Below are 72089 nucleotides of genomic sequence, written 5' to 3' on the forward strand. Positions count from 1 at the left end.
AACCCAACATAAAACACAAAGGAAAGAGAAACCCAAATCCGCAACTCCAATTGAGGAGACGCCCAACGACCCAAGGAAACCAAAAGAGAGAGAGGGAGGCGAGGGCCGAAAAGCAAAGGACTTTCCAAGTTTTCCGACGGTTCGACGGTTTTCGAGTGGGTTCAGGGCATCCAGCAGGTTCGACAGTTTTCGAGTGGGTTCAGGGGGTTTAGGGGGTCCGGCGGGTCCGACGGTTTTCAAGTGGGTTCAGTGCGTTCAAGGACCTTTCTGGAGAGTCTAGAGCATTTTCGATGAGTGCATATACATATCTTCTCATATACACTGAGTCGGTCTGATAAAACAAGTGTAGTTTGTGGTCCACAGTTAAACGTGGAATGCCCCATGATTGTTGATTCAATTCGTAAACCATATGGATCATTTTCCCATCAAATTAATTTAATTGTGTTTGTTTTATGCAATAATTATTTTAGAACTATTATTTGAATTTTTATGAACCACTAGATATTTTATTTATAATTTTTGGATTTATAAAATTAAATATATTGATTTTACAATGGTTTAAATATTCAAATAATATTCTAAATTTTTTTTATTAATTTTAAAAATATAAAAATACCATGAGGGTCCATTGTGCACATAGGCCCACTCTATTTCTAGAAGGTGGGGCTCAATAGTTCCTCCCTTGAGCGGCATGCCTCACCCTTATTCTCTTTCCTATTTTTGTGGTGATATGGCACGTGGCCATATGGTTGGAAGATATTGACTAAATATTGACTTTATATATCTTTGAAATATTTTGTGGAAAGATTGAGTAGATTTATGCTATTTTATAGTATGCACAATATATTGATTAAATTTATTTTGTCTAATTTTTATTGATGGGAAAATGATTTAAGAAAGGGAGATAAGGGTTCATGCACCTTCCATAATATTGATGATCCATCTATGGAATGGATGACTCAGATCTCTCACCCCACAAGTCACCTTTGATCGACAGTCCGTATTGAATCTCACAAAAAAAGGCAAGCCAAAGAAAACCCTAAGAAACCTTAATTTTATTCAAGCCTATAAAAAAAAGATTGGCTCTACCAAAAATCTCTACACCTTATCTTTCTATCTCTCTCTCTAAAAAAGCCTCTCTCTTAAAAAAGTTTATCTCTCTCTTGTTTGATCTCTCTCTCACATGTAAAAAAAGATAAGGGTTTAGGTTATGGAGTTCTTCTCTCTCCTTTCTCTCAACTATGGATTTATGGCTAAGGGTTTTAAAGTTAGCTAAAAGAGAATCTATCTATTTCAAATCTAGGGTTGCCAAGGGAATTTACCTAGGGTTTGAGTTTGTGATCAAAAGGGTTCATGTTCTATTGGTGTGGCTTGGCCTAAACTTGCATTTTCGGTTTGAGATTGAAGCAAGATCGTCGATCCCACGCCATCGGATGGTGGTGACTCAATGTGGGGTGTAGTAAGCCCGATTGAGGTAATCTTCACCACTATTCCCTTCTACTTCTTACAATCTTATCTTTTATTCTCAATCATAATGCATAGTTGTTTCAATGGCATCAAGTTTTAAGATCTTGGTTTTATTGTCATGTTAATTTATTTTAAAGTATATGTTGTTGTGATAAGACCACCTATAAGTGATCATTAAAAAGGGGTGATATTAAAAATAAATAAAAAATCATTCCCCAATAAAAGATCACATAGGTCTTTCTTTCAAATATATACTTATATTTCACATTAATATCATAACGCAAAAAATAGCCTCGAAGCCTCATTGTCCCCCAGCTAGGTGCCACAACATAATTTCCAAAGCTCTCGTGTCTCATTGAGGTCTCAAGTTAATATACATAAAAAGAGTTACAGTAATTATATGCATTAGCAATATCAAAGCTATGGGGAATGGACTCAAAAAGTATGTAGTCAGGGTGGATGCGACATTATGATATTTTAGTTTCATTCTTACCATGAGGAGGGAATCCTTTTCCTTGCTGATTTACCCAACATTCAAAGCTTTGCTCCTATTGAGGTCTTATGTTAATATTCAGAAATAAATAAATAAAATTACATTAATACTATATATTAACAATACATCACAATGGTTACAATCATCTCTCTCTCTAAATCATTGGTTCACAATGAATAAGGGGGCTATATTGTTGTTAGAATTATAAAGATTGTAGTGTACTTTTCCGGAACTTGGCTGACATGTATCCACACGTCACAAATGTGTAATAAGTAACCATAGTTACTTGAATCAGTTTTAAGCACACACTATCGGTTCATCAATTTGACGGTTTTCCGAAGCAACATTTTTTTATGGATGTTTTTAAGTTCACCTTATTTCTACAGTTTAAGATTAACACCTTATATAAGCCTTTTTCTATATATACACCATTTCCTACTTTCATACTTTTTTGCCACAAATGGCCTTGTATATTAAAAAATCGTTCTTACCTATAATTAGTTGATGTATTTTAAGAAGCTTAAAACTCATCAAAAGTCAATTTCAAATTAAAAAGATTTTTTTGACTTTTTGAATTATTTTAAATTTAATAGATTAGAAAAAATTATAAATATTCCAGTTCTTTAACTTTTCAAACAAGCTGTGGTCAAAGTAACTTTTAAATCTGTAAAGGTGTTTTGTGATGAAAAGATTTAGAGTAAAAAATTGGAAGATCATTGAACAAGAGTAAATCGCAAAAATTCCCCAACCTCCCTGAGTTCTCAAAAGTTTAAACGAGGAGAAGCTTCAGAGAGCAGGTGTTTCAACGTACTGATCATGTTTCTATTCTGTTCAAGATTATCAAAATGTGCATAGGAATTCAAAAATGAAAAATAGAAATTCATCAAAAGGTACTCAAGAGATGAACTACTTAACATCTCAATCATTTTTTGAATTTCTTTTCAAAAAGCCTGTCAAAAAACACATAATTATGAGTCATGTTAGTTGATATTTTACGTGTACTTTGAGAAAAGAGTGAAATATTCGAGTAGTTCATAACTTCATATCATAGGTCCGGTTTTTATAGAGTTTTCTATTGAAAAATGAGGAAAATGGAAATTTACAGGTACATATTAAAAATATCATTTAAAAAGGGAAAATGAACAAATTACACCAAAAGAGTTAAGTATTTGATCTAATTTCAAATAGCATGTCGTTCGTTTGATCAGATCAAATCGCAGATAGCCCATTTAAGACACATACAAGATAAGAACAATTAAATCACGTTTATAGAAAAATAGTTAAACTTTTAGGCATGACACAGGAATAAGGTCAAGGCTGGGTAACCAAAGTTGCGGGGCACCACAATTTGACATCTTAAATTCCACTCGTCACATGGGTAAAGGACCTATTGCCCGCTGAACAAAAAAAAAATCAAAAAAACAAAACAAACTTTCAATCATGAAACACTAGTAAAAATAACAAAACTCAAAAACATACTAAAGACTCAAGGTCACTTATTTATTCGAATAATGATGTTCCAGGAGTAGAAGGAACATCAAAAGTTCACTCTTCTTTATTGAGGGGCCCTTTGATTGGTTTTTTTTAGTGATATCAAGATATGAACAGCTACAAACTGGTGGTGGATCTAGTCTTGTCAAAATTGGTTAGAGTTTTGTTTGAACTAATTAAATCAACTTTCAAAAAAACGAAAAAGAAAATTTAATAATAATATTTTAAAATATAAAATATATTACAAAAAAATGACCAATTTTTAACCAGCTCATGTAAAGAAAAGCCGTCGTAAAGTTTCATTGTTCATTCCCTCATCAACCCATCTATATTTCTACGATGGCCCAAGAACACGCTCATTCTTAAGCCGTAAAGAGACTTTTGAATTGCGAGGTACGATTACGGGCTCAATATATACGGGTGTCATTTCGTGAAATAACTCAAATTTCAAGTCATTCACTTGCTTCAACTACTCATGCCATGGATGTGGGAGCATCAATTCAAGAAAGGGAGAAATCGTTGGGGAAATTTCTTGGATGAGATAAGGCTTGGATAATGATGAAACTTCTTAGTCAATTATTTGGGAATGCATATATAAATCTTGTTCATTCATTCTTCTCTATCAAGGACTTATTTCTCACTGCGCTCAAGTGTTGTAGCTTAAGGGGCATGACCTAGCATGGACATAAAATATGGATTCAGGATTATTTCTTTAAAGAAACATAGGTTCTAGATTCGTGATAAGTTGTGGCAAAGTATTACGTTGGCTGCCTACTTAATGCAATTCACCCCTTTTACATGAGCTTGGGATGGGTTAAGGGAAATTTAAGGTCCTCACCTTAATTAAGACGCTTATAGTGTAAATAAAAGAAGTAGTAGGGGCTCTGTGTGGGAAGTTTAAGATAGGGGGCTTTATATAAAGGAAATTTGTTTCATGCGGGCTGGACCGTAATTTTACAATTTGCGGTCCAGAGGTATAAAGCATCCATCTTAAAGATAGATGCAAGTAGATGGTCCATCTAAATCGATTGTAACTAACGGTTCAAATGTTTTCTTAATATAATTATTATTTCTAGTTTTCAAAAGATTTTTTTTTTTTCATATTCATAATCTCCATGTTAAAGATTATATTTTCTAAAAATTAGGATCAAATTATATATAAAAAATATATTTTTTGCCAATACCACATTTTTACAATATGCTGGCTGGCCACATAGAAACTGTGTCCTTATATAAATGGATACGGTTTCTATGAGTCTATGTAGAAATGAGTCACCACTTAAAAATCTATTTTTGAGATGGATTTTTGGGCCTAACTTTTAAGTACATGTAACTTTGACCATGGAGATCATGAATAATAAAAATAAAAATAAATAAATATTAAAAATAATAATTCTATTAAAAAAATATTTGGATCGTTGGTTTCAATTATTTTTAAATGGATCACCTATTTGCATCCATCTTTAAGATAGATGTTTTATACCTCAAGGACTCCAAATGCAGAAATGCAGTCCCTGCCGCATGAAACAATTTTCCTATATAAATTCATTTTCCACTCCCCGCATAGAGATGTATCCATCCTATTGACTGCGTATGTTACCGCTCTTTAACTATACAGTGTGTATAGTATGCTCTTGTAAGAGCACACTGTAGAACTACTCTTCACACAAAAGAGTTGCTTAGCCGAGTTTTTCAGTCTGAAAGTTTAGATCCACTTTCGAGCTACCACATAGTATAGTTATGTGTTCCTGAACACTTAGATATGACTAGCTGAAAATTGGACAATCCATCTTTAGCTTAGGGAATTATTTTCTTTAGACCTTGTGCGCCTGGCTTCTTTCCTTTAACAACGTTGAGGAGAAGTCCTAAATATAGATGCTATACAAAAAGACTACTTATTTTTGGTACAAAGAGGTGATAGTTACTTATATTCATCCAATGTAAAATCTGATAGCTTGATTGTGTCACAAAATCGAGTAAGTTTCTTTTGAACTTTGAGCTTAGTCAGTGGAATAAAATCAACCACCCAATTTCACATCCAATAATCAAAATTAGTTATGACCACCTTGTACCAAAACGTAAAGGGGAAAATTTATCTAGAGCCGAGGCTCTAAACCATCAATTTTGAGCCTACCTTAAAAATTTCACTAGAAGAGGTTGTTTTGATGCCCAAATATCCTCAAATTGATCATCTCGACGTCAGGATGCATAGACATGAGAAAAAAATGGATTTCAAGTTTTGGAAATAATGTATTTTGTAACGCATTTTTGGACCGTCAATTTTCAAGATTTTCAAGTTTTCATAGATATGTCATTCTACACTATTTTTTAAACCTTAAACTTTATAAATAAAAATGAAAATATAATTTGAGGATATCATAATATTTCCAGCATTGAAACCACATTTCTCGACACTATTTGAAGGCAAGCTCTAATTTGATTGTTTAGAGTTTAGACTCTATACAATAACCACACCCAAAGGTAAATGGTTTCATTTACATACTTTTTCATATATTGCTAGTTACAATTGTACCTGAGAGAGTAAATGAATGATATGCTCCTGCAAGAGCACCGATTGACTTGATTATATGTCACATCGCGAAGACGAATCATGCGGCTTGGGGCATTAGTAATACAGCCGGCAAGTATTAGGATCAGGCTAGGACCCCAACACCTGAACTTTCTTACGAATAATCCAATTTATCCAAGAACAATAAAGCATAATATGTAATCTTCCATTCTAATTCACGTTACAAAACTAGTTTCTCTCACTATTTCTTTCAATCTTTCCACGGTACAAGCTAGACGAATTTAGGATTTAGTAAATATCTGTCGTGGCTAGTCCCATACAGAAAAAGAGGTTGCGTTAAGTAGACAGTCAACATAATTTTTTAAATTTTTTTGTCACCTTTATCATGAATAATGATCCAATCAGAATAGCGGAACATGAGTTAATGTAGTCGGCCCCAAGATAAAATGGAATGATGATCATGGTTTCGAACAAATTAAGAGAGAGAAGGGGTGGGACCAATTTTTTATGTATAGACATAATCACATCATAGGAGAGAAACTTTCCATTGTTTTATCCTCCTTGAGTTGAAACTTTTTGAGAGGGCCATTCAATGCTAAGATTTCCACTCAGAGGACATTAATGGGGTAGGAAAATTTCAAGAGCTAGGCCAAATTTGGAATTTTGAAACTGGACAACCACAAATAAGATGCCAGTATAAGAATGAAAAACAAAATTCATTTTCTTTAGGATAGAGTTTCTATAAAGTGTAGGCTGAAAAAAAAAAGAGAGTAATTATTTACCTCCAATCCTCGTCTGGAAAACATTTTGGATATAAAAAATCTTTTCGTCTGGAAAACATTTTGGATATAAAAAATCTTTACGATGGTTTCAAAATCAATAAAAAAATCAACACCGACTATAAAATTTGAAAATTAAAATATAGTACAGATCTTGAAAATGAACTGCATAGATAATGTCTTACAACACATACTATTTCTAGGGATTAAAATCGTAATTTTTTTCCACAACCAGCCAAAGTCGAGATGATCTATTTGAAGGCTTTTAAAGGCAGGAATTGCAATTTTGGGTATGTTTCAAGGTGAGGCTTTACTTTTTCTTTTTTAACGTTCTTTTTTTTTCTTTTTTTTTAAAAGCTGTGGTTCGTATAAGTTTCAAGGCTCTAAGCAATCAAACTAAGACGCACCGTCACTTCAAATAGTATCGAAAGATGTTTTAGTACTGAAAATTTTTATGATGACCTGCAATTTATTTTCATGTCGAAGTATAAAATTTAAAGCTTCAAAAATAGTATAGATTGGACAAATCTTTGAAAACTTGAAAATTATGAAAATTGATGATCCAGACAATACATTACAAGATACACTATTTTCAAGACTTGAAATCCATTTTTCACGTCCATGTCCATACATCTTGAGGTTGAGATGGTCGATTTGAAGATTTTTGGGCATCAAAACAACCTCTTCTAATGCATTTTTGAGGTACTCATTAATTTGATTGTTTAGGGCATCACCCTTATATAAACTTTCTTTTGTAATGTTTTTTTTTATTATTATTTATGTTAGATTGAGGATCCCAGAGTTACTAAGAGATTTTAAGTTCACTGCTGCAAAGAGAGAACACCACATTAAGTAAACAAGAATTGGGTGGCTAGGAGTACTGAGGCTAGGGTCTTGACCCCCTGACCTGAAAAGAAGAGTTAGCACCAGTGTTTCAAAAGTGGATCAGCCGGGTGAATAAGCGATCGGGGATACTAAGATCAACAAATCGATGATCCAGATAGGCGATCCAATCCATTCTCCTATGTGAAAATCAGTCAGATAAAAATAATAAAGGATTAAAATAGAAGACGAAAAAGAAGAACATAAATTTTGACAAAATAAGGAACCGGACTGATTGACAGATCCGCCCAAGAACGGATCTGTTCCCTCTCTCAATTTAATTTCCCGTTTTTTGCATGAATTTCTTTCCCCCAAGCCTACCTCTCTGCCCACAAAGCCATGTGCAGCTGGCGGTAGATGCTAAATGCATTTCATTCAAGAGAAATCACCACGGACACCACCTGACCCATGCAAATATACTCAGCTTTCACCAAGCAAACAATAAAACAAGAACGCATGAAGAAAATGATTGAACACCTCCACAAAATACAACTTAATCACAGAGATCCTAACCACCACGTGTCCATATTAACACAGTGGCCCTTTTGTTGTATACCGAGGGACACACGACCGTTAACCACCATGCTTGGCAATGGACGCGATTAGACCCGAGACTCAACGGGGCAGATACGAACTCAGGTCCGGATATGGGTTCAATTTTTTAACTTGACAGGTTGGGTATGGATCCAAAACCTGAATATTATTTTGGTTCGATTCGGGTTCAGCTGGGCGCAACCCGTACCCATAAACCGTTAGAGATAAAATACTTTACCTCAAACTCTATACGTTTAGGTATATTAAATAGCAAACTCTATACTCGTAGTCATATTTAGCTATTAAATAGCAAATCATACGGCTTGAAATCTAATGACAGGTGAGTGTGACCTTATTGTCAATAGTACGAGTATGTGATGGTACAAAAGAAAAAGAAACCTTCTCATAGTAGTAGCATGGCAATGGACTTGACTAGACTTGGGACCCGATATGTACAAGTATGGGCCTAATTTTTGGACCAAAACCTAGACCCGAATACTATTAGGATCCGGTCCCAAGTCCAGGACCTGACCCATACTAGACCCATTGCTACCCCTCCACACCATCCATTTAAAATATGTATAATTATGGAATATATATTGGAAAAAGTTTATACAAGGTTGCAACTTCCAAATGTAGAAGTAAAAATGCACCTCAAAATTTCACTGGAAAAAGTGTTTTAATGTTGAAAAACCCTCTAATTAATCATCTCAATATCAAGATGTATAAATATGAAGAAAAAAAAAGATTTTGAATCTCAAAAATAGTGTATCTTACTATACATTATCTAGACCATCAATTTTCAAGATTTTCATATGTTTATAAATCTACTTGATTTTAACCATTTTTGGAGTTTAAAATTTTATACTTAGATATGAAAATAGGTTTTCAGATAATCCTAAAAATTTCTTACACCAAAATTGCATGATATGATAAAATTTAGAGATGCACCTTAATTGGAACTTTATAGAAACCACACCCATATATATTACTTATATGTTTCTTAATTATATCCAAGTAAAATGAATGTTATAAATAGCTAATGGTGCATTTATTATAGGGAAAATATCTCCATACCTCTTATTTTTAGGCTTCATTTCACAATAGATCCGAGGTTTTAAAAGATATCTTGAGGCACAAAAATTGTAGATTTTATTTCTTCTAACCCCCTTAGCTAATTTAAAAATGTGTTTTTTAAGCTAAACAAATATAAAAAAGCATACATTTTCTAAAAGTCATCCTCCCAAACTTCTCTTTCTCTCTTCCCGTTGCACCCATTTTCTCTGTCCATCTTTCCCATCGCTCTCCCCTCACTGTCTCTCCTCTTGATTTCTCTCTTCATGTTTTCCATCTCTCTCCCCTCATATTTACGAACTTCACAAAACCCACAAATATAAGACGAGAGAAGTTATCGGGCGTGGAGAGATGAGAGAGGTTACCGAGAGGAGAGAGAGATGTTTGGAGAAACATGGGAGGAGATAGAGAGTGAGAAACCTAAGATGAGAGAAAAAGAGAAGTTTGGAGTATATGTAAAGAGAGAGAAAGGATTGGATTTAAAAAGAGCATGTCTTTCTCACATTTGTTTAGATTAAAAAATAAGTTGAAAGTATCTTTTGAATCTTTATTTAGATTTGATCAAGAAACGAAAGCTAAAAATAGAGGATATAAAAATATTTTCTTTTTATTATATAGAAAACAATAATTAGAAAGTAACAATAAAAGACATAATGCACAAAAGTCTTATTATAAATATTTTTTTAATGTAATACTATAATTATCATATACATATCTTTATGAATATACATATCTTTATGAATATATTTATTGCCATATTTTATATTTTATATGAGTGCATATGGAATAAAAATAAATAAAATCTTTTATAAAAGGATACAGTTAGCAAGCGGCGAGCCCGCATGTTGTAGAAATGCGAGCTTGGCAATAAATGTATTTTTTAAATATAAATTGATCCTAATTGTTAGAGAATATACAATCTTTAACATGGAAATCATGAATAAATAAAAATTGAAAACTAGAAAGAATAATTATATTAAGAAAACAATTGGACCGTTAGTTAAAATTGTTTTTAAATAGACCACCTATTTGCATCCATCTTTAAAATGGATGCTTTATACCTCTGGGACACATATTATTGAAACGTGGTCCAGCCCACATGAAACAATAGTTCTTTATAAAAATGATTTAATTTATTAATTAAAATGTGATTTATAATGATAAATTACTCTATATGCAATTTGAATTTGCATATAGCCTCGGCTCTATATAACCGTTCCGATTCGATTTTGCGAACACAGATACAAATGTTTTTCGTAAAACAAACACTCAAACCATAAAGAAACAAAAAGATGAGCAAAAACCTAGAAAATAACATGTTAATCAAGCTGAACTCCTCTAGATCACATGCATAATCTCATTAACTCTACTAAATGATGTAACTGATCAATGCTAATCATTGCTTAACGCCTCTAAATGGTTTGTGGAGCTTTGAATGGTTTCTTAAATCCCCATTGACAAGAAAGGAATTTTATTCTTTTAGGAAAAGGGGCTGGGCCGTGGTGGTAGCACCCCCATACCTAGTTACTGTGGTTTTCAATCTAGACACCACCCATTAACACCTTAAGGAAAAAAAGCTAGCCCCTAAAAAATAGGTAGGGCCTGTCTTCCCCACTGAAATATCCAAAAAAAAAATATTCTTTTATAGATTCAGAACCATTGTCCCATCTTAGTGGAGAAAGAAAAGGGGACCAGGGGCCCACTTGCCATTAGGAGTGAGCCCAAATTGTCCCATCTTAGTGGAGAAAGAAGAGGGGACCAGGGGCCCACTTGCCATTAGGAGTGAGCCCAAAGGTTCACTGCACAAACTAACAAGAACATGAAGTTGTGCAAAGACTGCCATGCATGTAAGAATTTTAAGCAAAGATTAAACCCAGACCTGGCGCAATAGGGCCAAGAATCGAGCCTGGACCACCACTCAACTGACCAAAGGTCCATTCACTTATGCCAAAAACAGACCACTCTCTCTAGTGGTTGTCACCTGTCTCTGTCTCTATGCTCAAGATAAATGGAAAAGGAAGGAAAGCTATCTTACATGCACATGGAGCACAGTGGAGTATGGGTCATGAATAAATTTTCTATTCATCGATTCAAGAGAAATACTAGTTGAAACACACCAAGCCCATATAGAAAGCACCATTCAATCCTATAGAGCCATGGTTTCCGGCACACCCTAGGGGCCTATAAAAGGGACTATTCACATGTAGAAAGGACCACTCAGGGTCAGAATAGACCACCCCTCTCAATTGACTGACCCCTTGTTCATGGTTTTTATTTCAATAAAGGGTACAGGAAGGAAAGCTTTCTTAACCATATACTTCATGGAGTATGGAGCATATATATGTTGTCCATTCATCCATTGAAGAGTCATACCAGTCACAACTGACTGACCCCATTTAGGAAGCCCTGTTCCGACATAATAGAAATGGCGAAGACAAAAGAGGGGGCTTTGAAAAGGTAGCCTCACAAGTCGATGGGGGGAGGGCCACTGATCATAGATCACGCCTCTAAGAAACACCTCATAGATGGAAGGGATGTGCAAATCTGAAATGCCTCCAAATAGTGATGGAGCCTATAAAAGCCATCTCACATGGAAGACATTACCTATAAATTGACAACAATTATGGACCTGGAGCTACCTAATATCTATTATTGAATCAAGGGAATTCTTGGGACCCCTAAAATTGAGTTTTCCGATCTGAACTCACATAACAAGTTCTTGACAAGCACCAAGTTTACTTCTTTTGTTTGTCTTTTTTAAATTGAGGAGAGAACCACACCAATATCGGGTAAAAACAACAAGGATTGGGGCAAATGTGTGGGGAATATAAGGTAACTACTTAGACTTAATGAGAATTCCGAGATCTTACTTGAATTTTAAATAAAAATAATAATTTATTGGTGATGTTCATGAAAATTGAGGTAATAAGAAAGTTATATGAAAAGGTTTTAGGGGAAAATCCCTCCATGTTCTATAACTATGATCTAAACTCATGAACTGATTAGTGTTTTTGTATCTTCAAGGCTGGAAACTAGAAAAGGAATGTGCACGATAAAAAGTAAAGAATAAGCCTTCCAATTCTGAAAGACCTGAAAAATAAAAAAGCAGCATGATCTCCCAAAAGCAATATAGAACGTTGACAACATACCATAACACCAAGAATGACTTATTCAAAGCAAGCAAGAACGGGAGACTGCAAAGTAGTCATAAAGAAAATGGGTAAAAGACATACTAGGAAACCCAATTATTCAACAATTTCATGAATGAAAATATAGAGTAAGATTGAGCCGTTCAGCCAATATCACCATACAACTTCCTTAGGAAAAGCATGTGATCAGTATCCGCGATTTCGCTGAGTTAAGATTGTCAAAGCCTCACTGGCCTTCTAAAGGGACCTCTTCAAACTGTAACAAACACAAATGTAGATGGTGGTTGGCACTGGTTCATCCATCAGAAGAATAGAAAATGATGATACTGATTTAAATTTGGGACAATATGATTCAAAATGGACCTAGGAAATGGTACTCCAAGCTACACCCACCATCAGTTCCCATTGATAACTTGTCAGAGATTAACTTTATCTAGGTGAATATCCCAGTGGGCCCCAACTCCAGTTAATCTTAAACATCCATTACAAGTGGATGGTTGATGTAGAAATGGTGTACCATCTCCAGTGATCTCTTGGATTATGGTATTGTTTCTAGCTTTCTGCTCAATCGAATGCTAATAAGGATTATCATTGTTGAAAGACTTATAATTCAATTCAAAACACTGCCTGAATAGAACATTACAGACCCAAATCTAGTCCGAAAAAATGCCCAACTTGACAAATTCAATTCTAGAACCAGCTGAAAGAAAATTCCTAAGTTTGGCATGCAACAAGGTGGATTTTTAAGAGTAAAAATCTAACAAAAATTAACAATATTAAGCAGAAATTAAACGAAATACTGGTCAGACAGATTTAGCAAAAATATTTTCACCAACGCAACTCGAATTCATTGACATTTAAGCAAAACTTATCCAAATTCAACCGAAAAGTGGCCCAAATCTCATGTTTTGTCCTCAACTCAAATGCCCCACTCTAGCCAGAAATTGTGGCCTCTGAATTTTCAGCCACCCACTCCAGCCTGAAATTGTGGTTTCTGAATTTTCAGTCAGGACTTCCTATAAGATAATAAAGAAAAGGTGGTTTGACAAATATGTCTCAATTATAGTAGGGAAGGGGGCTTGATAAATGAAGTTATCATAGTGAGAGAAAATCCAAGAACAAAAAGGTAAAGACAAGGGCCAGAAGACAATATGGGGTTGCCAAAATACTTGGATTGTGGGTCCCCATTTGTACCCCATGAATTGGTCTCGTTTTATTCGAAAAGTGTACACAGAAAACTCTGCTTTTTATTGCAGAAAATGACAAACGTACCCATGATTTCCTATAAACTGGACTGCGGAAGCACTGGCTTCCATTTCTTTGTCCCAAAAAGTAAGCCATGATTATGGGTTCTCAAAGCTATTTACTGTTTGTGCAGAAGGTGCCATGTCACAGAGATTCAACCAAAGGAATGGCTAAATCACCATGATATCTCTCTGGAATAACCCATTACAAATTTCAAAAAGACCCCACGTCTCCAATCAATTCAAAATAGCAATTTACAATGTTATATATTGGAGAAGTGGGGCATGCAAATAGGGGGCAAAATGGTCCAACAGAAAAAACTGTAAATAAATTGACCAGTCCTGCGCAGATAAGGTAAATTCATCAGAGAGGGGCGTTTCAGGAAACCTGTAGAATTGAGTGGTCAGATCATTTCAAGAACCATTGCAGGAGTTGGGTCATTGTCCCTAGAAAAAAGGGATTCAAACCTTGGTTTTATTCATGGGTTTATGCAGAGTTTCTTTTGTTGGTTTTTTTCTCATAGTTGGTGAGCCAAGAGATGGTCACGTAAAGGACACGGAATGTCTGAGAAAATGTCAGCGAGAAAGAAAATCAGATTATGAAAGAGAGAGAAAGTGAGAGGCGGGCTTTGTACAAACAATATCTCTTAACTTTTGCAGGCGAGCAGAGATTGCACAGACAATAATGATCAACAAACATTTTATAGAAATATTTAAGAGAGAGAAAGCAACATTTTATAGAGATAATTAAGAGAGAGAAAGCACACGACCAATACCTATTACGTTTGACGAAGGGTCGGATGGATTTTCCAAGGGTCAAAACTCAAAAGTGGGTCTTCATGAAAACGCTTCTAATTAACAGTTCTCAGCAATTCCTTTGTGGGTCCAACCGTGATTTATCTCCTGTTTTCAAAGTGAGGTTAAATAAGACCATTGATTAACCAAGAGTAGAAACAGAAGCACAGAACAATAAAAAGACAAGAAAAATAATGATACAAAGAGGAAGCCAAACTTTTCCAATAACTGAACAATGTGGCTAATGGCCCATAAACCCAGAACCCTTGTCCAAAATATAAGTTCGGTGCGGCAATAGCTTCGACCAAAAAATCAACTTCTCGTCAGCCCCAATTTTGAAATGAATAAGCTGAATTAGGCGCTGATTTCACCAGATTTAGTTTTGAATGTTTGTCTTTTTCTAATATCTGCGATTACAGATGGTTTTTAACTCGCTCTGTCTTGCACTCGGCTGGAGTGAGGCAAGTAACTCGGCAGAGTCCGAGTAGTCTACATACCAAAATGGCCAGAAAAAACTTAAAAATTTCAAAATATTGTTCAAAACAAAATAGAAATTGTTCAACTGAAACAAAACCGCAAGAAGTTCACAAAAACTAAAAAAGTATATAAATTACGAGTTAAAAAAAAAAATGATCTATGGTTGGAGATGTTTTAGAAAAATCCAAAAAGAGCAAAAATATAACAAGAGAAACTCATAAATCATTGAAAAAAAAAAGCAAATTATAGAAATAATTTTTACACTGATTTGAATATATTTTTTATAATTTTTTTACTTTTTACGTGACCGTGTGGTACCTGAGTAGTCAGCTCGGCAAGGAGCCAAAGTCCAAGTAACTCAGGCCTGAGTTTGAATAATTAAAGCTAACTTAGGGAAATTTACTATTTGCAGCCATATTTTGGAGTTTGAACATATTTTGCGCACAATATAAGCCAAATTCGCTTCAAAATTAGGAAAAATGCCAGGATATATATGTTTCAAAAATTTCCCCAGGACCGTTGGGGGTTAGATTGCAGGAATTCAAGTTTAAGGGACCAAAATACTCATTTTATACCTAAATTTTATAATATAAAACCATATCCAAAGCACAAAAACATTCAACAACTGTATACTACACATCATTGATTAAAAAAGCGGACCGGATTGGCGGTTTTCCCGGTTGGATCCAGAACTAGAGGACTGTTACGAGTCCCCAATGGACATGGAATTGTGCGTAGGACAATGTCCCCCTAGAATTTATTCTTTTAGTATTAATGTCCTAGAAATATTGTTTCTAAAGTGATTTCAGAATTCTCAACTTTATTTAAAATTTTAAAAAACTGAGATTTAAATTTTACATTTTCTAGAATCTTTTGGCAAAGCCGGCTCTCAGAGTCGGCTGGTTCGAAGGGAAACTGGTGGGAGACTGGTTCGACCCACTGCTCCGATTTCGTATAAGTCCTGAGGTAAACTTGCTTGAATTAGAGGGAAAACACTGATTTTAAATTGAGAGAGTTGGATTAAACATGAGTAACAATCCGAGCCGTCCATCTCAAATATGAGGTGTTCTTTAACAACCCTCAAAAGGTTATTAGATTTGCCATAATCTCTGTTGGCAGGTTGATTTTGTTCGTTCAAGACAAAGTATGGGGCATTTTCCTGTGAATCAAGAGAGGGAAAGATATTTCCCGCTACTCAAGGGGAAAAGAACGAAACAAAATCCAGACAATGGAACAGTGAAATCAATTTTTACCGACTGTAAATTCAGGGAAACGGACAAACTGTAAATTCAGTGAAATGGAAAAAAGATCAAAGGAGGAATTAGAGCTTACGAATTTCTCAGTCACCATTTCCCACTTCGTTGCTGAAACTTCAAACCTCAGTCTTCCGTGAAGACTCCACTGCAAATTAAGAATTTCTGAAACTCCATAGCCGTCTCTTAAGTTTGAACCTGAAACCCTAATTCTTGAGAGCTAAGCGATCCAAATGTTGTGTTTAAATCCACAAAAATGTCGCAGAGATTCAGAGAAACCACTGCTTTTTGAAGCTTTTGGAGCCTGTTAACGGAACTTCAACAATGTTGGTTCAGAGAGACAGCGCAAGCTTCATGATGTCCTCCTTAGACATTCCAATTGAAGCTTTAAAGATTTTATTGTCTGATCCTTCCTGTGAAAAAGCTTTAAAGATTATAGAGTCATTGAACAGGTCTCTCTAGATCTACAATAATCAGGAATTAAAAAGACATTTTAGAGCAATGAACAAGCAATGATACCTTTGAAATGGCGTTTGATTGAAAAGAGATTGAAGCTTTGATACAGCTTTTGATTCAAATGTAGAAACAAAAAAAGGCTCTGGCGCCTTACACTAAAAATGTCCCAAAATACGGAGCTTTCCCTGCTAATGCCTGTTTAATACCTGACACCAAGCCTTCACAAATTCATTTTGATGGATAAAAGCGTTTATTGATCAAAGAAGCAAGCTTCAGTGCTCCTGAAACTGTATTCCTATCACGTTACTTGATCAGCAAAAGAAAGTCTCAAGGATTCGAAGAGTTTCTCTTCAATAGAGAGAGAATACAGAGCATTACTAATGTATTCTTGATGAAGCATCAAAGATAGAATGATAAAGAGGCTAATTGATTTTGCAGAGAATGAAGCCTCTTCAAACACTGGTGTTCCTGACTTTCTCTCTCTAAACCGAAATTTAAAAATGCGACCTCCGTTTCTCATATAATATAAATTTTTGAAGAGATATCAATAGTTCAAAGAAGTATCAGAGAAGAAAGAGACTGTCTTCTCAGTTTCAGGCTTTGAAAATCTACCGTACTGAAAAGCTTAAAGCCTCTGAGTCTGAAACTTTGAAGAAGACTACCCTTCAAATTTCCACCACCTTCTCTTGCCTAAATCTCTGGTAACCAAAAGCTTCAATTTCTCTGTAAAAGTGAAGCTTAGCATCAAAACTTTACATCAAATCTCTTCAACCAAAAAACACTCCTCTGAGACGATAGGCTCCAGTTCTCTGACAAAACACACTCAAAAGCTTAGCATTCAACCTTCTGATAAACTAATTTTCAAGCCTTCATCGACATTCAAGCACTTCACTGAGCAAGCATTGACTAAAGGGAGAAACTCAACCCTTCTCTGTAAAAGGACAACCTAGCACTCAAACTCAATGATAACCTACTTTTTAAGGCCTTCCTCGACAATAAAACCCTAGAATTTCAGCTAAGCGTAACCTACACAGTCTCCGAACAACAATGTTGAGCCGCCATTAAAGGCATAAGAGCCAAGGCGAGAAACCGCCGCCTCTTCTCAGAGCGAGCCCTTGAAGGGAAGGAGAAGAAGAAAAAATCTAGGGTTTTAAAAGCCCTCTGGAGCACGCCGTTAACACCTCGAATTAGGGTTATGGCTAAATAAGGCAATGGCCTCCATTTTTAGGGTTTCTGCGTTTTTCAATGGTCTCTGCAACAGCCCCTCCATATTTAACTCTGAGAGGCCGAAGGCTCGGAACCATGGCTCGATAGAGTAGGCTAGGTTCTATTCCGAGAATGCCCTTATTCAACAAGAACTTTCGATCGTGTCCTTATAAGAAAATGAACAAAAAGCCCTTAATTCCTCTCATGGGTTCTTGCCCTCAGGTTTCCAAGAAATTACAAGAACGCAACCCTTTTTATTTTGATGTACAAAAATGTCCTTTCAATGACAACGATGTAGCTTAGAGGGTAGTCTTGTAATCAGGTCGACGCAGGTCATGATCCGGAACCAATTATTGGACCCGACGTATGAGGTGTGCATCCAAAAATATGGATCCAATGAGCAAGTCGAGTTGGATCCCAGTCTAGCACACACCTGGCTATGTAGCTAAGCGGGTAGATGGATGATCAGGTCGACGCAGGTCATGGTCCAGAACCAACTTTTGGACCCACCGTATCAAGTGTGGGTCCAAAAATATAGATCCAATAATCGAGTTGCGTTGGATCTCAGTCTAGCCTGGCTACGTTGGGTCGGTCCCAACCTTAAAGTACGTTTGGTTCGCGGGTAAATATTCCAAAATATTTACATATGTAAATTACGTTTCCTCCACGTTTTTTTCTTCTTCTCTCGTATTCTTTTTTGCTATGCTACTTGTAACACTTTGTAACTCAGCTATCCTCCTATCAATGAAACTCAGACAACGCTCAAAAAAAAAAAATTTGCATATGGAAATAAAATACTACAGTAAAAACTTTTCTCATGAGATGGTCTAAATTCATCGTAAAATAAAACCACACCTATTCTTCGTGCATTTGTTGGACCCACTATTTATTATTTAATAAGTGAAATTTGTATATTGTTCACTATTTACTATTTAATGAGTGAAGTTTGTATAGGGTATCAAGTAAGGGACACACCCACTTAAAGATGCAATATAGGTGCCATAAAACCTAGTGGTCATCAAAAAATCTATTTTTATCTCTAATTATGAAATTTAGAGCTTAACAAAATTATTGTAAATTGAGCATACAAATATCTGGAAATCTTATAAATGGATGGTGCAGGACCTCAGGTTATGGATGAACTATTTTTATAACTTAATTTTTTTTTTTTCACACCCATATATCTCAAGGTGATAATATTAATTGGAAGTTTTTTTAGCATCCGAGTAATTTTGATGGGTAGATTTTTATAGATACCAATATATATACTTGTTGTGGTAAAACTTTTACACAAATTAATAGAATTATCTTTAACGGAATTGCCCCAAAAATTTCCGCTTAAATAACTATGAATTATCACTAATAAATTCAAGATAAAGATAAATAAATATAACTAAAACACTAAAATTTTAAAAGCAAATTAATTGTGAACTCTTACACTCGACCCTCAATTATATTGGATCGAGTCGTTTGACTAGTGCCTCGTAACGATTGATACTAGTGCCCTTGTCTTTTGAGACAGCAATATAATTATAAATAAATATAACTAAAAAACGATTGACACTAATGCCCTTGTCTGCTGGTAAATAAATATAACCAAAAAACTAAAATTTTAAAATCAAATTAATTGTGAACTCTGACACTCGACCCTCGATTATATTGGATCGAGTCGTTTGACGAGTGCCTCGTAACGATTGACACTACTGCCCTTGTCTTCTGAGACAGCAACAAAAGTGCTCCTAACATTCGGCAGGGGATAATATTGGCATCACATTCACCGTGAGTGTCCCTGGAGCTTAACGACGGGGTTGAGGCATAGTAAATAATATATCGTGGAGCCAAAATATAGGTAATGAATCCATATTTTTTCACAAATTTGGTGAAAAAAATCAGGTAAAAAATATGGATAGTCAAAAAATGAGGTAAGTTATAAAGTGGTGAATAATTTGGGATTTTTCTAGAAGAAAAAAAGAGTGAAAAAATCGGATCCGTAAAGATTGCATAATATAGAATTATGATTTGCAATTATTGTATAGATACATTAAAGCTATTGAACAATAATTTGATGACCTTACCTAGTGTCGTTAGAGTGATACTTTACAATTTGTAATCTAAACTTTCAATAAGTCCAAAAACAACACTTACTCTGTAGTCACAATACGAAACATATCATAGATTTATTTGGAGCATAAAATGAAATATAAATAATACTTAACACAATAACTACATAGTAGAAAACAAGAACTATAAACTAAGATATAGGATTATTGTTTGAAGAACAAAAACACAAAAAAGACCCCCAGAATAGGATTGCAATTAACTAAAACAAAATTCATACCCAAATACGTAAAATTGCCCATCTAAAATGCTATGTTGTATACACCAATAAATAATAATAATAATAATAATAATAATAATAATAATAATAATAATAATAATAATAATAATAGTAATAATCAAACTTCTCTATATATAAAGAAAGCAACAAAATGTTTAAGTAAATTCGAATCTCATACTGAATCCCTAGCTACTTAAATCTTTAGTATACAAATCTTTAATAAGCAATTTCGAATCTTATACAAAATGCTCTTTCTAAGGATGCATTTGGTTTAAAGGGGGAAAAAAAAGATTTTTATTGGGTTCGTCTTCTAACTCTACCTATTATTTTGAGATATACGATTGTTCTGATATCTTATTTTTTGGGGAATATATTGCTTGTAATTTTTTGTAAACTTATTTTAAGGGAAATTATTGGTGGAACATTTTATGAAATTTTACTTTAAATCAAGATTCTTAATTTACTCCTACTATTAATTTGCTTATTTTTAAATAAAAATTAAATAATATAAGTTAATGAAAAATAAAGTTATATGGAAGAAGTTTTTTTTAAAAAAGATAAAATATGGGTTTACATTATTTTTATCGACCAATCAGTATTGATGCTTTGTCACCTTTCTTTATGTGAGATGATTCATAGACCATACATATTGGAATAATATATCGTTCTTCTTCTCTTTCTCTCATTCTTCCATTTATTTATACCCCTCTATTTTCGTTTCAATGAAAAAAAACGCAATTCTTTGAATATCTTTTGAAAAACTCAGAGTTCGATTTTTTTAAAAAATCCTATTTTAATGGGTGACTTGTTAACTATGGGTTGGGGTTTTTTAAGCTTCTATTCTCATTAAGGTATTCAAAAACATTCTCTATTTCTAAAGAAAAAAAAAGCAAGGGTGAGACTCTCAACAATCAAATTAAGGCTCACCTCAAATTTTCACTAGAAGAGTTTGTTTCAATGCCCAAAATTCCTCAAACCAATCATCTCATTCTCAAGATATATAAACATCAGAAAAAATAATTTTCAAGTATTGAAAATAATGTATCTTGTAATTCATTTTCTAGACTATCAATTTTCAATATTTGATTTTCAAGTGTTCATTGGTCTACTCGATTTACACTATTTTTAAAGATTTAAATTTTATAATTAGAGGTAAAAGGAAATTTTTAGATCATCACAAAGATTTTCAATATTGAAACAACTTTTTTCAATACTATTTGAAAGTGTACATTACTTTAATTGTTTAGGGCCTCCACCTTATACAAATCATGCCTATTTATAAAAAGGGTGTGGTTTCTATAATGTTGCAACTTTACACAATCCAATTAAGGCGTGCCTCTAAATTTTATTATAACATGTAATTTTGGTGTAAATTTTTTTTAAGATTATCTGAAAATTTATTTCCTTATCTAATTATAAATTTTAAAAATCAAATGGTTAAAATCAAGTTGATTTATAAACATATGAAAATATTGAAAATGGACAGTCTAGATAATGTGTTGCAAGATGCACTACTTCTAGAACTCAAAATCTATTTTTTTCATAATCATACATCTCAATGTCGAGATGATCAATTAGAGGGTTTTTCAATATTGAAACAACATTCTTTGATGGATTTTTGAGGTGCATATATGATTCTACATTTTAAAGTTGCAACCTTATATAAATTTTTCCCAGGTACCCCCCACCTCCCACCCCAAAAGAAAAAAAAAAAAAGTGTTGTTTGTACCAAAGTAAACAGGCAGTAAACAAGCAAAGTAAAGCAGCACCTTCAAATAGTATCGATAAATATAGTTTTATTATCGAAAATATTTGTGATAGAAAATATATTTTCATCTTTAATTATAAAATTTAAAGTTTAAAAAATAGTGTCGATCAAGTAAATATATGAAACTTGAAAATTTTGAAAATTAACGGTCCAAAAATACATTACAAGATGCACTATTTCTAAAAATTAAAATCCATTTTTTTTCTCATGTCCATGCAATCTTGATGTCAAGATCAAATTGAGGATATTTACGCATCAAAACAACCTCTTCTAATGAAATTTTTGAGGTGGGCTCTAATTTGATTGTTTAGAACCTCGGCTCTATATAAACTTTTCCCAAAGGCTCCCATGCTTTGTTTGAATGACAAAGATACCCATCTCGTTCTCTCTTTAGTCTTTATCGGCTCACGATCACATTCGTTTCTTGAAATGTTAACCACCCTTTTTGCTCCTTTATTATTGTTTCCTCTTTCATTCCAGCATTCTGTTGACGCAATGGCAAAGCTTAAGTAACTTTCTTTTCCATCTTTTTAGCACACTTTTTTACTTTTTTTTTTTTTTTTGGCTATTTAAACCAAAGTATACTTAGCCTCTTGGCAAAATCTTGGGGTATTTTAAGACTTAAAAATCTAAGAAAGATTGACACACGTCTCTAGAAATTTTGACACAGCTTTTTGGCAAAAGCTTTTTGGCAAAAACTCATGTGTGTAGAACGTCACCATTAAATTTGACACAGATCTTTAGAAAAGTTATTACATAGGTGAGAGACTTAACTTTTCTAGAGATTTGTACCAAATTTAATAGTGTTTCTTTAGAGTCCTACACACATTAATGTGGGAAGGTCTCATAGGATTACTACTCATAAAAAATAAAAAAGAGGAGTTTAAAATTTATTTGAGGAAAATTTAATATGCTTAAAAATATAACATCAATAATTCTAGCACTCCCCTGTTTCTAATTTGGGTATGGATTTTATAAGGTTGCAACCTTAAACAAACCAATTAAGACATACCTCCATATTTTATTATAACATATAGTTTTAGTGTAAAACATTTTTAAGATTTTCTGAAAATCTATTTTCATATCTAATTATAAAAGTTTAAACTAAAAAATAGTTAAAATCAAGTAGATCTATAAACATATAAAAATCTTGAAAATGGACGGTCTATATAATATGTTGTAAGATGCACTATTTATAGTACTCAAAATCTTATATATATATATGAGTAATGATTCTATGAGACCCCTCCACACCCATTTGTGTAGGACCCTAAATGATCACCATTAGATTTTGTACAGATCTCTAGAAAAGTCAAATCCTACACCCATGTGATAACTTTTTTAGAGATTTATGCCAAATTTAATAATGATCATTTGAGGTCCTACGCACATGGGTGTGAGAGGGTCTCATAGGATTATTACTATATATATATATATATACCACTTTGCGCCAGGATCTACAGCACTGTCTTTTGATTAGGTTTTATCTATTTTATTGATTGCTTTTGGGTTTGAGTCTATGGAGCTTCGACTATTGCGGATAACAGGGTTATAATAAATAGGTAAACAGCAAGCTGTTATATTGAATTAATGTTTGTAAAATTCTGTAGTAATTTAAACAGAATAGTATGATTAGTATGAAAGGAATTATCGAGATGTCAATTACAATCCATTGAGCATAACTAATATCACCTATTTTAATATTAAATAAAATTTTAAACTGCATGGAGATCACACTATCATTACGGGGAAATCACACTAGCATCTTATTATTATTTACAGGAGAGTTTACAAGGAAATATTACAGGTGAAATAAACACAGGAAAGCAAGAAATAAAAACTAGGAATGCATAAAAGAGAAAGGGAGCATAAGACTTACTGGGTACATATACAGTAACTGGAAAAGAGTTTCCAGTGTTCAGGACAGTAAGAAGGCAAATTATTGATATTGCAATCACACATTAAGAGTGAGGAGAGAGAGAACCTGGTTCAGCTATGAGGGCAATGATAGCTGTGAATGAGAATAGTTGCAGGGTTCGGATGCAGGTGTAGATCAGAGGTGTACTGATGCAGAGCAGAGGTGCAGAGGTTCAGGTGGCCTGAGGTGCAGAGGTTCAGGTGGTCTGAGGTTACAGGTGGTCTGTGGTTACAGGAGGTCTGAAGTTTTCAGAGGTCTAAGAAAAGGTCGAGAGGTTGATGAGGGTTTCTGATAAGGTTGAGAGTCTTCAGGTCAGGTCGAAGGCTTTAGGTAAGGTCGAAGGCTTCAGGTAAGGTCGAAGGCTTCAGGTAAGATTGAAGGCTTCAGGTAGGATGAAGAAGCTTCAGGTAGGTTGAAGGTTTCTGGAGGTTGAAGGTTTAGGTTGAAGGAGAGGTTTGGCTCTGGAAGAGGAGAGGAGTGAGGCCCTGCCTTGGAATGAAGGAGGTGCTTCCTTCTTATAGGAGTCGTGGGAGATTCCTTTGGCTTTACAGCTGGCCATTAGGTGAGAAGAGGACAAGATAGCTTTGTCGGTGGAGGAAAACAGCTGGCAAAAGGAGAAGAGGACAAGATAGCTTTGTCGGTGGAGGAAAGTAGCTGGCAAAAGGACAAATTAAGCAGATGCTTTTGTCGGCCAGTGAGGTATGATGGAAAAACAGCTGGCAGCTATTTGTAAAAAGAAGAGAGAGAGAATATGTGGACAAAGAGAAGGGAATCTTTGGTGCATATGGACAAAAGAGAGGGGCCCAGATGTCTATGACAAAAAGACAAAAAGAAGTGTCGGTGGTATGGCAAAAGTGCTAGTGGTAAAAAACATGGTAAAAAGTAAAGGTAAAGTGAAAAGTAAATTATCTCGGCTCTTTTGGCCTTATTACAATGAGTGTCCTTTTCGGTGGTAGGACCCATATTATCTTTCTTTTTTGCAAGGTGATGATTATGGTCTCTGGCTAAACTCGTCTGGATCATCTTCTTCTGGATCTGTTTCGTCTGGATCTGTTTCTTCTGGATCCCCTTGACTGAGTTGAAGATACCTATTGGTGTGGAGTGGAGAGGACTGAACTGTTTCTTCGGAAGATGTCGGTTTTCTTCCTGCTTCAGCAAATATCTCTTTCATTTGTTTTTCAAGTTCGTCCTTGGAAGCATGAGGGTTGGTTTGAAGCATGTTCCTTAAATAGGTAGGAAAGTCAAATGAAGTGTTTGGAGTATTTGGGTTTTTCTGGTATATAGGTGATTCAGGAGGTATTCTCTTTGGGGTGGCTTTAGTGAGATCCATTTGGAAGATATCCCACCATTTGACAGAGATAGTCTTTCCCAAACGAGGGATATAAGTATAATCATTTGAAGTATTAGGGGAGATAGTATAATCCCATTTCATAATCCAAGGGATTTGGTATAGGGCCATGAAGTAAAGGTGAGTATCAACTGTATTATTGGTATTATTGAATTGTATAAATTGTTCCTGCAAATCCTTGAAGGCAGGAGGTAAAATCATAGCAGTTGATCCCCACACAAAAAACCAGTTTTGAAACCAGGTGGGGAATCTTTCGAAAATTGGTAGCCGGAACTGTAAATACCAACTATGAGTATTGTTGGGGTTTTGGTAGTAGAAAAATTTATGCCAAGCTTCTATATACTCAGCGTATTTGAAATATTTGTAAGAAAAATCAGAATTTTGTAATTTCTTCCCATGTGCGGGATTAGAACCCCACTCAGTATAAGGAAGGAGCTTTTTTATTTGCACCTTTGAATAGGCTATGATTCTGGTGTTTTGTTGGAAATAATGGACAACAGAGATGGATCCTGTTTCCATTAGAATTGCTTCATAGTATTCTCTGGTCTTAACCCCATTGATAGGATTAAGATGATTTAATAGATATAATGGTGCGAGCTTGCTTGGGTCCATGTGAACCTGCTGATGCTCTATGGAAATATCTATTAGAAAGGCTCTTTCAATGTATTCAGATCTGGGAGTATTGGTTGGAAGAGTAGACTTGGATTGGGCAGGTGAAAAAGTAGGAGTTGAAGTACGAGCCTCTGGGTATGTGATTTGATGTACTGGTGATTGAGATGGTGAGCGAATATTCAGGGGTAAGGGTTCCCCTTCATATGGGACTAAAGAATTCATGGGTTGTTTTCCCCGGCGAGTATTGCTTCGGGAACCCATATTTAAGGATGAAAGATCCTTATCAGAGAGATTATCTTTGAATAATTGCAGTGCAAGTGAAAGTGGTTCTTCGTCGTTGGCGTCAGTGTGGCCTCCCCTGCAAAAATTCTCGGGTTAGAAAATCGGGTAAAGAGTTGGAAGACCCGGGGAGATGTTCAATGGAGAAATCAAAGGCAGAAAGTATGGCCTGCCATCGAGCAAATATTTGTTTAGAAATCAAATTTTTAACATCTTTTTGCAGAATATCTTTGGCTGCTTTGCAGTCTGTGCGTATAAGAAAAGGTTGATTTAAAATATCACTTTGGAATTTGGTGACACAATGAACAATGGCTAATAATTCTTTTTTCACCATTGAGTAATTTAATTGGGTAGAATTCCAAGCCTTTGAAGTATATCGTATTAATTGTTCTTTGGTATCTATCTGTTGTTTGAGTATACCACCAAGTCCTTTATCGGAGGCATCACATTCGATTATTTTGAAAGCAGTGGGATGAGGAAGAGAAAGGCATTCAAGGGTTTTTACCTTACTCTTTATTACCTGTATTGCTTGAGTATGGATGTCAGACCAAGGAGGAGGATTCTTCTTGAGTCTATCATATAATGGTTTGGAGTCCAAAGCAAGGTTAGGATAGAAATCACTTACGTAATTGAGGCATCCTAAAAACCTTTGTAACTCAGTTTTATCAAGAATCTTATCAGGAAATTTATCAGCAAAAGCTATAGATCTATCTATTGGAATAATGGTGCCATGATGTATCATATGTCCTAGAAATCTGATATCGGTTTTGAAAAGTGTAATCTTTTTGGCAGAAACCACCAAGCCTGCTTGGCTAACAGCATGGATGAATGTATTTACGTGTTTAATGTGTTGATCAATTGATTCAGAGAATATTAAGACATCATCAATATAAACTATCATAAAAGGGTAGTAAGAGTTGAAAACATCATTCATTATTTTTTGAAATTCTGAAGGTGCATTTTTTAATCCAAAAGGCATTACATTCCATTCGTATTGTCCGAATGGAACATTGAATGCAGTTTTGTATTTATCTTGTTCCTAGATCTGGATTTGCCAGTATCCTGATTTCATATCAAATTTTGAAAATATGCAAGCCTGAGCAACTCTGTCTAATAAATCTTTTTTATTGGGTATTGGATATCTAATCCATTGTAATACTTTATTTAATGGTTTATAGTTTATTACCAATCTAGGAACTCCTCTTTCTTTTTCAGCATTTTTGTTAACATAAAAAGCTGCACAGCTCCAAGGTGAAGAACTTGGTCTAATGAGCTTTCTCTGTAGGAGTTCTTCTATTTCTTTTTTACACATTTCTAATAAAACAGTATTCATTTGTATTGGCCTAGCTTTCGTAGGGATTTGACTTTCATTGAAGGTAGGTTCATATGGCAAACTGATACTATGTTTTTTCCTATCCCAAAAAGCATTAGGATGTTCGCTACATATTGAAGTTTCTATTTGCTTGTGTATAGATTGAATCTTTTGTTGAATTGAAGGCATTTGTAATTGCTCTTCAATTACTTTATATTTAATTTCTTGTTTAAGAGTGCAAAGAAATTTTTCTTTGCCTTGTAATTGGCTTTTGACATTATTTAATTCTTTTAGTTTTGGTTTATGTATGAAATTGAATTGTATTGGAATATTTTGAATTGTTGAAGAAATTCCTTTTTCATCAATAGTTAGGGGATAAAGTAATGTTAGGAATGGAACTCCTAGAATTACTGATTGGCTTAATCCCTTAACCATGATAAATGGTGTATCAATGCATTGGTGATTATTACATACAGAGGCATTGGATAATTTATATTTAATAAATAACCTACTACCATCTGCTGTATTTAATATTTGGGTAGTTTTGTCAAAATATTTTGAAGGTACAAGTCCTTCGTTTATGCAATTGAGATCAGCTCCTGAATCTATAAGGGCTGATGTTTCAAAACTATAATTTTTAGCAACAATGATTTTAACTTGAACAAACCATTTTTGTACAACTATTTTATTTATTAAATTAACTGAAGGAATTGGTATTGTTGGTATTTCACTAGTACCTATGGGACCAGTAGTTTCTATGGGGTTATCTGTGATCAAATCATTGAATTCTATTTCATTTGTCTCAGAATCTTGTTGAGACATTTGTTGTAATTCTAATATTTGAATTCTTCCTTTTAATTGTACTATTTCGGATTTTATTTCTTTGATCTCTTTTTTGAGATCAGATATTGTAGGTTCTTTTTGAGAAGTATGTTGATCACTTACTCTTTTGATAATAGCAGAGAAATTATATTCATCTGGATTTTTGATAATGGGTGATTTTGATTTGTTTTTAGTAATATTGATGAATTGGGTGATGATAGCTCTTTTTTCTTCGGGATCAGTTATTTTATCTATAATGTCTAATATAAAATTATCTTCCTGTGTGAGTGTGTGAACATTATGTTGAGGTAAAGGACAACTACAATCTTCTGATGATTCTGTAGTAGTCTCAGTATTGGTAGAAGAACTATCTGAACCTATAAAATCAAGATCATTACTATCTATTTCTTCAGTATAAGAACTACTAGAAGTAGAGGAGGAAGAATCATATGATATTATACTTTTTAATTTTGCTTTAATTGAATCATCTATATTTAATGAGTCTATTTTCTTTTTTAATTTACATTGGTGTTTATAATGTCCTACTTTACCACACTTATAGCATACTGGGAGTTTGCTTTTCCTCTTTGTATTGGGAGAAAATTTTTTGATTAGTTTTCTTTTTGATTTTTTATAATATTCCTTATCCTTATTTTTCTTTTTGGCTTTCATATATTTCTCTTTCTTGTATTTTTTCTTTTTCTTTTTGACATAGTCAGGCATATTTTTTCTATCTAAGTAATATCCAAATTGTTCACAAAAGTCTCCAAGTTCTTTTTTCTTGGTGAGCTTTTGTTTGTCTATTTGTCTTTTTAATTTCATATCAGTACAGAGGGCTAAGCCTTCTGCACATATTTCTGCGGAGAGTTCCCCGAGTGTATATGATGAATATACTATTATTCCATTGTGTTTTTTGCGAAGTCTTTCTTTGACTTTTTCCGCAAATAGATATGGAAGGCCAGCTATGAATTTTTCCTTCCAATGGTCTAGCTGACAATCTTCTCGTATTAAAAGTCTTGAAAAGAATACATCTTTATACCATTTATAATGAGAAAGAGTAGGACAGCGTAAATTAGATAGCAAGTCTTCTGATCTTGCTGCAAGTAATGAAGTACTGCCTACAAAATGTAAGGTGATTGTATATATCAGGGTATTAACAGCATCACTTTCTGTATATATAACTTCTTGGTTTTGTTCATTTCTTCCAGTCCATTGTCTTGTATTGTTTAAAATCCTTTGTTTGGTGTCATCATCCACATAGAAGTCCCACCATCCTCTTAACCAGCCTGTGAAGCCATTTACTATGGCTTTGGCGACTTCTTGGTCATGGTTGCCTGCCATTTTATTTGCAGAGGCATACATGGTCATATGTCTCATGACATCTAGTATTTTGAGTTCAGATAAACCATCTATCTGCCAATTGACTATAGATCTTCCAGAATAAGATACTGCCTGTTGTATTGAATCTTCTTCCATTTGAATGTCAACAGGAGTCGGTCTCTTATGATAGGGTAAGGCTGTTATGGGTTTCCAGTATTTCCCATAAGCTATTTTATTAATGGTATCCATTAGAGGTGTAGTATCCATAAATGCTTTTTCTTGATTTTGGATTGTATCCTCTATTATGGGTTCTTCTTCGGTGAGCATCATAGTTTCATGCTCAGGTATGACAGCTTTACCTTTGTCAGATGACTCAGGTATCTGTGAAGTGATGGTAGATGGAGGAATATGGATTTGAGGTGAAGGTACTCCTTTTAAATCTAGTTGGGATAATTTGGAGATTAATTGATCCATAAGGGATTTATTATTTTCTCCAATGTGGAATTTATTCTTATTTAACTCAGGTGGTGGTTTAAATAATACTGATTTAGGAATGGGAGATATAGTAGATTTTTCCTTGGATACTATTCTTTCTATTCTTTCAGTTTGCTTTCCAAGGGATTGTAGATATAAATTTGTATAATTATTTTGTTCTACAATATGGGGTATGTACTCTTGTTTTTTATTGATTTCTTTAGGTATGGCTTTGTATGGTGTTGCCACTATATCATAGAAGGAGGCAGAATGTACAGGCTCATTTTTCTTTGGAAAACCTGTTTTGAGTATAATGCTTTTCTCCGGTGGATGAATACTAGCAGTTGTAGTACCATCAGTACTTATATATGTTTTTTCTTCTATGGTTTGAATTTTTTGAATTTTTTCAAAAGCGGGAATAGTAATATTCTTTTCTAAACATAGATCTTTTAACCAATGAAAAAATCCTATATTTAGTCTTTCTTTTTGTAAAAATTTATTATATTTTTTATGTATTAATTCCATTAATCTAGGTGGTTGAAATCTTTGTAAATACCATTCTCGAATATTTTTATTTTCTTCTGATAAATAATCTTTTTTAATAAAAGCTTTATTTATATTTCTTTGTTTCCTTTCTAGCTTGGTGGCTAGATAGGCTGTTATATATTCTTCTGAATATTGCGTAGGATCTTCTTCTTCAAGTTGTAATGTACAAACTTGAAAGTCATATAATTCTTCTATACTGGGTTCAGTATTGGAAGTTGTAGGATGAGATGATGTATATGTTGGGATTACAATATTATCTCTGGTTCTATGTGTTCCTTGAAATTGTATTCCTGAATTAGATGAACTTATTTGACTATTGGATGAAGATGGATGACTAGGAGGAGGTGGTAATATAATAACATTTGGGTTGTGAGAAATTGATTTTCTACTTGGTATATTTTGTTTAGAATTTCTTTTCCTGTTTATGTCAATATCATCTTGTGTTCGTGCATTTGTATATATATATATATATATATATATATATATATATGGGAGTGGATTCTATTAGTCCATGGGCTAACTACTACAGTATCAGTCAATGGCCCAAATTTAATCTGGGCTAATCTGACGGTTACAGTCTCATTTCGTATTTGAATTTATTTATTTATTTTTTTTACAAATCCAAAATCACTTGAAATTTTAGGCGTTCATTCTTCTCATCAAGACATACCTAATAAAAATATAAAAAAAATAATTTGTAAAATATAAATTTACCAAAATACCTATGAAATGTTCCGGGGGTATTTTGATTAATTTATATTTTACGATTTTTTTTTTTTATATTTTTATTAGATTATTATATTTTTTAAGAATAGATGTTCCAAATTTCAAGTGATTTGGATTTGTAAAAAGAAATAAAAATTCAAACACAAAATACAGTCGTGACCGTCAGATCGGTCTAGATTCAATCTGGATCATTGACTGGCACTGTAGCTATCAACCCACGGGCTGATAGGATTTTTTCCATATATATATACATCTTGATGTTGAGATGAACAATTAGAAGGTTTTTTAATATTAAAACAATTTTTTTCAATAATTATATATATACATCTCGATGTTGAGATGATCAATTAGAAGGTTTTTCAATATTAAAACAACTTTTTTCAGTGAATTATTGATGTGCATATTTAAATCTCTATTTTGACGTTGCAACTTTATATAAACTTTTTCCTTGTAATTTTTCTAGGTTCTCATGTGACGCTTGAGTTTGCCTTACATTTTTCCTTTTGTTTCTTAATATTCTATTATTTTGTGTGTCACGCTTTCGTATTAGTTTTCGTTCCTTTTCATTCAAACTTTATTCTAAATCTGGAACTTAGTAATCTAATGAAATACAAAAGCAGGGGTATTTTTGGGTAGATATAAAAGGCACTGTCGTCAAATTAAAAACCTGAGCATTAAACAAAAAAGTCATGGCATTGAAAATGGATGGGGCGAACGACTGCCGGTGTCGTATTCGAGAGGCTTTTTTTTTTTATAATAATACCCCTCATTTTTCATGTGTAAAAAAAGAGAGAAAGGAGAGACAGTAGAGTGAAAGTAGAGAAAGTGAGAGAAACATGGTCGTGTATTGCTGGCGGAGCTTTTGCACTTTCAACAAAGAGGAGAGAAGCACAAAGACCCGATTGGCTTGTGGGCCCAATGGACTCATCCTTAAACTTTGTATGAATTGAATACAATGAGATCATTTGGATACCGGTGCCGTTTGTATAGAGCCTAGGTTCCAAACAATCAAATTAGATTACTTTTATATAGTGTCGAAAAATATAGTTTCAATATTGGAAATATTTGAGGTAGCTTTAAAAATATATTTTCATATTTATTTATAAATTTTAAAGCTTTAAAAATAGTGTAGATCGATAGATATATGAAAATCTTGAAATTGACGGTCCAAAAATACATTGCAAAATACATGATTTCCATTTTTTTCTCATGTCTATGCATCTTGATTTCGAGATGATCAATTTGAAGATATTTAAGCATCAAAACAAACTCTTCTAGTGAAAGTTTTAAGGTAGGCTCAAATTTGATTGTTTAGAGTCCGGACTCTATGTAAACTTTTTCCTTTAGATACAAGGCGGTCATAGGGGCCTCTTGTATAGAGCCGGGGCTCTAAACAATCAAAATTAGAACCTACCTTCAAATAGTATCGAGAAATGTAGTTTTAATATTGGAAATCTTTGTGATAGCTTTAAAATATATTTTAATATTTATTTATAAAGTTTAAAGCTTAAAAAATAGTGTAGATATACATATCTATAAAAACTTGAAAATCTTGAAAATTGACGATCCAAAAATACATCACAAAATACACTATTTCCGAAACTCGCGATCTATTTTTTTTCTCATGTTCATGCATCTTGATGTCGAGATGGTCAATTTGAAGATATTTGGGCATCAAAACAACCTATTCTAGTGAAATTTTTGAGGTAGGCTCAAATTTGATTGTTTAGAGCCTCGGCTCTATATAAACTTTTTCCTTATAACCATCCCATGTGAAGTTTAATAGCTTGGATTGTCACATAGTTCAAGAACATTCCTTTTGAAGTTTGAGCTTTGTCAATGAAATAATTACAATCACTCAATTTCACATCCAATGGTCAAGATTTTGACTCACCTTACACTAAATTAGGTAAATGGTCTCATTCTATAAATGTTTTGGGTATGATTTGGATAGGGTTTGAGGCTCTAAACAATCAAAGCAAGACATACTTCTAAATAATGTTGAGAGACGGTTTTTAATAGCAAAAATATTTATTTGGTCTAAAAAAATTATTTTTATTTTAATTATAAATTTTAAAGTTTAAAAAATAGTGCAAATTGAGAAGATCTATAAACACTTGAAAATATTGAAATTAAAAATTTTAAAATTTATATAAGGTTACAACCTTAAAATGTATAATTAAAGATGCACCTTAAAAATCCATTGGAAAAGATTGTTTTAATGTTGAAAAGCCATCTAATTGATCATCTCAACATCGAAATGTATGAATATGAAAAAAAAAAAAAGATTTTGAGTCCTAGGAATAGTTCCTCTTACAATACATTATTTAGACCGTCCATTTTTCAATATTTTCATATGTTTATAGATCTACTTGATTTTAACCATTTTTTAAGTTTAAAATTTTATAATTAGATATGAAAATAGATTTTTAAATAATCCTAAAATCTTTTATACCAAAATTGCATTTTACAATAAAATTTGGAGGTGTGCCTTAATTGGATTGTTTAAGGTTGCAACCTTTTATCTATATATATATATATATATATATATATATATATATATATATATATATATATATATATCTATGGAAGATGCTAGGGTGAGTCCATAAGCTCATGGAACAGTGTAAACCCAACAGCTCAGATTAAATCTAGGCCGATCTGTCGGTCAGGACTTTATATCGATAATATAATTTTAATATTTTTTTACATAAACCTAAATAGCATGAAATTTGGAGCATAAACTTTTCTCATCAAGGCACATCTAATAAAAATATTAAAAAAATCATTCACATAGAATAAATTGACCAAAATACCCTAAAACATTTTCAAGGGTATTTTAGTTAATTTAATTTATACTAATTATTTTTTTGATATTTTTATTAGATTTTATTATTCTTTAAGAATAAACGTTCCAAATTTCAAATAATTTAGATTTGTAGAAAAAATTACGAAATACAATTGTGATAATTGGATCGGTCTAGATTCAATCAGGGCCGTTGGACTTATATTGTTCTATGAGCCCATGGGCTGACAGAAGCTTATATATATATATATATATATATATGAAAATGTTGAGATTAGTTCACCAACTCATATGAACATATGAGCCTACTGACCTAAATTGAATCTGAGTCGATCTAACAATCACAACCTTATTTCGTATTTTAATTTTAAGTTTTTTATATGTATCCAAATAACTTGAAATTTTAGGAGGTGTGTTATTCTCATTAAGACGCACCTAATAAAAATATTTTAAAAATTATTCACAAAAACTAAATTGATCAAAATACCTTCGAAACCTTTCAGGGGTATTTTGATCAATTTATTTCTTGTAAATTATTTTTTTGATATTTTTATTAGATTCTCCTATTTTTTAAGAACACACGTGTAAAATTTCAAGTTATTTAGATTCACATAAAAAAATTAAAATTTAAACACGAAATGAGGTCGTGACCGCCAGATCGGCCCAAATTCAATCTGAGCCATTGGGCTCATATGTTCATATGAGCTAGTAGGCTAATCTCAGTATTTTTCATATATATATATATATATATATATATATATATATATATATATATATATATATATATATATATATATATATAATGGTAGCGTAGGCCTACTAGCCTACAACTACATATGAGCTTAGTGACCCAGATTGAATTTGAGTCGATCCAATGATCATGATTGCATTTCGTATTTAAATTTAAATTTTTTCTATAAATCTAAATCACTTGAAATTTTGGTCGTGTGTTCTATAAAAATAAGAAAATTCAATAAAAATATAAAAAAAATATTTTGTGAAAATAAATTGATCAAAATACCTCCAAAACTTTTCAAAAGTATTTTGATCAATTTATATTTTATAAACTATTTTTAAATATTTTTTTTAGGTTTACCTTGATAAGAATATGCCTAACAAAAAAAAATGTTGTAGTAGCATGAAACAAGTTATCATATTAAAGGTTAAAAACGTTCAAAGCCACATAATTGGCAACCCCAGAGAATAGGTAGACTTAATTTTGATGCCAATCTCATTGACAGTCCATGCATGGTAGACAAGATTTGGAGGGCTCTTAAGGGACAAAACATAAGACGTTGTTTTCTTACAGCCGTGGCCTGGTCAGCCTAACCCTAAAAAACTAGGGTTTGGGCCATAAAAGGGCTCTTAAAGGATGAAACATAGGACGTTGTTTTCTTACAGTGGTGGCCCGGTCAGCCTAACCCTAAAAAACTAGGGTTTGGGCTATAAAATGTGGCTTGAGGGCGGCGATAAAGAATTCAAGGGAACCCTCCACTAATTGTAGAACTTTGTCTTTTTTTTTGTTTTGACCATCTTTCACTTGGTTGGCATGATCGGGCAAAAAAAACGGGGTTCGAACCCGCGACTTCTGGTGTGACAGACCATGATTCTAAACAACTTAGCTATTTCCCCCTTTCATTGCTACTTTGATTCAAAACTACCTAGAAATGTCCTATCCCTGCCCTCTCTTTTTTTTTTTTTTTTGGCAAGGCCCAGCACCTAGCCCTAATAGGGCTACGGGCAGGCCTCTTTAGCACGGTCAGTGCCACTCTTACGGGGACGAGGGCCGAGCTTGGAGCAGGGCTGGGCCAGCACATTGTCTGCCCGAATTTCTCACACTTCAACCCCTGTGGGGCATGCACAATCAATGAAACTGAAGTGTTAGCTATGAAACAAGTGAGTAGACCACCTTGCCAAGCTGTTTTTTGAGTTGCTACTGAAGTGGTCATAATTGGGAATTCAACCAAAGTAGTTACCTGGAACAGTTCAAATTGCAGAGTTCATGGTGTTTTGAGAACAAAAGGAATTCACAAGGGTAACCATTGTGAGGTGGAGGTGGAGGTGGAGGCTTTTTCTGTTTCTTCCAATTATTTGAAATTTTATTTCAAGGGTACAATTTTTCTGTTTTGTTTCTTCCAATTATTTGAAATTTTCTTTTAAGGGTACAACCTTCTTGTTCTACATGATTTTCATATGTGGTATATATAAGAGGAAATTTATTAAAATACCTACCAGTGGTGAATTATTTAATATTTTACCTGTTTGTAACTATTCCAATTCAAAATTATATCTGTTTACGGTTATTGTAAAATTAAATCAGAAGATATGAGTAAGGAGTTAAATTGTTCATCCCTGTAATTTGATAAGTTTCCTTTTATTAAATGAGAAGGGAACCCTTTTTATTTGGCTACAAGTTTTTTCTCTCTGATATCAAATTTGTCCTATTGATTTTCAATTTATTCTAAATTTGTCTTTTTTCTATCTATTTCTATCTTTTTCTCTTCTACACACTAACTCTCTCTATGCCCCTCTCATTTATATCTTTATCATTATCAAATTCATAATTGTGATTACAATTATAATAATTATAATCTAGTTATAATTATAGAAACATAAATTATTATTACGAATAAATTATTTTATCAAAATATTACAATGATAAATATAATTAAAATTTAGTAATTAAAAATAATTTAAAAACTCATAAGAAGAGACTGTTTTGATGCTAGAAAACCTCCCAATTGATCTTCACCTTGAGATGTACAATATGAGAGAAAAAAAAGATTTTAAGTCTCAAAATAGTTCATCTTGTAATACATTATCTGGACTGTCGATTTTTAAAATTTTCAACGGTTTGTATATCTCTCAATCTACACCATTTTTTAAACTTTAAAGTTCTTATGATGGCCTAAAATTAAACTTTTGGGCTATCACAAGGTTTTCCAGGGATAGGATGGATCAATTGACACAGTTTGGAGGTACGCCTTACTTTGATTACTTACGGTTGGCGCCCTAAACAAACCTTGCCCTTTACCATATGAGTGATAAATAAAAGGGTGTGGTTTATATAGAGTCGAGGCTCTAAACAATCAAAGTAAAACACACCTTCAAATAATGTCGAGAAATGTTTCAATACTAAAAATATTTGAGATGGCCTTAAAATATATTTTCATCTCTAATTATAAAATTTAAGGCTTAAAAAATAGTGATCAAGCAGATCTATGAAAACTTGAAAATCTTGAAAATTGAAGGTCCAAAAATGCGTTACGAGATGCACTATTTTCAATACTTGAAATCCATTTTTTTTTTCTCATGTCCATGCATCTTGATGTCATGATGATCAATTTGAGGATATTTGGATATCAAAACAACCTTTTCTAGTGAACTTTTTCAGGTGAGCTTTAATTTGATTGTTTCGAGCCGCAACTCTATATAAACTTTACATGATTGAATTGCTATACCAAATTTTTATGTATTATTATAAAGGAAAGGTTTCTATACTTCCCCTACAGCATAGAAGATCTATACTTCCCCTACCATCCAGCCATCCAATTTTGATCAAGAGAGCCACTCAGCGTTTGATCTTAGATCCGACGTCTCAAAGTATTTTATTTTTAGTTCTTTTTATATTAATTGTATGAATATGAAATTTGGTATGTGCCATCATCTCATTGGGACACACCTATAAAAAAAATATTAAAAATAATTTTTCAATAAAATATAATGACCAAAATACCCCTTAAAGCTTTCCGGAGTATTTTGGTCATTTTATTTTATTGAAAATATTTTTTTTAATATTTTTCGCTAGTGAGAGTTTAATAGAGGATTGGACGTCCAAAATTTGGTGTCAAAATAGTTTATAGAAAAAAATTAAAAATAAATTAGTGTAGAGACGTGACATTGTGATTGGGGCAATCTTAGCCCTCCATTCAAAATAGACGGTTGCATAAAGAGAAGTATATAAGTTTTATGTTGTAGGAGAAGGATAGAAAGCTTGCCCTTATTATAAAATATCACATGAACAATTTACTCATTTTTACTAAACACATGTGTAATAACATATATCAATCATATTTTCTCATTCACTCTATTATTTCTTATAGTATACAAATCACATTTTGTAACACTTTAATTACACCTACAAAGCAAGGGCATCTTATGAGTAGTAGCAAAGATAAAACAATTAACGTTGAAATGGAAAAAAAACATGAAGTTTGAAATTACCATACCCCTTATCTCTATTATCAACTAATAGTAGCCAATTTCGCTTCAAATATAGTTCATAATAAACAACTAGTTTTCAATTAATTTTATGAATCCCAGTATGCAAGAATACTGAAATTAAAAATAATTCAAATTGACCAAGTTAAAAATGTTGAACCTTCATCACTTTTTGAACTTTTAAATACGAATTCTGTTACTTAGAAATAATTTGTGCGTGTGAAAATAAGCAATACATTTTTTCTATTATTCACTTCTCTTCAACATTTATTATTTAATTTTTCTTAAAAAAATCCTTCTAAATAAGCTTTGATGCATATGTATGAACAAGATAAATTTCTAATATATTGATTTTTTAAAAGAAACTAAAATTAATAATAATGCACCTTAAATTTTTTGGGTTTTTTAGTTGTGATTTAATTTATTAAGGAAAAATATAAAACGAGATCATTTACCTTTGGTACAACATGAGACATTAATCTAGGCCATTGGATGTGAAATTGGGCCGTTGCAAGTATTTCATTAACCAAACTCAAAGAAATTTTATTGAACTTTGTAACACATCCAAGTTATCAAACTTCACATCGGATGGTTTTAAATAATTGTGACCACCTTATATCAAAGATAAATGGTCTCATTTTTTTTTTTTTGGACAAATGTTATGAACTTTTATTAAAGAAATGCTTCAAGAGCATGAGATTACAAAGATTGGATCACTTCGTTAGAAACTTGCAAAAAGGAAAGAGAAACACCATGTTTAGCTACCCCATCAGCAACATCATTGGCTTCACGCACGGTGTGGCCGAAGCTTATTCTCAAATTAGCCCAGGCACAAAGGTCTTGAATTTTTTATTAAAGAGTAAATAGGGACCAAGGGATCCTTTGCTATTTTTTACACCACTTGATAATATTCAGGAAATCTTCTTTGATTACAATATCACCAATGAAACCCCTGTCGATGATAATAAGAAGGCTTTGATGGAGAGCAGCCAGTTCAGCATGATTGGCTGTTGTAGACCCACAAAGACCCGAATAAGAAAAAAGAACCAGCCTGGTCTCATTTTATACTTTTTCATTTATTAAATAATAATAGAAAAGTACCGAATATCCCTTTACAGGCTGGAAACTTTATTTAAATTTTTTTATTTTTCTTAAAATGCTTGGCTAGTCAAACTTGGATCCATTGGTCTGATCTTAACAACACTTGTATAACATATCAATTTACATAGGGGCTTCTCCCGTCCATCGTCCAAGGAGAAGGTGGAAGATGAATCTTGGTCCACTAACCAGACCAAGGGTAAGGACTAAGAGCAAATCAAACGTTCATCTTACAATCATCCATCAAGGAGTGGACGTCCCTATACATACTTCTTGTGTATCAGTTTCCTACACCCAAAATGTTTGTGTATACAGTAAGGGGATTTTCCGCTAAGAGCATTTCCTTAGATACCAAAGAGCCTTAACTCCCTTTCCCTATTTCTAAACAGTACATTTGCATGTGTACGTCTGTGTATTTCACAAGGAACATCATGCACAATAAAATAATTGTGTTGTTTGTATAAGCAATCAACCTTGAACACACGAAGTATGGCACACCTTTAAATCTCGCTAAAAAATGCAATTTTGATGTCGAAAACCCTTAGGGTGACTTAAAAATATATTTTCACCTTAAGATGAAATAGTGTGACTCGAGCATATAATAAACATATAAATTTTTTTAAAATATACCATCTAGATAATGTGTTGTAGATCCACTATTTTTAAGACTTAAAATTCTTATATCCATACATCTTGATGTCCAAATATCGGAGCAACATTTACAGGTGAATTTTTAGGTTCACCTTCTATAATATAAGGTTGACAACTTATATAAACTTTTTCCATAAAAATAATGGTTGTTAAATTTATTGATGACTAATTTTTTATCATACTTTTTCTGGATTCGTTTCCAAGAGATCACTTGGCTTTGTTGGGAAGAACTAAGCATTCTCATCAGCATTAGCTTAAATTTCATCAAAAGATATGAATTTGCTTAAGAGCCTGCTCTGGTTTTGCAAATAAGATGGTGACCGTAGATTACAGAAAAAAATCTCATGCTTTTCTCTTAAATAAAGAGAATACCAAAATACTAGAAACTGCAAATATTTAGAAAACAAGTGAAATATTGATTTCATTGTTATCGCGTAATTATGCTAATAAGCAAAAGAAATCTACTATCAACAAATTTCTCAAGTAAAAAATCATGTCCTTTTTTAAGGAATGTATTGGCCCATGCCACCCTAACCATCAACCAGGAAGCCAAAACCCTAAAAGCAAATCATATGAAGTCTACAATTGAATGGGTTGCAACCTAGAAACTATAAGAACTCAGCCTACACACTACTCAAATCAACACAAGTGAGAGCCTCTAGCCATTATTCCAAGCTAAATCCATGGTTTTAACTCATACCTTTATCATTTATTTATTTATTTATTTTTTTGGAGATTGCAATATGAGAATATATTTTTTGCTATCCGCACCCATGTAGATATGTGGAAAACCAGGCTTTTTGGTGATATATTCCTACCACTATTTTGGAGTTTTTATAGTAAAACAAGTGAAGCTAGAGAAAACATGGGTGCACATAGCAGCTCAGGGTTATTTTAACCTTGAGTTAAAAAGTATGCTAGCACATGAAATAGAGGGGGCAAATACATATGGTCTGCCTTTTCTAGTTTTTTTTGACAGGCAAACATGTTTTGCATGAGGGACAAGGTAAGAACCCTCCAACCGTCCCCTTAAAGCAATTGGTCAAACAAACATCAGGAGCAAAGCTCTTGGATTTAAACTAAAAAAAACGAAAAAAAGGATTAGGCAAACTCTTAAATCAGCCATGGCCTAATGGAATAGTATATGTCCAACGGCCCAGATTAAATCCGGGCCGATCTAACGGTCACGACTGCATGTCGCATTTGACTTTTATATATATATATATATATGTGTGTGTGTGTGTGCACGCGCACGCGCATGTGCATGAGTGTGTGAATTTGAATAATACAGGATGGGAAATGTTTGAGAACATTGCTAATTCATGTGCTATGGAAAAATTGGACTCAAGGGTTAACTGAGAAGAAGTAGTTGCATGAGTTTGAAAGCATCTAGGATTATGTTGGATAGTAATACTTCTTTACACTTTGTGAGATCTTTTAGGAATAAAATAGAATTAGATCTTATATTTATCCTACCTAGGGCTTTTAAATAGGAAATGTCTATAATGAGACCATTTGCTGATGATTCAAGGAGGTCACAATCATTATTAACTTTTAGATTTAAAATTGGGTGGTTGAGGATGTGTTAGTGTTTAGGCACAACGTCCAAAACAAAATATCTCAAATGTTGTGATACACTTTCATCTATTGGATTTCACATCCAATGACTAAAAATAATTGTGACATCCTTGTACATAAAAAAAAGTGGCATCATAATATGCAATCTTTTATAAATAAATGGAGTATCACATTAAGTTAAGAGGAGAACAAGTGAGAGAACAAGTTAGAGAGAAGAGCAAAAATTGAACCACTTCAACATGTATGTGTTTCAATGTGCGGTGAACTGGGAGTGAGAAAAATAGAAGAAAGGATATTAATGTACATGAAACGAGAAGGTCTTTAGTGCTTATTAATTGAAGGAAAAAGTTTATAAAAGGTTGCAACCTTAAAAAAATAGAATTAAGGTGCACCTAAAAAATGCATCATAAAAGATTGCTTTAATGTTAGAAATTTATCTAATTGATCATTTCAACATCGAGATTGATGAATATGAAAAGAAAAAAGGATTTCGAGTCCCAAAAATATTGTATCTCACAATACATTATCTGGATCGTCCATTTTCAAGATTTTCATGTGTTTATAGAACTACTTGATTTGCACCCTTTTTGAAATTCAAAATTTTATAATTAAAAATCAAATTAGATTCTCAAACGATCCAAAGAATTTTTGACACCAAAATTATATTATGATAAAATTTGGAAGAAGGCCTTAATTTGATGGTTTAAAGTTGCAACCTTATGCAAACCATACCCTTAATAAAATAAACACTATATTTTATGTCTCTAGAAGCATCTATGTGCTTTCATTCGATGCTTTATATGTGATTATGTCCGGCGTTTATTAATCGGGCGAGTCAGCGTGGACTCATAGGAGTAACTTGGGTTTGTCCCCTTGGCAAGCTCGAGTATCCCCAAATTGGGTGCCTAACTAGGGGATCTTTAAAAAATTCAAAAAATTATTAAAAATTTCATAAAGTAAAAAAATCTATTAGTAGCATTTTTTTTATGTGTTTTATCGTTTTGGTAATGATTGAAAAATATTTTGGCCATGAATATTATATTTTATATTTTCATCTTTTTTGGATTATTTTGAAAACCCTTGGCCACAAATTGATTTTTCAAAATATATTCTTTTACTAATATTTTAACCTTATTAAGATATGTTTTGTTTAATCTTATTTTAAATGTATATTTCCTATTATTTTGAAATTTTAAAAAAAATTTAACATATTTTTTATCTAGCCGGTACCTGCCTGATGGATGCCGGCTACCCTGATCGGTTCTAAGTTAATCGGACCCGGTCCAGAGCCAGTTTCTGTGGCGGGTTCATGCAATCAAACTGATTGTGTCAATGACTCACGTTGAATGCGTTAATCTTTTGCGACATGATTAATCGGGAAAGGATGGATGGATGAGAGAGAGAGAGAGGAGAGGGGGGAAGACAGAGATGGCAAAACAAAATGTAAATAAACAAAAGAATGAAGAGAGAGAAACAAACTCTAAAGCAAAACCACACACATAATCTTATAGACAAAGTGGGACGAAGCTGACATAGCGATTACCTTGAGATTTGTATAATCACAAGGATTATCTACTCAGCTCGGGCTTAATTGATTAATGCTTGTCCAAGGCTTGATTCCTAAAAAAGGTAGGGTCCTCTCCCCACTCTAATCTATTAAGTGAGGCAAGTGATAAGAATGTGGCTTCAACTTGCTTCATAGTTTCTTGAGCTGAGGAACTCTTATCATCTTCACACTGGAGAAGGAGCCCATATTCTTGAAGTGCTCGTTCTCCTATCTAATCAAATCAATACAACATCAAAGAGTTGGAACACAAAGGGGCTAAATATTGACCATTTCAAAAGTTGTGGTGTCAATCTTATATACTATTGAAGTAAGGTGCACCATAAAATTATGCCTAAAGATGTAATTTTGGAGTAAGAAAGCCTTGCGATGGCATGAAAATTTATTGTCAACGCTAATTATGAAATTTGAAATTTCAAAAATTGTAACGATCAAGCAAATATATAAACACTTAAAAATCTTGAAAATCAGGGGTTCAGATAATCTTTTAGAAGAAAGAACTATTTTTATGACTCGAAATCCCCTACCCCCTTTTGTTTCATATCCACCTTGAGATTGAGATGATCAGTTTGAGAGTTTTCTCTAGTGGGTTTTTTCTGTGCACCTACTTCTACAATATACGTTGGCACCTTATGTAATATTTTTTCATCAAAGTTTGCCCTTCTTAATTGCAGTAGGTTAAACTGCATACCAGCATTCAAAAAGTTTGCCCTTCTATATGTTTTCCATCCTAGCAAAACTTGGAAAGTATTTTAGTCATAAATTTATTTTTATTTTTTTCTATTTTTTTTAGGAATTTTAAAAAATACCCTGTCACAAACTCGTTTTTTAAAATCTATGTTTTCATTATCTTTTTAACCACAATTAGTTGTGTTTTGTTCAAATTTACTTTGAATATATTATTCTGTTTTTTGGACTTTTTTATGTTTTTAAATAGTTTCACCTGCTACAGTACTTGACCCTATTTGGGGCCGAGTTACTCAATTTCTCCCAAGTACTTGGCTGGGGCATAGGTTGAGTAGTAAGTCCGAGTCGACTTTCCGAACACTGACGTATACAAGCAGGGCACGAAACTTGCAGTGGACCTTGGAGCTTATGGGGCATAGTAGCAGATACCTAGATAGCCCAGGAGATCCATATAGCACAAAGAAATCAAACAAACCTGACAAGATTCAATATGCCATATCGAAAGATCTGTAGGAATGCAAAAATTGCAAAGTAAGCATTCAAATGGATTCTGAAACCATACATTGCCTGTAACCAAGCTAATCTCAAGGGTACACTTACAACCTGTGTGCAACTGGTGGAGAAATAATACCACTGTTAAGGAAATCATCTTTATCAAGGTATTTGGCCATTGGCCCAGGTGAGTAACTTATCCGAGTCTGAATAGACTAAGTTAAGGAAAGTGTGTAGACTGGGCAGAGTTAGTTAGACCTAATAGAAATCATTAGAAAGGTTAAGAAGATTAAGAAAATAACATATGAACTGTTGAAAATTTTGATGTACATATTTAGTATTTCAGAAAATTTTAAAAGTGAAAAAAAAAAGATTCTAAATCATCTTAAAAAACATCAAAATTATTTAAAAAATTATTTCTACGCAATATCTCTGGCATTTCCTTTTTAAAATTTTTTAAAAAAAATTTTAGGGGGCTTTTATGGGGGGTGAGTTGAGCACTCAACTCCCTTCCAATCTTTGAAGGAAAAATTGGGCGATCTAACTAGTAACCGTCTAGTTAGATAGGAATCAGCCACTTGCTAGTTCCAGTTTTGGTAACCGGCAGAATATTTTTTTAAAAAAATTGAAACAAATAATATAAAATCCCAAAAAATAAGGGATTTTGTTTGTAATACATTTTTTAATGTTTTTCATCACTATGGCCAATATTAGAAATTGTTTGGCTATTAATACTTATTTTTATATTTTTCTATCTTTTTTAAAAAAATTCAAAAAATATCTCTGGACACAAATTGAATAGTTAAAATCCATTTTTTCATCATTTGGATACGTTTTGTTAAATCATTCTTTAAATATACTTTTTCATATTTTACTAGATTTTTGTTAAAATTTTTTATTTTATTAATGCTTCTTTGACCGTCCGGGACTTGCTAGATTAGAACGGTTGAACCGGCCAGTTTACCGATTAAGCTAGTTGAACCGCTTTTAAGCTCATGACCGATTAATCATTCCAATTCGATTTTTCCTATATTGCTTCCAATTCACCTAGCCACTAGGGTGAGTCCAAGTTACTCATCATTGTCCAATCCACTAGTACGTTAATTTAAGGTTATCATTGTCAGATAGAAAGGTGATGCAGGGATGGGATTTAGGGATGGAACCCAAGTATATGCAGTAAGTACAACATTTTGACATCGTGGGTTCCAACGTGAGTGTTAACATTCACAAAGAGAGAGAGAATAGGACCCACCTAACATGCCATCAATTCAATTTCAAAATGTCCTCTTCGGATCGAGATCGAACCCGTGAATTGGATGGCGATGACTGTCGTGTGCATATATTTAAGTTGTCATCTGGATCATATAAGTTCAAGCATTCTCTAGAACTGAGGACTTTGAGACATTTTTCAGTAAAAATGATGACTACGGAGCTATAATCAAACAACCGATGACCTAGGAATGTAGTGATTACATCCACCACACAGGTATCTGTGTGTGTGTGTTTGTGTATGCATGTGTGTTAGTTTCTTGGGGGATTACGTGGGCCCTAAAGTTGGTGCCTTCATCCCTTCAAGACATGGAAATCATGCTTAAAGACCTTATGTCAAACATACCTATTTTTGATATCATGGCCACTTATATATTTTCCACTATGCTTGTACTGTTTAATTTAGACAAGGAAAATTGTTTCATGAGTCAGCGGGCATAAACGCTTGCTGACTTACAAACATTCATCCTAAAAATAGATGTTATCTAAAGTGTATTGCCCATAAATAAGATATGGATGGAGCATAAAAAATACTAAAAAATTGTAATTTTAATTTTAAAAGTTTTTTTTTTTTGCATGTTTATGATCATCTTGGCCTAGATGATGAATCTACAAAAAATTTTATAAAAAAATCATCTAAAATGAATTTTAGTTTTGGTGGGGAGGGGGGGGAAGGGGGGGGGGCATATATATATATATATATATATATATATGAGTCGACTGGCTCAAAAAAACCAACCTTTAGATAAATTCCCAAAAGAATCTGGTCAGCCTATAATTGCCACATAAATACAAAGTGACAACCGTATCAAAGGAGCTGAATACGTGATTGTTGTTTCTTCCTTTGATAATTGTCAATAACTTTTCAATTGAAAAGAACAATTGCAAAAATATTGAGAACCAGTAAAAATCGGAAAATCTTATGGACTTGACAAAAAGTGTTAAAAGCCTCTTCATATTTATAGAAGGATGCATATATTGATGGGTCCTTTTTATTATTGTATATTTCGTCAGGATGCACATATCATGGTCCGCCACTAACACTGTCTTGTCATTGTGCCTCCACTGCCCCACATCCATATATCACATGGTGACATATACCGAAGTCGTCGGTACCTGGCCAGGTCTGGTCCAATTCTGGCCTACACTCTAACCGGCCACGTGCGGAATAGATTTCATGCCCCAGACCCGACCCGTTTGCAGCCCTAATCTTCACATACGAACCCAATTTGGACCCGACCCGTTTGCAGCTCTAATCTTCATATACGAACCCCATTTGGACCCGACCCGTTTGCAGCCCTAATCTTCACATACGAGCCCCATTTGGACCCGACCCATTTGTCACTCCTATCTTCACAGGTGTTGAAGTCCTTACTTTTCGGCCTTTTACAGTTGTGAACTCGTTTCTTCCTGGAAATACTTCCAGTTTTGGGGCCACAGAACGACAAAGGTTCAATTCTTATATGAGCCATACCTAAAATTGGGAGACCATGGATTGTGCACCTGTCTTAACCATTACCAAAGTCACCACACAATAATAAAAGGTTGACTATATAATACAATGCTTAAGTAATAATAAGGTATGTGGTACAGTACGGTACTTCACTGTCCGTCCCCTACACAGGAAGGTGGATCTCATCTCATTTTGGATGGCCTTGCATGTATCATATATTTGAAGTAAGGTGTAACGTTTGGGACTATATACAATGATACCATTTACCTTAGATATAAGGTGGTCACAATTACTTATAACTATCCGATGTGAAATTTGATAGCTTAGATGTTGACGATTATAGAAACCAGATATTAAGTTTCCTATCATATATATTACAAGATATTAAAGTTTCATTTATTGAGCTTTCTATTTTATGGGATTACTATTGTAATTAGATTTGTTTCATAAAAGGTAAGAGTTGTAACCCTATAAATCTCCGGTAAACTAAAATAATCCCTATAAATGAGATATTAGTTTTCCCTCCATGGATGTAGGCACTATTGCGGAACCACGTATATGTTTTGATTCTTCTTTTCTCTCTCTTTTGTCTCTATTTCTTTTATTGCAAATTCTACATAGTATCAAAGCTAGTTGATAAATCAGTAGCAATCCAGTGCTCACCTGTGGTTGCTTCGTCTTTTTTGATCATGGTCCATATCTTGTGGGTTCATTATAGTGGTTGAGCGAGTTAAAGCCGCCCCTATGCCCCGCTCTTTTTTTGCTACTTTGGCGAGCATTGTGACCTCTATTCAGTTCCCACAGTGGGGCGTGATCTCTCTCATTGTTAGATGAGTTATTGATCCACTGTTTTGTTGGGCATCAAACGTGTGATGCAAGAATCTTCTTTTCAAACTATATTGGTGTGAAAAAAAAGGTTCTTTGGGTATCTTTTTGTGCAGCAGTTGTATGCACATCAGTGTTTTCTAGAGAAAGAAAGAAAGAGAGGAACATTGATTCTCATTAGGATCTTCCGTTGGTTCTCATTTGTGGCGTCTTCTATTCTTTAATCGCCCTTGCCATTGCTATCGATCAGGTTAGTCTTATGGTTCTTGTTATTTCTTTATAATGACAGATTTAGAAAATTACTCTAACATGAAACTTACTAGTGGTCTTTTGAATAGACTTAATAATTTTGCTTGGTAAAAAGCTGTTTCTCGATCTCTCGTTGGCCAATCTAAGCTTGGACAAATAACTAGAAAGAAAATCATGAATCTTGATATCATAACCTTTGAAGATAGTGTTCAGAAATCTTTTTTGTTTGCTAATAATGAGAAATATAAAATAAAAATGCCTCAAAATAGTGGTAATAGGATAACAGACAGATCTACTAATCAAACTCATCACTGCAACTGTGATCACTATCAACAATTAAGTAACAATAATGGTTCTTCCGCCACATAGGTTCCTCCTTTTTTATTATCAGACATAGGTAACCCCCATACTCTCATGTCTTCATGTGACGCTTTTCCTTGGATAATACACATGAGAGCCACATATCATATGACTGGTAATTTGCAATATCTATCTAACCAAAAAAATAATGAAAATATGAACCATGTGTCCATTGCTAATGGTTTCTTGATTCCTGTCCTTGGTGTTGGTAGGACTAATTTCTTCTCCAAGTCACAAAACTATAAAGTTCTTTCATGTCATCATTTTCTTCTAACTTGATGTCTGTTAGTAAAATTACTTAGAGCATAAATTGCAATATTATTTTTTCTCTCAACTCCGTGACTTTCCAAAACTGAGCCTTGGGGAGGAAGATTGGTGAAGAAAGGCTGTTTCATGGGCTATATTTATTCAATCAGGAGAATAAGGTTTTTGTTGTCAATCAAGATAATTACGATGTTAATAAATTGTGGCATTGGAGATTTAGACACTCTTCAGATAAAGTTTTAAAATTTTTGATACCCTATATATCTTTAAACTCTCATTCTTGTGAAGTCTATAAATTCTCAAAATAGACAATACTTCCTTTTCAGTCTTCTATGCATATTTCAAAAGAACCCTTTTATTCGATACATTCTGATTGTGGGCACCAGCCCTAGTTGATTCTTATGCCGACTTTAAATATTTTGTTACTTTTATTGATGATTGGTCTTGTCCTACTTGGGTAAATTTATTGAAATCAAAGACGGAAATTTTCCCTGTGTTCAAATAATTTTCCAAACTAATTTCCATTCAATATAATGACAGAGATTAGAATTATGCGGTCTGATAATGGCACAGAGTATGTGAACAAAGTTTTTTCTGAGCATTTATTGAATATTAATATTATACACCAAACATCATGTGTTGGAACACCTCAGCAAAATAGAGTTGCTAAAAGAAAAAATAGACACTTTTTGGAAGCTACAAGGTCTTTGATGTTTCAGATGCATGTTCTAAAAATTTATTTGTCTCAAGCTGTTTTAATTGCTTGCTATTTGATTAACATACTTCCAAATAAAATTCTTAAGGATAAATCTCCCCTTGAAATTTTGAAAAATAGAACAAGTGATTTGTCTCATTTGGGAGTATTTGGATGCGTGTTTTATGTTCATGTGGCTGGGTACAACCGGGATAAACTGAATAAATCTTCTAGTAAGCGTATCCTTTTTTGATACTCTTCTACTCAAAAGGGATACAAATGTTATGATCCCATAACCAGAAAAATACATATTATCAGAAATGTTCAATTTGTTGAAGTAAAGTCTTATTTCCATGACATATTAGAGGTTGGTTTGGAAAATCGGACTCAGGGGGAGTGTTCAAGAGGTCGTTTGCCATTGCCTAATATTAGTATTAGTAATGTGTCCAACACACCCAGAACAAGTTATGAAGATTTCGTCGAAGCTGAAGATACCTCTGAAACTCATTATACTGGTTTAGAAGAAGAAGACTCCGTCGTGGCCGTGGCCCCATCTGATCCCCCTTTGCGTAAGTCTTCTTATATCTCTCAACCTTCCTTTAGGCTTCAAGATTTTTATATTTACCATGTAGTCTCTTATCATGTTCAAAATCATATTTCCTATGAAAATATCTTTCTTGGCTATTTTGCTTTTTTTAGTTTTATTTCTAATAATTTGAGCCAATCAATTTTCAAAATGCTATTTCTCAACCTATGTGGAGAAAGGCTATGAAAAAGGAACTTCAAGCACTTAACAAGAACCATACTTGGGGCATTGTCAAGCTACCTAAACGGAAAAAGTCGTTGGATGTAGATGGATTTATAAAAATCAAATATAATAGTGACGAGACTATTGAGAGACATAAGGTTAGGTTGGTGGCCGAAGGATTTACCAAAACTCATGAAGTCTACTATAAATAGACTTTTGCACTAGTTGCCAAAATGAATACTATACGTATACTTTTGTCTATCACAGTTAATTGTGGGTGGTCTCTGTATCAGATGGATGTTAAAAATAATTTTTTACATTGTGACCTTGAAGAAGAAGTCTATATAAGTCTTCGTCCAAACCACTCTAATGAAAATGAGAAAGGTCTTGTATGGACTTAAACAATCACCTCGCGCATGGTATGTCAAACTTAGCTCAGCTTCGATGAGTATTGGGTTTATTAGTAGTTCAGCTGATTCTTAGATGTTTATAAAAAAAGGGACTTCACGTACAATAGTTGTACTCATTTATGTTGATGATATTATCATTACAGATGATGATAAAGAAAGAGTCATGCAGCTTAAACATTATCTTAACAAGAAATTTGACATCAAAAACCTTGGTCAACTAATATTGAAGTAGCACATTCAAAAAATGGACTCTTCATTTATCAAAGGAAATATATATTAGATCTATTGACAGAAATTGAGAAACTATGACTCAAACCTGTTGATATTAATTGCAAACTTAATTCAATAAATGGAAAACCTCTTGAAGATGTGGGTTGCTTTCAAAGATTTGTGGGCGGATTGATTTATTTGACTGTGACATGACCAAATATAATGTATGCGGTTAGTCTTGTGAGCCCATTAATGCATGCTATTAGATCATGTCATATGGAAGCTGTCTATAGGATTCTCATATATCTTAAATCGTCACCCGATAGAGGTGTTTGGTTGAAATTGAATGGTCACACTAATATTATTGGTTATTCTGATGCTGACTGAGTATGTAATCTAATTGATAAGAGGTCTACTATAGGGTATTATACAGTGGTCGGAGGAAACTTGGTTACTTGGAAAACCAAGAAGAAAAATGTAGTTGCTCTATCCAATGCAAAGGTTGAATAGAGAGTTATGGCTTCAACTACAAGTGAATTGATGTGGATAAAAATACCTACTTTGAGATATGAGTTCTCAAGGGTTAATCCAATTGAGATGTTTTGTGATAATCCTGAATGAACCAAACACATAGAAGTTGATTGATACTTTGTGAGGGAAAAGGTTCAATAAAAAATTATTAGTACTCCTTATGTTCGAAGTGAAGACCAACTTGTAGACATGTTTACCAAAGCTATTGCAAAGACAAAGTTCCATCAGATAATGTTCAAGTTGGGCTCTATTGATATCTACGCACCAACTTGAAGGGGAATGTTGACAATTATAGAAACCAGATATCGAGTTTCGTATCATGTATATTACAAGATATTAAAATTTCCTATTTTATACGATGATTATTGTAATTTGATTTGTTTCCTAAAAGGCAAGAGTTGTACCTCTATAAATCTTTGGTAAACCATAATAATCCCTATGAATGAGATAATGGTTTACCCTCTTTGGACGTAGGCACCATTGCTGAACCACCTATAGGTCTTGTTGATTCTTCTTCTCTATCTCCTTTGTCGCTATTTCTTTTATTACAAATTTTATATTGGATGTGTCACAAAGTTTGAGAAAATTTATTTTGAAGTTTAAGTTTGGTCAATAGAATAAATGCAACCATTCAATTTCACATCCAACAGTAAAGATTAATTATGATCACCTTATACTAAAAGTAAATGGTCTCATTGTACACATTTTTCATATTTTTTAATATGCTTTTAAAAATTTAAAACTTCGCATAGGACTCACCAGAGTTGGCTCAGGACTAGCCCGAGTTCGTATAGATCGGCACCTAAGGGGTCCACAGACGAAAACATTGGGATACCTTGAGTCTCAGGTTTTTTGACAGGATCAGTAATTATTTATTAAAAAAGTTCACCATTTCGATAAGAGACTCCCCCATATCAACTCGAGTTACTCCGAATTGGGAAATCCCAATAATCACTACATAACGATATATGGAAAATAATACACCAATTTATCAACTATTTAATATTTTACCCATTTTCAAGTATTCCAACTCATGATCAAGTATATTTTAGTGGGTTTTTGAAATTAAATTGAAAGAAAAAAAAGAAGAAGGAAAAAACACTAATAGCTCATATCATAAATGCATTTTGATAAATTTCCCAGGTATATATGGCTCAAATAATAAATTACCTTGGTTGCTGAATAAGCGAATCTAGAGTTTTTGGCCTGTCGCCTTTGGCCTGAATTATGACTAATTTAACCAAAAAAGCAGTCTGATATTTATTGAAGAACACGTATGTTATGATCCCTCCAGAGCTTAGTGTACACTTACTTCCTCGATTAAAGACTGGGAAGAGTTTTTCTATCCAAAATATTAGGTACCACTTAATTGATTATTTTTTAAGAGAGAGAAATTTATATTTTTGAGTTCTTAAACACTGAAAGATCTCAAACCCAGTTTAAAATTTTTTTAATTGAGATTAGTCTATGGGTTAAGAGGTTACCTCAGCAAAATTTGAAGACCTAAAAACAGTCTAGATTAATTTTTACCCGTTGGTGTTAATGGACAGCATGCTCCTGCAAGCGCATAAAATCCTTTTTTGGCTTCGTTAAAATAGATGCAAGGTTTTGATAATGTTTTCATAATGGCATCCGCACTTTTATGTAAAATAAAGAAACTGCGTGCGTGCGTAGCTTAAATTGCGTCAGATGATGTACAACCGCATAGCTTTTACTATTCTCCAAAACATTGCTTTGGAAAACGCCACGTCAACCGCATAGCTTTTATTATTGTCCAAAACATTGCTTTGGAAAACGCCACGTCAACCGCATCGCTTTTACTATTGTCCAAAACATTGTTTTGGAAAACGCCACGTCAGATCTGGTAATTGTCGCATCGGCTTGAGAATTGATGCGGTGTCACTTGAATATATTGAGAACCGGTTACTTATGTTAGGGAACTAGCAGGTCAGTTTTGCGGATCATCCGATCAAGGGTCAAATTTTATTTTTATTAGTTTTAATGTTTTATTTATTTATTTATTTATCTCTTAATTGGTTGATTCTCTTTACTGGATAGCTGATCGACAATTTCACCTCGCCAATTTGCATTTTCAAACATTGAACTGGAACATATGCGTTCGACCAAAGTTTAGAAAACAAGATTCGCCCGCCCTTCGACTAAGCCTTATGAACCGAGTTGGATTTCCGATTTCGCTCGTCTGATTCAGCAGTCATGTAACAAAAATTTAACGAAATAGAGAGCTAAGAAATTCTAGTGATTTTGAATTATCAACCCCTCTATGCTCTGAGCTGATTCGGGCAATTTCAAATTGGCTGGCCGGTTTTTTAGAGACTAGGTTCAACCTTCGAACCTTGTCCCCTGAAACAAAACCTGTTGACGGCAAGGATCCTTGAAAAAAGAGCATTCTTTATTCTTAGATTTAGTGAGTTGGTGATGTCTCTTTTAATGGAGAACTTTCGGTTGTGACAAAAAGACGATTAACCTAGAGAGAGAGAGAGAGAGGGAGGGAGAGAGAGCGCATATGCAGATTTCATGGTAAACTTTTTCTGAGACTTCCTTGAATAGGCAATTTCAATGAACCCTTCCTGGTTTTAGGGAACGTTGATTTAGATCAGGAATCAAGAATTTGGATCAAGTTCGGAGGGGACCAACCTTTTTCTTTGTAGATTCGAGAATAGATTCGATTCGATAGGAATTGTTTGATTATGTCATGGCAGTCAATCATTAGAATAGAGAATATGTGCAAAAGAGAATTGGCCGATTTCATGCTGCTATACTTAATTGAAAAATGGTTTGATAGGGCTCCAGCATAATCAAAATAAGTAAAGCATCACCTTTTAACTTATCAAAAATTGGAATTCAAGCATTACAAAACCTTTACATTGATCATATCAACTTGAACCTTATAGTTACAAAACTTTTACATCGATCATCTCCGCTCTGTACCATATTTGAAATTTTAAATTTTATAATTAAAGATAAAAGATATTTCAAACTATCATAAAGGTTATTCATGACGAAACATCTCCAAGTAAATTTTATAGGTGCGCGTTACTTTATCCATATATAATTGAGATTGCTCACGTTTTCTATTAACCTATTAAAGTACTATAGAGAGAATAGACGAGGTCCTCGTATTCCAATAGTGCACAAAATAAACGTGCTTCACATAAACGGTCCACATTTTCTTCCTTCTGTGACGTTCAATCGCTTTTATATATATATATATATATATATATATATTCTTTTAGAATTGATGTGAAATTTCATATTAACTTCAAAAAAACTTGATATACACGTGGCAAAATTGTCAATAGCTTTTGAAATTTAAAAAAGGTGTTGCAACTTTAAAGAATTTAATTATGACGCAATTCCAAATTTTATCATGTAATTTTGACGTATAAAATTTTTAGGATTATTTGAAAATTTATTTTCATATCTAATTATAAAATTTTAAACTCCAAAAATAGTTAAAATCAAGTCCATAAATATATGAAAATCTTCAAAATTGATGGTCTAGATATTGTGCTGCAAGATACATTATTTCTAAGACTTTTTTTTTTTTTCCATATCCATACATCTCGATGTCGAGATAATCAACTAGACGGTTTTTCAACATTAAAACAACCTTTTTCAATGGATTTTTGATGTGCATCTTTATTTCTACATTTTAAAGTTGGAACTTTATATAAACTTTTTTATTTAAAAAAGGTGTTTGAGGAATCCGCATGCCATTAAGAAAAAGGTGAGGTTTGTATAAAGTCAGAGGCCCTCGACAATCAAAGTGAGGAGCACTTTCAAATAGTATCAAAAGACGTGTTTTTAGTACTAGAAATCTTTGTGAAAGCATGAAAATTTATTATCATCTCCCATTGTAAAATTTAAAGTTTAAATATTGTATAGATCAAACAAATCTATTGAATGTGATATTCAATAGATGAAAATGTGTCGCATTTAAAAAAAATTTATTTTGGACTTTGAGCCCGAACAATAACACATCATCAACCACCCGATTTCAAATTTAACGATCAATGATTAATGTGACCTTCTTATATACAAAGTAAATGGTCTCATTATATACATTTCATTCCTCTTATGCCATGCACCAATAGAAGTTAGATGATGGGTAGTTAATTTTTATAGTGCCTATCTTGTTCTGAATGATGAACATTTGAAATCATGCATTTGATCTTCATTGAGTTAATCACTACCATTTGTCATCATAAATGGTTGGTAGGTGCCTTTATAGTGCACCATAATATTATATACATCAATGTTATCAGGATTGGACTGGTTGTTGAATCAATGAGGGGTCCGGTTCAATTAAAATTAATTTAACTGTTATTGAATCAGTTGAACCAAACTTAATAGTAACATTATAAAAACTTAACTTTTGTTAGCCAACAGAACCAGTCAAAAATCAAACAGTCTAACTAACCAAACTGATCAAATGTTCATTTCAATTAGGTTTTGATAAAAATAGTATTTGCTTTGAACTAAACTGACTAAGACACCAGTTGTGAATCCGACAAAACCAATCTCATTTGGGCTTAATAACTATGGTATGCACCACACCTATACGGTGGGCTTCCTTTTACGAAAACCTCATCTCAAGCTTATCCTATCAAGTTAAAAGTGAGCTTAAAACCTTGACAAGTTTAGGCTCTATTCGGTGGAAGTGGAATGATGATGATCCATCAATGTAAGTTTCCATGGTGGAAATGGCAATTTAGGCATGGCATTTAATGGCCCACATACATTGGTGACCTAATTCTATATGGCACCGAGGATTTCATAAATGTTTACCGTCCCTATTTATGACAAGGTTGTGTTTGGTGACCAAACATGTATGCATTTACAATTTTAATTGCCATAAATATGCCAAAACAAAAAAGAATTTTTAAAGGGTGCAGTTTTTCCTAGGGCCAACCCAATAAATTTGATAAATCCGCAGCTTAAAATTCTGAATAAATGTCTAGTTTTAGTGCAAGATATCATCATGGCAGTTTGTAATTCTATCTCTAAAGCTACAAAAATAGAGCAAATTTGACATATGATTAACAAGAATATGCTGGATAGTACATGAGATTTATTTATTGTTTTATTCTATTGTTTTATTTTGGATGATTGATGTTAAAGTTCGAGAGAGCATGCACATAGACATTGAGAAGATAAAAGAGATAACACAAGATTCATGTGGTTCAGGCTGACACAAGATTCATGTGGTTCAGGCTGAAACTTTACGTCCAAGGATCCAAAGCCCTAACTGGCTATATCTTCATTATTTTTGGATAAAAGATTACACAAATACGTTCCTCTATATATAGATGACAATCACAATGAATCTTGGATATAGAGGAAAATAATATGAAGCTTATCACCAATAACCAACCAACTTGACCAAGCAATTTGACTTGGTCTATCTTCAACACTCCCCCTCATGTTGGTGCACGGAGTGAAGCGAAGTTGGTGCACAGAGTGAAGCGAAGTTGGTGCACAGAGTGAAGCGAATTTGGTGCACGGAGTGAAGCGAATTTGGTGCACAGAGTGAAGCGAATTTGGTGTACGGAGTAAAGCAAATTTGACTTGGTCTATCTTCAACACTCCCCCTCAAGTTGCTTCACGGAGTGAAGCGAAGTGCCCAACTTGCCAAACTGAAATTGTCTTCAACACTCCCCCTCATGTTGGTGCACGGAGTGAAGCGAATTTGACTTTGACTTGGTCTATCTTCAACACTCCACCGCGAATTTGACTTGGTCTATCTTCAACACTCCCCTCAAGTTGGTTGGGGAGTAAAGTGAAGTGCCCAACTTGCCAAACTGAAATTGGAACTGGAAGATTTTTTTTGTTCGGCTTTCGGCTCTTTCGAGTGGATGTTTTCTTTTATTGGTCCATGGAGTGAAGCGCAGTGCCGCCAAACTGAAATTGTCTTCAACACTCCCCTTCATGTTGGTGCACGGAGTGAAGCGAATTTGACTTTGACTTGGTCTATCTTCAATACTCCATCGCGAATTTGACTTGGTCTATCTTCAACACTCCCCCTCCCCCTCAAGTTGATTGGGGAGTAAAGCGAAGTGCCCAACTTACCAAATTGAAATTGGAACTGGAAGGTTTTTTTGTTCGGCTCTTCCGAGCCGATGTTTCAGCTCTTTCGAGTGGATGTTTTCTTTTTCGAGTGGATGTTTTCTTTTACGCGGCACTGGAGCAGAGGTTTTCTTGCGTGAAGGTTTTATTTTGCACAGCACTGGGGGTGGAGGTGCGTGAAGGTTTTCTTTTGCGTAGCACAGGGGCTCGAAGGTTTTCTTTTGCGCAGCACTGAGGCCGGAGGTTTTCTTTTGCGCAGCATGGCACTTGGGGCCGGAGGTTTTCTTTTGCGCAGCACGGCACTTGGGGCCGGAGGTTTTCTTTTGCGCAGTATGGCACTTGGGGCCGGAGGTTTTCTTTTGCGCAACACGGCACTTGGGGCCGGAGGTTTTCTTTTGTGCAGCACTGCACTTGGGGCTGGAGGTTTTCTTTTGTGTGGTACGACACTTGGGGCTGGAGGTTTTCTTTTGCGCAGCACGGCACTTGGGGCCGGAGGTTTTCTTTTGCGCGGCACGGCACTTGGGGCCGGAGGGAGGTTTTCTTTTGCGCGGCACTGAGGCCGGAGGTTTTCTTTTGCGCAACATGGCACTGAGGCTGGAGGTTTTCTTCTGCACAACACGACACTTGGGACCGGAGGTTTTCTTTTACGCCGCAAAACACTTGGGGCCGGAGGTTTTCTTTTACGCCGCAAAACACTTGGGGCCGGAGGTTTTCTTTTGCGCGACAAAACACTTGGGGTCGAAAACACTTGGGGCCGGAGGTTTTCTTTTGCGCGGCAAAAACCGGAGGCTTTCTTTTGCGCGGCACGACACTTGGGGCCGGAGGTTTTCTTTTGCGTGGCACGACACTTGGGGCCAGAGGTTTTCTTTTACGCGGCACGACACTTGGGGCCAGGGGTTTTCTTTTGTGCGGCACGGCATGACACTTGAGGCCGGGGGTTTTCTTTTGCGCGGCACGACACTCGGGCCAAACGTTTTCTTTTGCATGGCATGGGGTTTTCTTTTGCGTGGCATGGCACGACACTTAAGGCCGGATTTTCTTTTTCCCGACACGGCACTTGGGGCCAGGGGTTTTCTTTTGCGCGGCATGACACTCGGGCCAAACGTTTTCTTTTGCATGGCATGGGGTTTTCTTTTGCATGGCATGGCACGACACTTAAGGCCGGATTTTCTTTTTCGCGACACGGCACTCGGGGCCAGAGGTTTTCTTTTTGCACGGCACGACACGACACTCGAGGCCGAAAAGGTTTTCTTTTACGCGGCATGGCACTCGAGGCCTGAGGTTTCTTTTGCGCGGCACGACACTTGGAGCTGAAGGTTTTCTTTTTGCGCGGCACTTGGAGCCGGAGGTTTTCTTTTTGCACGGCACGGCACTTGGAGCCGGAGGTTTTCTTTTGCTCTGATACATGTTAAAGTGCCCGAAGGTTTTCTTTTGCGCGGCAAAACACTTGGGGCCGGCGGTTTTCTTTTGCATGGCACGACACTTGGGGTCGGAGGTTTTCTTTTGCTTTGATACTATGTTAAAGAGAAGAAGAGAGATAACACAAGATTATGGAGAGAAGAAGAAGAGAGATAATACAAGATTTACATACTTCAGGTTGAAACCTTAAGCCTTACATCCACGGATCTAAAGCCCAATAACTATATCTTCACTATTTGGATAAAAGATTACACAAATACGTACCTCTATATATAGATGACAATCACAATGAATCTTGGAGATAGAGGAAAATAATATGCTGTTTATCACCAATAACTAACTTGATCAAGCAATATATTCAACACTCCCCTCAAGTCGCTGCACGGAATGAAGCGAATTTGACTTGGTCTATCTTCAACACTCCCCTTCAAGTTGGTACACTGAAGCGAAGTACCCAACTTGCGAAATTGAAATTGGAATTGGAAGGTTTTTTTTGTTCGGCTCTTTCAAGCGGATGTTTCGGCTCTTTAGAGCAGTTGATTTGTAGGGCTTTTTAGCATCTAGACATCATTTTCCAACAATATTTGAGGTATGGCTCTATAAAACCCTCCAAGATACTTTCCCAACTTTTATAATGAAAAAGGTTTTCGATGAGGGAGGCGACACATGTGGCCCCTTCCCCCTAGCTTTCAAGGGTTTAAGACACCTAACACATCCCAAGTGCAATTGTATTTTATTCTAGGTTCTCGAATTTTAAAATCCAAAAAGAGTACAAATGTGATGATGATGATTATCAATCGTCAAAGTTTTTTTTTAACTAATTGAGGTTGGATACACGGAATTTGGTCTGCCATTATACTCTATCAAGGGTCATACCCATAGTGATGCCATAAATCTCATATCTTTTCTTGCTACTTCCAACCATGTCATTTAGGGCCTACCCCTTATTCTGTTTTAGTCATCCACTTGAATCAATCCGCACCTCCTAACAGGTGTTGTACTGGGTCTGTGCTGCATATATCCAACCTCTTAAGTATACTTTCTTTGATCTTATCGCCTACTGGAGTCACACCTAAGTTCTCCCGAATATATTTATTTCGAATTTTATCCCGTCTGGTCTATCGCTCATCCATTTCACTATCCTCATCTCAACTATACTCATCCTAAGGGTATGTTATTTCTTGACCGCCCGATATTGTGCCCCATAAAGCAAAATTGGTCTCACAATTGCCAAACATAACAATTCTTTCAGTTTCATTGGTATGGGGCAAATATAAAATTTTGGTTGCACATCTGTACTTTGCCCACTTAGCTCTAATTCTATAAGTAACATCTTCCTTAATCTTTTTATTTTTTTGGAATGTTGACCTAAAGATATAATAGAAATCTGATGATAACAACTAAATAAATAACTAGAAAAGGTAAAGAGCAAGCATTTTTTAAAGGATAGGGTTTTTATGAGTCGGCTCACTCATATGTACCCATGTGGCTCCCCTCTAAAATCCATTTTAGATATGGATTTTTTATGTAAATTTATTTATTTTTTATGGATTCATCATCTAGCCAAGGGGATCATGAATATGAAAAGAAATGAAAAAAGTAATATTAAAAATATAATCTTTTTGGTATTTTTTGGTGCACTGCCATATGGAATCTAGGGATAGTACACTTTATACAACGTCCATCTTTAAGATGGACGTTTGTGAGTTAGCAGGCTCTTGCACCTTCTGACTCACACAACACTTTTCCTTTTTTAAAACTTAAAATGTATTTTAATCCATATTCATAATTGTGGCGGCCGACATTATAGACTTCTGGATTTGGGATATGTTAATATTATTAAAGTGTATTTTTTAGAAACCATACTAGTTTTGTGTTATTTATTATGAGTGATGTCATAAAGTTGTACCGGTAAGTTTGTGTAGTAGGAAGTTATAAGTGGTTAGTAGTTATTGTTGCAAGTGGGTAATTAGTGTTGTAAATATGGTTGTAAAAAACCTTTATTTAAAATGTTAGTGACAAAATTGGGTCACATGTATTAAAGTTAATCTTGTGCATCATGATTGTAATGCCTCTATAATCTTGAATCCGCCCTCCATGTTTTAAAAGGGTCAACACATTATTCTTTCCCCAGACGCACCTAGAATCTATCATCCATGTCTTAAAAGGTAGACGCTATGTAATAATGTATCCTGTTGGCATTAAACCTGCCCAATCTCAATTCAAAGATGCTAAAATCAAGGAATCAAAACCCAAGGTTCCTCTTACGCTTTAAAGGAATATTACGAATTTAGGATGATTCCCATAGCATTATGAGTTTATCACAACCATGGTAAACGCCCAAAAATTACTAAAAAATGTTAAGGTATGTAATACCTTAAATTAATTATCGTTGTTGGAGGCATCCATTTAGCCAGTTACTAGGTTGATGTTGAGTAATCTGGATTAATAATTCTTAATCTGCACAGACGATTCTCCTTGCTGATCATGAGAGTATCAAAGTCTAATTTTCAGTTTTTTTAAAAGTGCCTATTGGGAATAAGAGGGAACCCATGTGGTTCTGAGTTGGAACTGGGAGTTTGGCTGCTTCCCACATAGTTATCTGGCTCTACAAGGGAACCAGCCAGTTCTGTTCGGGAATCAAGTTCTCATGACTTCTAATTTTTTTTATTTATTTATTTATTTATTTTTTGGACCGAATGGGTCAAATTACTGATCCAAAATGGTTTTTTGGATGGTAGGTTCGCCTAGACGAACCGGGTTTTAAAACACCGACTATTTTTGTACTTCAAGATAATGGGAAATAAAAGAATATTAGAAAAGTAAGTTGGGTGGAAGCTAGGCAATTCGGTCGATCCGGATCACCTTGTTCATGATGCTAATAAAGATCTGGTTGCTACAAAATTTTAATTTTATTTTTAGAGACGTGGGTTGCTTTTTGGGTTAGTTTTTAAGAATTATATTTATTTTAGAAGCTAAGGTTACAATAAAAAAATAAAAATAAAATAAAAACAAAAAAAAAATTGTTTTTAAATTTTTTTATGGCATCTGTTAAATTTTTTTTGGAAAAAGTTTATATAGAGCTGAGGCTCTAAACAATAAATTGGAGCTCACCTTAAAAATTTCACTAGAAGAGGTTATTTTGATATCCAAATATCCTCAAATTGATCATCCTGACATCAAGATGGATAGACAAGAGAAAAAAGTGGATTTCAAATTTTTGAAATAGTGCATCTTGTAAAGCATTTTTGGGCCGTCAATTTTCATGATTTGAAGTTTTTATACACCCTTTGATCTGCATTGTTTTTTAAGTTTTAAATTTTATAATTAAAGATGAAAATATATTTTTAAGGCTAATACAAAGATTTCTAGTATTGAAATCATATTCCTCGACACTATTTGAAGGTATGCTTTACTTTGATCGTTTAGATCCTTGGCTCTATACAAACCGCACGTTTTTTTAAAAAAAAATTTATATTTAGTTTATTATTTAAAAGGCTATTTTTAGAATTTATCTAAATCGTAAGCTTTTAAAAAAATAGGAGGTTACATTTTTTATTTTAAAAGTCTTGTCTTTAACAAATATGAAGACTAGCTGATTACGGGATTTTTTTAGAAAGTTGATGTTATTGTTTTTTTGGATATAAATAAATTGGATAAAGAATATGGAGATAGAGTTTTATAATTTATCTTTAGAAGAAAGGAACCGTTTTTTATGGAGAACCCTCTAGAAGAGAGATATAAACTTGAAATAGATGAATTTTGGTTGAATGGAAAGATAATAGCTTGATGTGGAGAGAGAAAGAGAGTTGTCTCTTGTTTACTCTTCATGGTGCGTGAGGAGATCTCGACTCCTACGTCTATGATTTCGTTTTACTGATTTCTTCTTAATTTTTTCGTTTCCCTCTGGAATGAGGTTGTATTTACCAGTTGTTGTAGTCGGTAAATTTTCTGCTGCTTCAATTCCCTTATAGAACCCGGAGAGTCCCTCTAAATTGGATCAGTTCCACACCAATTCAATCCCCCATCGATCTCTATCTAGATCGTTGATTCCCAATCTATTTACCCAAAAAAAGATCCCAGATCCCGATACATAATTTTTAAATGTTAAATAGAACTTAAAAGTTAAAACCAAAAGACAAACAACTTCACTCGCTAGTTAAGAAAAAAAAAAATCAAATTAGAGTCCACCTTCAAATAATGTCAAGAAATATGATTTTAATACTAAAATTTTTTGTAATAGCCTTAAAATGTATTTTCGTCTTTAATTATAAAATTTAAAGATTAAAAAATAGTGTAGATCGAGCAAATCTATGAAAACTTGAAAATCTTGAAAATTGACACTCAAAACATGTGCTACAAGATGCACTATTTCCAAAACTTGAAATCCATTTTTTTCTCATGTCCATCTATCTTGATGTGGAGATGATCAATTTGATGATATTTGAGTATCAAAACAACTTTTACTAGTGAAAATTTTGAGATAAGTTATAATTTGATTCTTTAGAGCCTCCTTGTAAACTTTTCCCTTTAGTATAATAGCGTCGCAAGATTAAATGGAACCTTCAATTTCTAGAGGACAAGATCTAGGTGTTTTCTTCAAATAATCACAGTGATTCTTATGTGGAATGGAACCCATGATTTTAAATCCAAAGAGTCTTCCCAGGTAGCTCTTTTGGTTGATGCTGTTAATATATAGTATGCCCCCATAGGAGCACACTTGTAGGTAATTAATTTCAACATTTTGACTGTACTATACTCCCTCGGGAGCATCTATGCCTCAGTAAGAAGACCTACTTGGAAAAATCTTTTAATATGAAAAAAAAAAAAAAATTTTTCAAAAGAAAAAATATATGTTTTAAGGGTCTTGGGGACCACCTAAGAACTCACCGTCCAAAAATTAAGGGTCTTGTTCAATCATGAGGCATTATTTGTTTTCTTGTGTATAGATAGTCTAATAAAGAAAATTTTCTTATTGAGATTAACTTATAGGTTGAAGAGGTTACCCCACTCCTTCAAAATTCAGGGTTCTAAAATTACTCTTAAATTGAAATTTACCCAGGGAGTAAATGGATAATATTAGGGAGTATAAAATATTTTGGGATATCTAGTGTCGGCAAATTTTTCGGGTAAGCTTTCTCTACTGCATAAAACTTATATATTTTTCCTTATCCAAGTGTCTATTTTAGATGGGCACCTCAGATTGTCTCAATCACAATGACACGTCTCAATATTATTTTACTTTTTATTTTTTTCTACAGAATATTTTGATACTGAATTTTGAGTGTCCACTCCTCTCTTAAACTCATACTTGTAAAAAATATAACAAATATAATTTTAATAAATAAAAAATAGCTCAAAAAGTTTCAAGGGATATTTAATCATTATATTTAAAAAATTATTTTTATTTTTTTTTTAGGTGCACTCTATTTAGTAGATGACATGTACCAATTGTTATATTCATACAATTTGTTAAAAAAAAGCTAAAAATAAAATATTCTAAAGTATCGGATCTAGATCCAACGATCAGTTGCGCACTTGATCTGACGGCAGGGTGGGGAAGTGTACAACTTCTATGCTGCAAGAAGTATAGAAACCATTCTCTTTTTTTGTTTTTGGTAATTGAGTGGAAAAAAAGTGCTTGTGGGTGGTCCGAGCGGGATCGAAAACCACAACGTCGAATCTAAAATACCATTTTCCATAGACCAAAATCTCGTCACGCGAAAATCAACCTGTCAATAAATCGTTGCAAACAGGGCTTAGAACTCCCCATTCACCAACAAAATTTTAATTTCTCACTCCAATTTCTTTCTCTCTCTTATTCTAATGCTTTGTTTATATTATCGCGTCACTTTCCCACTAAATTACAAGCACAAGCACAAGTGTGTCTTCGTAGAGTCTCACATGGGGAATTATCAGTCACTCTCTCTGCAATAACATAAGGAATCATCCCTCTCTCTCTACAATCACATGAGGAATCATCCCTCTCTCTTTCTAATCCATTTTGCAATTGCATTCATTTCTTGAAGCACTGACTCCTTTCTCTCACTACAAAAACCCACTTTTCCTCCCCATTTGCTGCCGGTATCAACGCTTTCTGTTTCATGTTACCATCCCACCCATTGGGCATTTCATTATAAGGAGGAAGCTCTTTGTCTCTCTCACAAAGAAACCCCCACTTCTTACTCCTCTGTTTTTCCCCTGTCTTTCTCTCTCTAAAGAAAACTCCATCTTGGAGTTCCTTCTGGAGCACTCGAAGGCCTCTCTCTCGCTTCAACAAAGAAGACCCATCTCTCTCTCTCTATCTCGTGAGAGCTCTCTGATTCCCCTCTCTCTCTCTCTCTCTCTCGAAAGAGGTACCATTTGCTCAATTTTTTCGATTTCGAACCGATAGATATGAAGGAAGAAGGGGAGAAGAGGTTTGCGCTTTTGCAAGCCTGCAAGGATTCGGATTATGTGAAGAAGAGATATGGGGGTTACTTCAATGTGTTTTTTGATGCCTATGGAGAAGAGGGGCAAAGGTGGGATCTGTATAGAGTAGTTGATGGGGAGTTTCCTGAGACTGAAGAGCTTGAAAAATATGAGGGTTTTGTGATCACTGGAAGCGCCTTTGATGCCCATGGAAATGAGCTTTGGATCTTGAGGCTTTGCTTGTTGCTTCGAACCCTTAATGCCATGCAAAAGAAAGTGTTGGGGATTTGTTTTGGACTCCAGGTTTGTATGTATGTATGTCTGTCTGTTAAGCATGTGTGTTAAGCCATTAAATCTCTTGATTTACGGGTTTAAGAGCCTTGAGGCCTCTCCCTCCATCAATTCTCTTGATTTTGTGGTTCAAGAGCATGGAGGTCTCTCTCTCTCTCCCCTCTCTCTCTCCCCATTAAATCTCTTGATTTAGAGGTTTAAGAGCATGGAGGTCTGTCTGTCTCTCTCCTTTGGAACCATGGTTAAGGCCATGACTTCCTTCTCTCTACACCTCTCTCTCTCTCTCTCTTTCGTACGGACAAACACGCGGATATCTCTCTCCCTCTCTCTCTCTCTCTCTCTCTCAGATGTTTATTTCATTGGTTAGAAATAACCTAACAAAATGCATGTGTAATGCACATGCGCATGTATTTTTTGTGGTCCATATTAATTTCTTTGTATCTATGGCACAAAGATTGTGGGGAAGCAAATATTTATGTAGATCTGTACACGTATAAAAAATCCGTATTTATCAACATTTATATGCATAAAAACAAAGGGCATTCAAAAACAAGTGTTATAATTTTTTTTTGAAAATATTATAATTTGGGATAAGTTTATTAATTATAGAAGGGCATTTATAAATAAGTATTATAATTTTTTTGAAAGTATGGTAGTTTGGGATAAGTTTATTAATTAGAGAATGATTAATTTGTGTTGGTCTTGTTGTTTGGGTAGATCCTGTGTCGTGCATTGGGAGGTAAGACGGGGAGAGCCATTGGGGGTTGGGATATTGGGATTAAAGAGGTGAGAATGGTTGAGGACTTGGATTCACATCCACTCTTTTCGGGTTTGGAGATCTCTAAAGTGGTAACTATCATCAAGATTCATCAAAATGTGGTAACTCTCTTTATTTCTCTCTCCCTACTTTACATAACATGTACATACGGGTATTTTACTGTTGGTATAAAATGGCCGCAATCGTCTTTAGTTGTCAGATGTGAAATTTATATCCAGTCAAACATGTCATCTTTGTTATAAATAACTGGATCCATGTGATGTTAAATTAAGTAATTGGGATATACAATTGACTACTCTTATCTTTGAGGGAAAAAAGGACTTTTGAATTGTAAAATACTACATCCTAGAGAACTGATTTTTGCTTGGTATTTTTGTAGCATTTGTACCTCACTGAGGGTATAACTTTTGATAAAGAAGAATGACAAATCAGGATTTTGTGTAATGGATACCAAATAATTAAATTTTTTTTTTATGATAATGATGTATTTATGACTTTTGTATATAAACAACATCCAGTACAATCCCTAAGCACATTAATAAAAAAACACCTGTTAACATGCTAACTTGGTTCAAGAAAATTGGACATGAGTAGATAAAATATGAATAGACTTCTTATGGACCCCCTCTCCCTCTTTAAGTTCAAATAATGTTGTTTCTCACCTATCAAGCTTTTTTTCAGTTATTTAGGGTCGGTTGCACGAATCAATATTCCGTAGTTGTGATAGCCAAATAATATGCATACTCCCTCTCAACATTCTTGTGATATTCGAGTTTTTAATTGCGCAACGAGGGAGCTTTGCCACTTGGCATTTTCCTATTGGCAGATGTCCCATTCGGCTTTCCTCCAGGGGAATTCAGGCTTTTTGAGACTTGACTTAGCCAAAATCAGAAACCATTTGAAAAATGGAGCCAGCGTGGCCCTCACGTGGCCCTCTTAGCCCAAAAATGTAAATCCATTTTAGCCACGTGTCCCACGAACAATGGTATTATGTTCGATTTCCACCATCAACAACAGATAGTAACAAAAAAAGATTATAGAAATATTTAAGGTTTGTGCATTTGTGCCCTACGGGGTACATAAATGTAGGGTTGGCACTGAACCCGGATCAAATGTCTGGATGCAACTCGGGTCCGAGTCAAAAAATTGGACTCAGAGCACTATTTGGGTCTCGGAGCTAACCCGAACAGTGTTATTAGTTAAATAATATTATATAAGTTATTTTAATAATATTTAAATAAAAATCACTATATATTTTGAGTTAGAGAAAAGTTTATATAAGGTTGTAACCTTAAAATGTAGAATTGTAGATGCACTTAAAAAATCTATAGAAAATATTGTTTTAATGTTGAAAAAGCCCTCTAATTGATCATCTCGACATTGAGATGTATGAATATAAAAAAAAAAAAAAGTTTTTGAGTCCCGAAAATAGTACATCTTGTAGCACATTATCTAGACCATCTATTTTCAAGATTTTCATATATTTATAGACCTACTTGATTTTAGCGATTTTTGGAATTTAAAATTTTCTTGTTAGGTGTGCAAATAGATTTTAAGATAATACTAAGAATTTTTACAACAAAATTGCGTGTTATGATAAAATTTTAAGGTGTGCCTTAATTGAATTGTTTATGGTTGCAACCTTATAGAAACCGCAACTTTTGGGTTATAATATTTAGATATTACATATATATATTTAACATAATATCTAAAAGGAAAAGTTTATATAGAGCCTAGGCTCTAAACAATCAAATTAGAACCTACCTCAAAAATTTCACTAGAAGAGGTTGTTTTGATGCTCAAATATCCTCAAATTGATCATCTCGACATCAAGATGCATGGACTTGAGAAAAAATGGATTTCAAGTTTTGAAAATAGTGCATCTTGTAGCGCATTTTTGGACCATCAATTTTTAAGTTATTCAAGTTTTCATAGGCTACAATATTTTTTAAACTTTAAATTTTATAATTAACGATGAAAATATATTTTAATGCTAGTTAAAGATTTCCAATATTGAAACCACATTTCTCGCCACTATTTGAAGGCGGCATCTAATTTGATGGTTTAGAACCTCGACTCTATACAAACTGCACCCATATCCAAATGCATTTAAATATATCTATTTTTTATTTTGGGTCAAGTGCAATAAGATCTAGGTACCATAAAATTTTTTCGGGTCTGGATTCTCTCGGACCTGGACCTGGACCTAATTCTCTGGCTAAAATTGCCTTATTCTTTGTTCTCAATAACTAAAAGAGTTTTGTAGGCCACTAATGCACTTAATTTCTAGTACGTCCTTGTTAGGGCTGTTAATAGGCTGGGTTCGAACATGTGGGCCCAGTGTGATGGGCCCAAAATATTTTTAGGGCAGGTTGAGGCTCGTCCTGCTATGGACGAGGCCTAAATTTTTTCAAATGTATTATTTATATTAAGAAAATTATATTAAGAAATTTATCAAAATACTCGTAAGAAATACAATATTTAGCATTTTACACTTTTGAAAAGTCTTTTTAGGTTTTTTTGGAATTATATCTAACAGTGTAATTATAATGTTAAATACTTCATCTCACATAGGTATTTTGATAAATTTTCTTTTACATTAAATAAAAATGTTCACATTTATATGGGTCTAGCTCAACCTAGACCGACTTTTTTGGTCCACCCAGCGTAGTATTGCATTAGATTAGAAAAACATTCTTGTTTACTTATGAGATGTTTGTTTTAGGGGATTGTCTACAAAGAAACTATTAAGTTTTTGTACAAGGAGGTCACAATCACTCTTTTCCCTTATATTCCAAAATGGGTGTTTGTAAGAATGTTGTTGACTAGATACAAAGTTCTAACAAAAAAAAAAAAAAATTTCGAACTTCGTGACATATCGTAAAACACGAAAATTGACATCTACCGTATAAGAATAGTTATAATATTGTACAAAAGATAAATGGTCTCTTTGTAGACAATCTCTTGTTTTAGTCTAATTCTTGAAACCACAGGCTTGGCTTGGTCTCTCGGGGTGCCTGGTTTGACTCCTCTGGGAGAGTCCCGATTCGAACTAATGGTTTTTTAACAAGATTCTAGGGTTTGGGTGATACTAGGAACGAGCCGTGAGGTTTTACTTCCAGACTTTCCGGGCTCTGGATTCTTAGGATCCCAATTTGGCTTGTCAATTTTTCAAACACTGATCTGAGTTATGTAATGTTTTTAATTTAAGTTAATTAATGTTTTGGATAGGCATTGGAGATGCCCCTTGATGCGGGGCTATTAGCTAGGTCCGACCAAACCAGCATTGAGATGTTTTCTATTGGAGATCACATTCTAGCGATTCAAGGTCATCCTGAGTACACAATGGACATACTCTTCAATCTTGTAGAAAGACTCAGAAACCAGAATGAGATTGAGGTAAACTAGTCTTTTTTTAATGGGTAGGAATCGAATTTGAGATGCAGTGTTGCTTGACGTGAACTGCTAACCACTCTCAGGCCAAGCCCAATTCCTAAGGGTGTTTTTTTTTTGGTGTATTTCTTGTATCTCTCTTTTTGTTTTACTTTCCTTTTTTGCATTTATGACTTGGTGAGATCATTTTTCAGAGTGATTTTGTGGAGGACTTAAAGGCCAGATTGGAGTCTGCTGAACCTGAGAGGGAGGTTTGGAAAAAGATTTGCAAGAATTTCCTCAACCGACGATTGACTCGTGAATCTTCGAAATTTATCATGGTGGAGGATGTATGAAGGGTCTCTCTCCACGTTGGGCTTGATCCCATTACAATGCAAAACGATGTTGTCATCTAGTGCTATCCTTGATTTTGCACGTCTATCTGTTTTCATGATTAGTCTTTGATAATCTTTATTTGGAAAAGTAATTTTTGCGTCTCGGGACGCATTTCTGTTCTTGGAGATGGATGTTACGAAATGACAACCCTAGAAATTGTTAAAGTCAATGCTATCAAAATTATCATCATCATCCGAGCTTTTTCCAACTATTTGAAATAAGCTACATGAATATTCTCCCGCCATTTTATTCTATCAAATACCATAACTTTAGTGAGGCTGTCAGTCTTATTATCTTTTTTCACTATTTTCAATCTTGTCTTTTTAGACTTACCTCTTGTCTTTTTTTTAATCTTCTACTTAAACTAACTCGTATAACTCGTATATCCTAACAGGTGTTATATTGAATCTGTGCCGCACATAGCTAGCCCACCTAAATTTATTTTATCTTATTTTATCATTTATTCAAGTCACACTTAAGTTCTCCTTAATGTATTGATTTCAAATTCTTTCACATCTTGTCTTTCCACTCATTCCTCTCAACATCATCATCTTAACTACATTAATCCTATAGATATATTGTTTATTGACCACCCAATATTCTGCCCTATAAAGCAAATTTGGTCTCACAGTTGTCCTATAGAACTTCCCCTTCAACTTTATACAGCGGTCACATAAAACTCTGGTTTCACATCTGTACTTCCCCTACCCAGCTCTAATTTTATGTACAACGTCTTTTTCAGTCTCTCCATTTTTTTGGATTATTGACTCAAAATATTGAAAATATACGTTTTTTTCGTGTTTGAAATTTATGTGTTTTTTCTTAGTTACTATATATATCATTGTTGAGATGATACATTCCTTATAATTTTGAATCTAAAATCTACCTCTAAAATACATTTTAGATAGAGGGCTCATTTCGATAGGTGAGTCGACAAACTCATAGAAACCTTGACCATCTTATTTTGTTCATTAAGGGGCCAATTTATGAAGGAATACATGGGCTTGTGTAAATGAGCCAAAGTCATACATAGCCATGGGCCAGCGTTTATGTAATAATAATTGGCTTAAAGGAAGGAGGGAAGGGCTTTCTCTGACGATTGAAAAAAAGTAAACTAAATTGTTGGGTCCTCTCAATATTATCACAATATAATCACAATTTTAATAAAATAAGCTTTTATATCAAAAGATGTTTTCACATTGCCGAGTTATACATATATTTATTCTTCTTAGTTTTGGAAAGGACACAGTTTCTAGGAGTCCCTATAGAGATGAGTCACCTCTTAAAAATCTATTTTTGTGATGGATTTTTTGACCTAATTTTTAAAGACATGTAATCTTTAACATAGAGATCATGAATATGAAAAAATAAACAAATTTCAAAATTTAAAAATAATAATTCTACTATAAACATTTGGACAGTTAGTTTCAGTTGTTTTTAAATGGACCACTTATTTGCATCCATCTATAAGATGGATGCTTTATACCTGAGGGACCGCAAATGCAGAAATGCAGTCCCCGTCCGCCGCATGAAACAATTTTCCTCTTGAAAATCCACACAAAGCTTTCTTTTGCCTTGATTTCTTGCCCTTGATTTTTTGGACAAAAACTAAATCATTACTATTTCCAGTTTGCTGATGGTCATCATTCCTCAACTTACTATATCAAGATTATCTACCCTATAAAAGTTGGGAAAGTATATAACGAGACTATTTATTTTGATACAAGGTGGTCACAATTAATTTTAACTACTAAATGTGAAATTCGATGGCTGCATTTATTTCATCAACCAATCTCAAAGTTCAAAAGAATTTTTCTCGAACTTTGTGGTACATCCAAACTATCAAATTTCACATCGGATGATTGTAAATAATTGTAATCTCCTTATACCAAAAGTAAATTATCTCGTTGTATACAATCCCAAAAAAAATTT

The 72089-nt window shown here is 34.0% G+C and overlaps 1 protein-coding gene and 1 long non-coding RNA gene across 3 annotated transcripts; one reads left to right on the top strand and one right to left on the bottom strand.

Annotated features, from left to right (window-relative positions):
- Positions 1 to 12396: 12396 nt before the first annotated feature.
- Positions 12397 to 17395, bottom strand: LOC110007357 (uncharacterized). Of its 2 annotated transcripts, none has more exons than XR_002281097.2 (4): positions 16688 to 17395; positions 16248 to 16581; positions 14420 to 14546; positions 12397 to 12655 (listed from the first exon to the last, which is right to left on the bottom strand). It is a non-coding gene; the product is annotated as an uncharacterized LOC110007357 (long non-coding RNA). The 2 variants fall into 2 exon arrangements; XR_002281096.2 differs by having other exon boundaries at positions 16248 to 16592.
- Positions 17396 to 64944: 47549 nt separating this feature from the next.
- On the top strand, positions 64945 to 70346 carry LOC110006403 (gamma-glutamyl peptidase 5). The gene is made up of 4 exons (XM_088853855.1): positions 64945 to 65623; positions 66329 to 66490; positions 69621 to 69788; positions 69977 to 70346. The coding sequence occupies exons 1-4, from the start codon at positions 65306 to 65308 to the stop codon at positions 70115 to 70117; spliced, it is 789 nt and encodes a 262-aa protein (XP_088709981.1). The 5' UTR covers positions 64945 to 65305; the 3' UTR covers positions 70118 to 70346.
- The last annotated feature ends 1743 nt before the right edge of the window (positions 70347 to 72089 follow it).

This window comes from Amborella trichopoda, chromosome 12, assembly GCF_054954075.1.
Source record: "Amborella trichopoda isolate Santa Cruz 75 chromosome 12, AtrichopodaSantaCruz75HAP2 v2.0, whole genome shotgun sequence".
Classification (NCBI taxonomy): Eukaryota; Viridiplantae; Streptophyta; class Magnoliopsida; order Amborellales; family Amborellaceae; genus Amborella; species Amborella trichopoda.

Excerpts from the sequence above, each read along its gene's own strand:
- LOC110006403 (XM_088853855.1), top strand. The coding sequence starts at position 65,306 with ATGAAGGAAGAAGGGGAGAAGAGGTTTGCGCTTTTGCAAGCCTGCAAG. Across the intron at positions 65,624-66,328 it reads GGATTTGTTTTGGACTCCAG|ATCCTGTGTCGTGCATTGGG; the intron begins GTTTGTATGTAT and ends TTGTTTGGGTAG. Across the intron at positions 69,789-69,976 it reads GAAACCAGAATGAGATTGAG|AGTGATTTTGTGGAGGACTT; the intron begins GTAAACTAGTCT and ends ATCATTTTTCAG.